Source organism: Oncorhynchus keta, chromosome 36 (genome assembly GCF_023373465.1).
Source record: "Oncorhynchus keta strain PuntledgeMale-10-30-2019 chromosome 36, Oket_V2, whole genome shotgun sequence".
NCBI lineage: Eukaryota > Metazoa > Chordata > Actinopteri > Salmoniformes > Salmonidae > Oncorhynchus > Oncorhynchus keta.
The window spans coordinates 28,613,465-28,685,553 of record NC_068456.1 but is presented as its reverse complement, the minus strand read 5'-3'; the positions used below and the strand labels follow the sequence as shown (position 1 = coordinate 28,685,553).

General features: G+C 44.4%; 2 protein-coding genes across 10 annotated transcripts in view; one reads left to right on the top strand and one right to left on the bottom strand.

Moving 5' to 3' along the window:
- The window catches only part of LOC118369878 (leucine zipper putative tumor suppressor 2 homolog), a 131,340-nt gene extending 90,437 nt beyond the window's left edge, over positions 1-40,903 (top strand). For all 5 annotated transcript variants that reach the window (XM_052498779.1, XM_052498778.1, XM_052498781.1 and 2 more), the window contains 7 exons: positions 28,703-28,942; positions 29,318-29,714; positions 32,081-32,827; positions 33,783-33,905; positions 34,526-34,672; positions 34,792-35,322; positions 35,665-40,903. In XM_052498779.1, the coding sequence (XP_052354739.1) occupies positions 28,740-28,942; positions 29,318-29,714; positions 32,081-32,827; positions 33,783-33,905; positions 34,526-34,672; positions 34,792-35,322; positions 35,665-35,952 (2,436 nt within the window). In that variant the 5' untranslated portion in view covers positions 28,703-28,739 and the 3' untranslated portion in view covers positions 35,953-40,903. The remainder of the gene's footprint in view (positions 1-28,702; positions 28,943-29,317; positions 29,715-32,080; positions 32,828-33,782; positions 33,906-34,525; positions 34,673-34,791; positions 35,323-35,664) is intronic.
- A 3,096-nt stretch (positions 40,904-43,999) lies between these two features.
- On the bottom strand, positions 44,000-71,833 carry LOC118369876 (uncharacterized). 5 transcript variants are annotated; one of them, XM_052498776.1, is made up of 6 exons: positions 62,629-71,833; positions 62,182-62,275; positions 60,072-60,132; positions 53,586-53,754; positions 53,135-53,276; positions 44,000-44,726 (listed from the first exon to the last, which is right to left on the bottom strand). In XM_052498776.1, the coding sequence occupies exon 1, from the start codon at positions 71,266-71,268 to the stop codon at positions 67,483-67,485; it is 3,786 nt and encodes a 1,261-aa protein (XP_052354736.1). In that variant the 5' UTR covers positions 71,269-71,833; the 3' UTR covers positions 44,000-44,726; positions 53,135-53,276; positions 53,586-53,754; positions 60,072-60,132; positions 62,182-62,275; positions 62,629-67,482. The 5 variants fall into 5 exon arrangements, with proteins under 5 accessions (XP_052354736.1, XP_052354735.1, XP_052354734.1 ...); XM_052498775.1 differs by lacking the exon at positions 60,072-60,132 and adding an exon at positions 54,129-54,188; XM_052498774.1 differs by lacking the exon at positions 60,072-60,132 and having other exon boundaries at positions 62,629-63,157; positions 63,531-71,833.
- Positions 71,834-72,089: the final 256 nt, after the last annotated feature.

Sequence of the window (72,089 nt, the reverse complement as noted above, 5' to 3'; positions counted from 1 at the left end):
CGCCAAGGTCCTTCAGTTTTATTTGAGACGACTGTACAACCATTAAGATTAATTGTCAGATTCAACAGAAGATCTCTTTGTTTCTTGGGACCTAGAACAAGCATCTCTGTTTTGTCCGAGTTTAATAGTAGAAAGTTTGCAGCCATCCACTTCCTTATGTCTGAAACACATGCTTCTAGCGAGGGCAATTTTGGGGCTTCACCATGTTTCATTGAAATGTACAGCTGTGTGTCATCCGCATAGCAGTGAAAATTAACATTATGTTTTTGAATAACATCCCCAAGAGGTAAAATATATAGTGAAAACAATAGTGGTCCTAAAACGGAACCTTGAGGAACACCGAAATTTACAGTTGATTTGTCATAGGACAAACCATTCACAGAGACAAACTGATATCTTTCCGACAGATAAGATCTAAACCAGGCCAGAACATGTCCGTGTAGACCAATTTGGGTTTCCAATCTCTCCAAAAGAATGTGGTGATCGATGGTATCAAAGGCAGCACTAAGGTCTAGGACCAGACAAGACCATACAGACCAGACAGAAATTATAGACAGACCAGATAGACAGACCAGACAGAACAGACCAGACAGACCATACAGACCAGACCAGATAAATAGAAATTATAGACCAGACCAGACAGACCAGACTGTCCAGACAGGCCAGACAGAAAGACCAGACAGACCAGGCAGGCCAGACCAGACAGACTAGACCAGACAGACAGACCAAACAGACAGACCATGCCAGACAGACTAGACCAGATAGACAGACCAGATCAGACCGACAGACCAGACCGACAGAACAGACCAGACCAGATAGACAGACCTGATCAAATCAGACAGACAAGACCAGACCACAGAGAGACAAGACAGACCAGACCAGACAGGCTAGACCAGACAAGACCAGTCAGAAATGATAGACAGACCAGACCAGACTGACCAGACAGGCCAGACAGACACTCAGGCCAGACAGACTAGACCAGACAGACAGACCAAACAGACAGATCAGACAATACCAGATCAGACAGACAGGACAGACCAGACCAGACAGACCAGACTGACAGACCAGACCAGATAGACAGACCAGACCAGCTGACTAAGGACCAACTGTAAACCTCATCTGCCCCAGAGCTGTCTCCTACTGTATTCCTTATGGCCACACCCACAGACTAAATAACATGGAACATAATAGAATAGTGTGTAATAGATGAATATACACACACATGGCCAAAGGTATGTGGACACCTGCTCGTCGAGCATCTCATTCCAAAATCATGGGCATTAATACGGAGTTGGTCCCTCCTTTGCTGCTAAAATAGCCTCCACTCTTCTGCGAAGGCTTTCCACTAGATGTTGGAATATTGCTGCTGGGACTTGCTTCCATTCAGCCACAAGAGCATTAGAGAGCCGGGCAATGATGTTTGGTGATTAGGCCTGGCTCACAGTCGGCGTTCCAATTCATCCCAAAGGTGTTTGTTGAGGTTGAGGTCAGGGCCCTGTGCAGGATAGTCAAGTTCTTCCACGACAAACCATTTCTGTATGGACCTCGCTTTGTGCACGGGGGCATTCTCATGCTGAAACAGGAAAGGGCTAGACCCAAACATTTGCCACAAAGTTGGAAGCACATAATTGTCTAGAATGTCATTGTATGCTGTAGTGTTAAGATTTCCCTTCACTGGAATGAAGGGGCCTAGCCCTAACCATGGAAAACAGCCCCAGACTATTATTCCTCCTCCACCAAATTTTACAGTTGGCACTAAGCATTCGGGCAGATAGCGTTCTCCTGGCATCTGCCAAACCCAGATTTGTCTGTCGGGCTGCCAGATGGTGAAGCATGATTCATCACTCCAGAGAACACTTGTCCACTGCTCCAGAGTCCAATGGCAGTGAGATTTACACCACTCCAGGCGATGCTTGGCATTGCACATGGTGATCTCAGGCTTGTGAGTGGCTGCTCAGCCATGGAAAACCATTTCATGAAGCTCCCGACGAACAGTTCTTGTGGTGACGTTGCTTCCAGAAGCAGTTTGGAACTCGGTAGTGTTGCAACGGAGGACAGACAATTTTTACACGCTTCAGCAGTCGGCGGTCCCGTTCTGTGAGCTTGTGTGGCCTACCACTTCGCGGCTGAGCCATTGTTGCTCCTAGACGTTTCCACTTCACAATAACAGCACTTACAGTCGACTGGGGCAGCTCTAGCAGGGCAGAAATTTGACGAACTGACTTGTTGGAAAGCTGGCCACTTTTAAAGTCACTGCCCTGATTATCCAATCCCTGTAACGACTATGATGACCAGTCAAGGCCTGATTAATCAATCCCTGTAACGACTATGATGACCAGCCAAGGCCTGATTAATCAATCCCTGTAACGACTATGATGACCAGCCAAAATTAGTCAATCCCTATAACGACGATGATGACCAGTCAAGGCCTGATTAATCAATCCTTGTAACGACTATGATGACCAGTCAAGGCCTGATTAATCAATCCCTGTAACGACTATGATGACCAGTCAAGGCCTGATTAGTCAATCCCTGTAACGACTATGATGACCAGTCAAGGCCTGATTAATCAATCCCTGTAACGACAATGAGGGCCAGTCAAGGCCTGATTAATCAATCCCTGTAACGACTATGATGACCAGTCAAGGCCTGATTAATCAATCCCTGTAGCAATTATAATGATTAATGCTGCAGACCAATACCACTGTCACACTTTGGCAACATCACAGTAGTCCTCCTATGCCTATACAGTGAACTCCACCTGCTGTGCCTGCCTGCATGCATTTGTTTGTGTGTTTGTGTACACTCTTAACAGTATACTCCCGGGTGGTGCCACTGGAGACGCTCTGATTGACAGCTACTGTACCCCAGATGTCCCCGTGTTTGGGTTTCTCCTTATGTCTTCTTGAGGTCTCTGACTACATCCACTTACAATGGATTACTGCCTGCTCCTCTCGCTCTCTCCAGCCCCATAGGGACTCAGTGTGTGTGTGTGTGTGTGTGTGTGTGTGTGTGTGTGTGTGTGTGTGTGTGTGTGTGTGTGTGTGTGTGTGTGTGTGTGTGTGTGTGTGTGTGTGTGTGTGTGTGTGTGTGTGTGTGTGTGTGTGTGTGTGTGTGTGTGTGTGTGTGTGTGTGTGTGTGTGTGTGTGCGCGCGTGCGTGTTTCTATAGTCAGGCCATAATGGAGCCCAGATGCTTTGAGATGCTAAGGAGCCAACCTGCCCCCTGTCAGACACACACACACACACACACACACACACACACACACACAAAACACACACACACATTCACTCTTTCTTTCTCTCTTTTTTTTCTTTCACCTATTCCCAGTGTCCTATTTCATTCTTTCTTTTGTTCTTCGTTCTGTCTTTCTTTTCCCCTTTTTTCCTTTCTTTCTCTCATTCCAACCCTCCCTCCCTCCCTCCCTCTGTCCCTCCCTCCCTCCCTCTGTCCCTCTCACCCTCCCTCTATTGCATTTCACCCTGGGCATAAACATGTGGGCCTCTCTAGTGCCATGGCAACTGATCCAAACAGAGAGAGTAGCAGAAGTTTGCAATAGCAACAAGTTGACCTTAAAAAAGGCTTTTGTTGCTGGTGTACTACAGGCAACGTTCACTAGCTGGTTTCATCTGACTACAGGCAACGTTCACTAGCTGGTTTCATCTGACGACAGGCAACGTTCACTAGCTGGTTTCATCTGACTACAGGCAGCGTTCACTAGCTGGTTTCATCTGACTACAGGCAGCATTCACTAGCTGGTTTCATCTGACTACAGGCAACGTTCACTAGCTGGTTTCATCTGACGACAGGCAACGTTCACTAGCTGGTTTCATCTGACTACAGGCAACGTTCACTAGCTGGTTTCATCTGACTACAGGCAACGTTCACTAGCTGGTTTCATCTGACTACAGGCAGCGTTCACTAGCTGGTTTCATCTGACTACAGGCAACGTTCACTAGCTGGTTTCATCTGACTACAGGCAACGTTCACTAGCTGGTTTCATCTGACGACAGGCAGCGTTCACTAGCTGGTTTCATCTGACTACAGGCAACGTTCACTAGCTGGTTTCATCTGACTACAGGCAACGTTCACTAGCTGGTTTCATCTGACTACAGGCAACGTTCACTAGCTGGTTTCATCTGACTACAGGCAGCGTTCACTAGCTGGTTTCATCTGACTACAGGCAGCGTTCACTAGCTGGTTTCATCTGACTACAGGCAACGTTCACTAGCTGGTTTCATCTGACTACAGGCAACGTTCACTAGCTGGTTTCATCTGACTACAGGCAACGTTCACTAGCTGGTTTCATCTGACGACAGGCAACGTTCACTAGCTGGTTTCATCTGACTACAGGCAGCGTTCACTAGCTGGTTTCATCTGACCACAGGCAGCGTTCACTAGCTGGTTTCATCTGACTACAGGCAGCATTCACTAGCTGGTTTCATCTGACTACAGGCAGCGTTTACTAGCTGGTTTCATCTGACTACAGGCAACGTTCACTAGCTGGTTTCATCTGACTACAGGCAGCGTTTACTAGCTGGTTTCATCTGACTACAGGCAACGTTCACTAGCTGGTTTCATCTGACTACAGGCAACGTTCACTAGCTGGTTTCATCTGACTACAGGCAACGTTCACTAGCTGGTTTCATCTGACCACAGGCAGCGTTCACTAGCTGGTTTCATCTGACGACAGGCAACGTTCACTAGCTGGTTTCATCTGACTACAGGCAGCGTTCACTAGCTGGTTTCATCTGACTACAGGCAACGTTTACTAGCTGGTTTCATCTGACTACAGGCAACGTTTACTAGCTGGTTTCATCTGACTACAGGCAGCGTTCACTAGCTGGTTTCATCTGACTACAGGCAGCATTCACTAGCTGGTTTCATCTGACTACAGGCAGCGTTTACTAGCTGGTTTCATCTGACTACAGGCAGCGTTCACTAGCTGGTTTCATCTGACTACAGGCAGTGTTCACTAGCTGGTTTCATCTGACTACAGGCAGCGTTTACTAGCTGGTTTCATCTGACTACAGGCAGCGTTTACTAGCTGGTTTCATCTGACTACAGACAGCGTTCACTAGCTGGTTTCATCTGACTACAGACAGCGTTCACTAGCTGGTTTCATCTGACTACAGGCAGCGTTTACTAGCTGGTTTCATCTGACTACAGGCAGCGTTCACTAGCTGGTTTCATCTGACTACAGGCAGTGTTCACTAGCTGGTTTCATCTGACCACAGGCAACGTTCACTAGCTGGTTTCATCTGACTACAGGCAACGTTTACTAGCTGGTTTCATCTGACCACAGGCAGCGTTTACTAGCTGGTTTCATCTGACTACAGGCAACGTTCACTAGCTGGTTTCATCTGACCACAGGCAACGTTCACTAGCTGGTTTCATCTGACTACAGGCAGCATTTACTAGCTGGTTTCATCTGATTACAGGCAGCGTTCACTAGCTGGTTTCATCTGACTACAGGCAACGTTCACTAGCTGGTTTCATCTGACTACAGGCAGCGTTCACTAGCTGGTTTCATCTGACTACAGGCAGCGTTCACTAGCTGGTTTCATCTGACTACAGGCAACGTTCACTAGCTGGTTTCATCTGACGACAGGCAACGTTCACTAGCTGGTTTCATCTGACTACAGGCAGCGTTCACTAGCTGGTTTCATCTGACTACAGGCAGCGTTCACTAGCTGGTTTCATCTGACTACAGGCAGCGTTCACTAGCTGGTTTCATCTGACTACAGGCAACGTTCACTAGCTGGTTTCATCTGACTACAGGCAGCGTTCACTAGCTGGTTTCATCTGACTACAGGCAACGTTCACTAGCTGGTTTCATCTGACTACAGGCAACGTTCACTAGCTGGTTTCATCTGACTACAGGCAGCGTTCACTAGCTGGTTTCATCTGACTACAGGCAACGTTCACTAGCTGGTTTCATCTGACTACAGGCAACGTTCACTAGCTGGTTTCATCTGACTACAGGCAGCGTTCACTAGCTGGTTTCATCTGACTACAGGCAACGTTCACTAGCTGGTTTCATCTGACGACAGGCAACGTTCACTAGCTGGTTTCATCTGACTACAGGCAGCGTTCACTAGCTGGTTTCATCTGACTACAGGCAACGTTTACTAGCTGGTTTCATCTGACTACAGGCAGCGTTTACTAGCTGGTTTCATCTGACTACAGGCAGCGTTTACTAGCTGGTTTCATCTGACTACAGGCAGCGTTTACTAGCTGGTTTCATCTGACTACAGGCAGCGTTCACTAGCTGGTTTCATCTGACTACAGGCAGCGTTCACTAGCTGGTTTCATCTGACTACAGGCAGCGTTTACTAGCTGGTTTCATCTGACTACAGGCAACGTTCACTAGCTGGTTTCATCTGACTACAGGCAGCGTTTACTAGATGGTTTCATCTGACTACAGGCAGTGTTTACTAGATGGTTTCATCTGACTACAGGCAGCGTTTACTAGCTGGTTTCATCTGACTACAGGCAACGTTCACTAGCTGGTTTCATCTGACTACAGGCAGCGTTTACTAGCTGGTTTCATCTGACTACAGGCAACGTTCACTAGCTGGTTTCATCTGACTACAGGCAGCGTTTACTAGCTGGTTTCATCTGACTACAGGCAACGTTCACTAGCTGGTTTCATCTGACTACAGGCAGCGTTTACTAGCTGGTTTCATCTGACTACAGGCAACGTTCACTAGCTGGTTTCATCTGACTACAGGCAGCGTTTACTAGCTGGTTTCATCTGACTACAGGCAACGTTCACTAGCTGGTTTCATCTGACTACAGGCAGCGTTCACTAGCTGGTTTCATCTGACTACAGGCAGCATTCACTAGCTGGTTTCATCTGACTACAGGCAGCATTCACTAGCTGGTTTCATCTGACTACAGGCAGCGTTTACTAGCTGGTTTCATCTGACTACAGGCAACGTTCACTAGCTGGTTTCATCTGACTACAGGCAACGTTCACTAGCTGGTTTCATCTGACTACAGGCAACGTTTACTAGCTGGTTTCATCTGACTACAGACAACGTTCACTAGCTGGTTTCATCTGACTACAGGCAACGTTCACTAGCTGGTTTCATCTGACCACAGGCAGCGTTCACTAGCTGGTTTCATCTGACGACAGGCAGCGTTTACTAGCTGGTTTCATCTGACTACAGACAACGTTTACTAGCTGGTTTCATCTGACTACAGGCAACGTTCACTAGCTGGTTTCATCTGACCACAGGCAGTGTTCACTAGCTGGTTTCATCTGACTACAGGCAGCGTTCACTAGCTGGTTTCATCTGACTACAGACAACGTTTACTAGCTGGTTTCATCTGACTACAGACAACGTTTACTAGCTGGTTTCATCTGACTACAGACAACGTTTACTAGCTGGTTTCATCTGACTACAGACAACGTTTACTAGCTGGTTTCATCTGACTACAGACAACGTTTACTAGCTGGTTTCATCTGACTACAGACAACGTTCACTAGCTGGTTTCATCTGACTACAGACAACGTTTACTAGCTGGTTTCATCTGACTACAGGCAGTGTTCACTAGCTGGTTTCATCTGACTACAGGCAGCGTTCACTAGCTGGTTTCATCTGACCACAGGCAACGTTCACTAGCTGGTTTCATCTGACTACAGACAACGTTTACTAGCTGGTTTCATCTGACTACAGACAACGTTTACTAGCTGGTTTCATCTGACCACAGGCAACGTTCACTAGCTGGTTTCATCTGACTACAGACAACATTCACTAGCTGGTTTCATCTGACCACAGGCAGCGTTCACTAGCTGGTTTCATCTGACTACAGGCAACATTCACTAGCTGGTTTCATCTGACTACAGGCAACGTTTACTAGCTGGTTTCATCTGACCACAGGCAGCGTTCACTAGCTGGTTTCATCTGACCACAGGCAACGTTCACTAGCTGGTTTCATCTGACCACAGGCAACGTTTACTAGCTGGTTTCATCTGACTACAGGCAGCGTTTACTAGCTGGTTTCATCTGACCACAGGCAGCGTTCACTAGCTGGTTTCATCTGACTACAGGCAGCGTTCACTAGCTGGTTTCATCTGACGACAGGCAACGTTCACTAGCTGGTTTCATCTGACTACAGGCAACGTTCACTAGCTGGTTTCATCTGACCACAGGCAACGTTTACTAGCTGGTTTCATCTGACTACAGGCAGCGTTTACTAGCTGGTTTCATCTGACCACAGGCAGCGTTCACTAGCTGGTTTCATCTGACTACAGGCAGCGTTCACTAGCTGGTTTCATCTGACGACAGGCAACGTTCACTAGCTGGTTTCATCTGACTACAGGCAACGTTCACTAGCTGGTTTCATCTGACTACAGGCAGCGTTCACTAGCTGGTTTCATCTGACTACAGGCAACGTTCACTAGCTGGTTTCATCTGACTACAGGCAACGTTCACTAGCTGGTTTCATCTGACCACAGGCAGCGTTCACTAGCTGGTTTCATCTGACTACAGGCAACGTTCACTAGCTGGTTTCATCTGACCACAGGCAACGTTTACTAGCTGGTTTCATCTGATTACAGGCAACGTTCACTAGCTGGTTTCATCTGACCACAGGCAGCGTTCACTAGCTGGTTTCATCTGACTACAGGCAACGTTCACTAGCTGGTTTCATCTGACCACAGGCAGCGTTCACTAGCTGGTTTCATCTGACTACAGGCAACGTTCACTAGCTGGTTTCATCTGACGACAGGCAACGTTTACTAGCTGGTTTCATCTGACTACAGGCAGCGTTCACTAGCTGGTTTCATCTGACCACAGGCAGCGTTCACTAGCTGGTTTCATCTGACTACAGGCAACGTTCACTAGCTGGTTTCATCTGACTACAGGCAGTGTTCACTAGCTGGTTTCATCTGACTACAGGCAGCGTTCACTAGCTGGTTTCATCTGACTACAGGCAACGTTCACTAGCTGGTTTCATCTGACTACAGGCAGCGTTCACTAGCTGGTTTCATCTGACTACAGGCAACGTTCACTAGCTGGTTTCATCTGACTACAGGCAGTGTTCACTAGCTGGTTTCATCTGACTACAGGCAGCGTTTACTAGCTGGTTTCATCTGACTACAGGCAGTGTTCACTAGCTGGTTTCATCTGACTACAGGCAACGTTCACTAGCTGGTTTCATCTGACTACAGGCAACGTTCACTAGCTGGTTTCATCTGACTACAGACAACGTTTACTAGCTGGTTTCATCTGACTACAGACAACATTTACTAGCTGGTTTCATCTGACTACAGACAACGTTTACTAGCTGGTTTCATCTGACCACAGGCAGCGTTCACTAGCTGGTTTCATCTGACTACAGGCAACGTTCACTAGCTGGTTTCATCTGACTACAGGCAACGTTCACTAGCTGGTTTCATCTGACTACAGGCAACGTTCACTAGCTGGTTTCATCTGACGACAGGCAACGTTCACTAGCTGGTTTCATCTGACTACAGGCAGCGTTCACTAGCTGGTTTCATCTGACTACAGGCAACGTTTACTAGCTGGTTTCATCTGACTACAGGCAACGTTTACTAGCTGGTTTCATCTGACTACAGACAACGTTCACTAGCTGGTTTCATCTGACTACAGACAACGTTTACTAGCTGGTTTCATCTGACCACAGGCAGCGTTCACTAGCTGGTTTCATCTGACTACAGGCAACGTTCACTAGCTGGTTTCATCTGACTACAGGCAACGTTTACTAGCTGGTTTCATCTGACCACAGGCAGCGTTCACTAGCTGGTTTCATCTGACTACAGGCAGCGTTTACTAGCTGGTTTCATCTGACTACAGGCAGCATTCACTAGCTGGTTTCATCTGACTACAGGCAACGTTCACTAGCTGGTTTCATCTGACTACAGGCAACGTTCACTAGCTGGTTTCATCTGACTACAGGCAACATTCACTAGCTGGTTTCATCTGACTACAGGCAACGTTTACTAGCTGGTTTCATCTGACCACAGGCAGCGTTCACTAGCTGGTTTCATCTGACCACAGGCAACGTTCACTAGCTGGTTTCATCTGACCACAGGCAACGTTTACTAGCTGGTTTCATCTGACTACAGGCAGCGTTTACTAGCTGGTTTCATCTGACCACAGGCAGCGTTCACTAGCTGGTTTCATCTGACTACAGGCAGCGTTCACTAGCTGGTTTCATCTGACGACAGGCAACGTTCACTAGCTGGTTTCATCTGACTACAGGCAACGTTCACTAGCTGGTTTCATCTGACCACAGGCAACGTTTACTAGCTGGTTTCATCTGACTACAGGCAGCGTTTACTAGCTGGTTTCATCTGACCACAGGCAGCGTTCACTAGCTGGTTTCATCTGACTACAGGCAGCGTTCACTAGCTGGTTTCATCTGACGACAGGCAACGTTCACTAGCTGGTTTCATCTGACTACAGGCAACGTTCACTAGCTGGTTTCATCTGACTACAGGCAGCGTTCACTAGCTGGTTTCATCTGACTACAGGCAACGTTCACTAGCTGGTTTCATCTGACTACAGGCAACGTTCACTAGCTGGTTTCATCTGACCACAGGCAGCGTTCACTAGCTGGTTTCATCTGACTACAGGCAACGTTCACTAGCTGGTTTCATCTGACCACAGGCAACGTTTACTAGCTGGTTTCATCTGATTACAGGCAACGTTCACTAGCTGGTTTCATCTGACCACAGGCAGCGTTCACTAGCTGGTTTCATCTGACTACAGGCAACGTTCACTAGCTGGTTTCATCTGACCACAGGCAGCGTTCACTAGCTGGTTTCATCTGACTACAGGCAACGTTCACTAGCTGGTTTCATCTGACGACAGGCAACGTTTACTAGCTGGTTTCATCTGACTACAGGCAGCGTTCACTAGCTGGTTTCATCTGACCACAGGCAGCGTTCACTAGCTGGTTTCATCTGACTACAGGCAGCGTTCACTAGCTGGTTTCATCTGACGACAGGCAACGTTCACTAGCTGGTTTCATCTGACTACAGGCAACGTTCACTAGCTGGTTTCATCTGACCACAGGCAACGTTTACTAGCTGGTTTCATCTGACTACAGGCAGCGTTTACTAGCTGGTTTCATCTGACCACAGGCAGCGTTCACTAGCTGGTTTCATCTGACTACAGGCAGCGTTCACTAGCTGGTTTCATCTGACGACAGGCAACGTTCACTAGCTGGTTTCATCTGACTACAGGCAACGTTCACTAGCTGGTTTCATCTGACTACAGGCAGCGTTCACTAGCTGGTTTCATCTGACTACAGGCAACGTTCACTAGCTGGTTTCATCTGACTACAGGCAACGTTCACTAGCTGGTTTCATCTGACCACAGGCAGCGTTCACTAGCTGGTTTCATCTGACTACAGGCAACGTTCACTAGCTGGTTTCATCTGACCACAGGCAACGTTTACTAGCTGGTTTCATCTGATTACAGGCAACGTTCACTAGCTGGTTTCATCTGACCACAGGCAGCGTTCACTAGCTGGTTTCATCTGACTACAGGCAACGTTCACTAGCTGGTTTCATCTGACCACAGGCAGCGTTCACTAGCTGGTTTCATCTGACTACAGGCAACGTTCACTAGCTGGTTTCATCTGACGACAGGCAACGTTTACTAGCTGGTTTCATCTGACTACAGGCAGCGTTCACTAGCTGGTTTCATCTGACCACAGGCAGCGTTCACTAGCTGGTTTCATCTGACTACAGGCAACGTTCACTAGCTGGTTTCATCTGACTACAGGCAGTGTTCACTAGCTGGTTTCATCTGACTACAGGCAGCGTTCACTAGCTGGTTTCATCTGACTACAGGCAACGTTCACTAGCTGGTTTCATCTGACTACAGGCAGCGTTCACTAGCTGGTTTCATCTGACTACAGGCAACGTTCACTAGCTGGTTTCATCTGACTACAGGCAGTGTTCACTAGCTGGTTTCATCTGACTACAGGCAGCGTTTACTAGCTGGTTTCATCTGACTACAGGCAGTGTTCACTAGCTGGTTTCATCTGACTACAGGCAACGTTCACTAGCTGGTTTCATCTGACTACAGGCAACGTTCACTAGCTGGTTTCATCTGACTACAGACAACGTTTACTAGCTGGTTTCATCTGACTACAGACAACATTTACTAGCTGGTTTCATCTGACTACAGACAACGTTTACTAGCTGGTTTCATCTGACCACAGGCAGCGTTCACTAGCTGGTTTCATCTGACTACAGGCAACGTTCACTAGCTGGTTTCATCTGACTACAGGCAACGTTCACTAGCTGGTTTCATCTGACTACAGGCAACGTTCACTAGCTGGTTTCATCTGACGACAGGCAACGTTCACTAGCTGGTTTCATCTGACTACAGGCAGCGTTCACTAGCTGGTTTCATCTGACTACAGGCAACGTTTACTAGCTGGTTTCATCTGACTACAGGCAACGTTTACTAGCTGGTTTCATCTGACTACAGACAACGTTCACTAGCTGGTTTCATCTGACTACAGACAACGTTTACTAGCTGGTTTCATCTGACCACAGGCAGCGTTCACTAGCTGGTTTCATCTGACTACAGGCAACGTTCACTAGCTGGTTTCATCTGACTACAGGCAACGTTTACTAGCTGGTTTCATCTGACCACAGGCAGCGTTCACTAGCTGGTTTCATCTGACTACAGGCAGCGTTTACTAGCTGGTTTCATCTGACTACAGGCAGCATTCACTAGCTGGTTTCATCTGACTACAGGCAACGTTCACTAGCTGGTTTCATCTGACTACAGGCAACGTTCACTAGCTGGTTTCATCTGACGACAGGCAACGTTCACTAGCTGGTTTCATCTGACTACAGGCAGCGTTCACTAGCTGGTTTCATCTGACTACAGGCAGCGTTTACTAGCTGGTTTCATCTGACTACAGGCAGCGTTCACTAGCTGGTTTCATCTGACTACAGGCAGCGTTTACTAGCTGGTTTCATCTGACGACAGGCAACGTTCACTAGCTGGTTTCATCTGACCACAGGCAACGTTCACTAGCTGGTTTCATCTGACTACAGGCAGTGTTCACTAGCTGGTTTAATTTGTGTGTGTATTGTATGTTTCAAAATAGACATCCTGCTTTAATGTAGTTAGTAAGTAACCAGGTGGCAGACTTTAATGTAGTGGGTTAGTAACCTGGTGGCAGACTTTAATGTAGTGGGTTAGTAACCTGGTGGCAGACTTTAATGTAGTGGGTTAGTAACCTGGTGGCAGACTTTAATGTAGTGGGTTAGTAACCTGGTGGCAGACTTTAATGTAGTAGGTTAGTAACCTGGTGGCAGACTTTAATGTAGTGGGTTAGTAACCTGGTGGCAGACTTTAATGTAGTGGGTTAGTAACCAGGTGGCAGACTTTAATGTAGTGGGTTAGTAACCTGGTGGCAGACTTTAATGTAGTGGGTTAGTAACCTGGTGGCAGACTTTAATGTAGTGGGTTAGTAACCTGGTGGCAGACTTTAATGTAGTGGGTTAGTAACCTGGTGGCAGACTTTAATGTAGTGGGTTAGTAACCTGGTGGCAGACTTTAATGTAGTGGGTTAGTAACCTGGTGGCAGACTTTAATGTAGTGGGTTAGTAACCTGGTGGCAGACTTTAATGTAGTGGGTTAGTAACCTGGTGGCAGACTTTAATGTAGTAGGTTAGTAACCTGGTGGCAGACTTTAATGTAGTGGGTTAGTAACCTGGTGGCAGACTGATTCATTCAGCAAAGCTACGTACCTCCCAAACTAGGAACAATTGGCAAACACAGAAACCAACTGGCAGCCATAGAGGCTATTTTTTATTTCATTTTTCTATTTAACTAGGCAAGTCAGTTAAGAACATATTTTAATTTACAATGACGGCCTACTCCAGCCAAACCCTCCCCTAACCCGGACGACGCAGGCCCAATTTTGCACCGCCCTATGGGACTCCCGATCACGGCCTGTTGTGATACAGCCCGGGATCGAACCAGAGTGCCTTGGACCACTGCGCCGCTCAGGAGCCATAAGCGAGTAAGGAGTGGACACACACGCGCTACAGGTCTAAAAGCCATGTGAGGGAAGGTGACAGAGACATCAGACAGACAGTCTCTGTGGAGGAATGTAAGGGCAATAACCTCCAAGCTTTTGGACAGGCATGAAAGGAGATCTCTCTTTGTTAAAGAGTTAAAGTAACAGTCTCTGTTTCAACCCGTCTGAGATTTGAATGTAAAGTTTCAGCGGATGCGTGACCAATGGACATGGCTCCTTATTAGGTATGGTTTAAACTTTAACATGACTCACTCATTCTTTTCCTATACCTCTGTTTCTCTTAGCCAGTCAGGGAGTCAGCTAGTCACTCAGTCAGTCAGTGAGTTACTCACTATCTCGCTTCTCTCGCTCTCATCTCTATCTCTCTATCTCTCTTATCCCTTCTCTCTTCTCTGTGTTCTACCTCTCTGCTCATTTATCTGTCTGTCTGATATCATTAACTGTGACAGTGTATTATTGCGATCTCTATAGTCAGTTTAGAATTGATCTATTTTAAAGGTGCAATATGCAGTAATCGCTCTGCCATTTCCTGGTTAAAATTCTAATAGTTTGCCTAATTTCAGTTTATGTGACAAAACCAGCAACTATAGTCTAGATAATCAACTGCTGTGAAATATATTTTCAATAACCAAAAATATTGTATTTTCTGCTGTTTGACGCTGGTGTACAAAACCAAAAGTAGAAGACGCAAAACCAAAACTAAAGACAAGGAGATTTAAGTGTTGCAGCTTTAAGTGTTCAAGTGTGTGTGTGTGTCTTAGCGTTAATCAACAGAGATGAATTAAGCTGTATTCATGAAACGTAAATCCCTCCTTACATCAATTATACATCCAGGTCGTAACACGTGTGTGCATTTCTGCTTCCAGATAACACAATCTTATCTGATGAACGGAGACAATGCTTCCGCAGCTGTGTGTGTTACTGCATACTTGGAGCTAGGAACACAAGCATTTCGCTATACCCTCAATAACATCTGTTCAATATGTGTATGTGTCCAATAAAATTGGATTTGAAGCGCATGTGTGGCCAATTTGCTGTTGTTGTGACCTAGATCCAACTGTCATCACTTTAGCCATGCTAGAGACAGTCACCATATGGGCAAGCATTTTTTGTAGATTTTTCTCATTTATCAGACACTCTTTTCCATAGCGTTTTACAGGAGCAATTGGGGTTAAGTGCTTTGTTTGAGGGCACATCGACAGATTTTGCACCTTGTCAGCTCAGGGATTCGAACCAGCAACTTTTCAGTTACTGGCCCAACGCTCTTAACCGCTAGGCTACCTGCCGTTCCACAGCTGTGATTTTCACCACAAACCCTAACTGTTACCTTAACCCTAAGCTGCTGTAAGGACAAAAAGCTTATGAACTTGCTCAATGCCCTTTGTAGCCCTACTGGATTCCTACTGTAAATCAGATTGATATCCTACACCTGTTGCTCACGGTTGCTTTGCCGTGGATCCGTCACACTATGGTGGCTTAGTAAGGGAAAGGATACATCGAAATGGAGCGGAGTGGAAATGGGGTTGGAGAGGAAAGGGACAGGAGGAAAGACAGGAGTGCGGTGGAGTGATAATCCAGAACAGGAAATAAAAGGAAGGGAGGAAGAGGATGTGGCAGAAAATATGCATGGACAGGAAAGTGGGATGAGTGGAGGGAGGAGAAGAGGTAAAACACGGAAACATTGTGTTGGCTCCATGCTGAAGTAAGTTGCTTGCCATTTACTGCTCTCTGCAACTCTATCTATCCTTGTTGCTAGACAGAAGATCAGGGAGGGAAGGAGAGCATTCTTCAGCCAAATGGCCAGACACCCTACAGCAACTAGTGAGAACTTGGTTCTTGAAGGGACTTTTGATATGACATGTCATGAATCAGGATTATTAAGGCAGTACAGAGCACAGGAGGTTGGTGGTACCTTAATTGGGGAGGACAGGCTAGTGGTAATGGCTGGAGCAGAATCAGTGGAATGGTATCAAATACATCAAACACATGGTTTGATGTCATTCCATTCGCTCCGTTCCGGCAATTATTATGAGCCGTCCTCCCCTCAGCAGGTACAGAAATAATATATTATATGTGTACACACTATTCTGGTATTATTAAAGATCTTTATTAGCATGATCAAACTTACAAATAACTGCCAAAATAACCTTTGAACAGGTTATGATAGTAGGTGCCAGGCGCACTGGTTTGAGTGTCAAGAACTGCAGCGCTGCTGTTTTTTTATACTCTGAACAGTTTTCTGTGTGTATCAAGAATGGTCCACAAATCAAAGGACATCCAGCCAACTTGACACAACTGTGGGAAGGATTGGAGTCAACATGGGCCAGCGTCCCTGTAGAATACTTTTGACATTTTGTAGCGTACATGCCCCAACGAATTGAAGCTGTTCTGAGGGAAAAGGGGGTGCAACTCAATATTAGGAAGGTGTTCAGAATGTTTTGTACACTCAGTGTATGTGCGTACAGAGACAGGAGATGGCCATTCCTTGAAAACCCCTCTTACCCATGATGCTAAGTATCTGTATGCACACCAAACACTAACCAAACAGGATTAAGTCTCAAGTGTCCTCATTCCCAAGAGATTTGGGATCTTTGCTGTGCCTCTTGATTGGAATACCTGGCTTTTCCATCCTTTCTTTCTCTCTGGAGCACCATAGACATTCCGGAAGTCTGTAGAGATTCTGTAAAATCCCAGAGGTGACTCAGATATCCGTAATAATCCTTTCCTCCCTGTGGCAACCCTGGAGTTATTAACAGATTTATCATATACTTCCCAGTGACGGATCCTATCTGGGTAGAGGTAGAGGTAAAGATCCTCGGTCACACCACTACCCTTCAGTCTCATCTACTAGCTATCAGAAAGAGAGAGGTATCTGGAGCCTCATTCCTCTTTTACATCTCTTCAGTCATTCGTCAGATGCTATTCAAAGATGGGGAATGGAGTTGCATCACCAGACAAGCTCGTTAGGCACTTTGTTACAGTTTAAAGCATTTTCTGTTACGGCATTGTCATACTTTAAAGTTTTTCAAAACGTATTTACATAAGCTTCCAAAGAACAAGATACTTCTGCGGTGTTTTTGTGGCATTCTTCCAAATCATCCTCTGCTAATTACCCTCACTGCATCTGAGGCAAAGTAGAGCTCAGACAACAAACCCACTTTCTCAGCGTGTTTTGGAGAGGAGAAGGTGAAGTGTATTTTAGCTCGGTCTAAGTAGTGAAGGAGAACGGAGCGGGGAATGTGTGTGTGAGGGAGGAGGAGTAGTTACTTCAATAACTTTAGAAATAATCGGTGAACAACATCAGAGAGAAATTGGCTCTGGGGATTTGTATCCCAGAGTAGCAGGAATAAAACCGGGCCCCTGGAGGTCAAGGGGGAGAGGAGGGAGTCTGCCCAGTTACGGCCCACTCCTGCTGGGGTCACAGGATTAGGGTAGGGGGGGCACCTACCGTCCTGGAGGGTCCTCTAATGCCATTATTCCAGGCAGAGTAGACCTTGGCTGGACTGTGGGTGAGGAGAGGGGTGGGGGGCTGAAGGTGAAAGGAGGATGTGATCCATAATGATTCTGGCCTGGGAAATGGTCAAATTCTCGCATACCACACACACACATGTGCACAACGCATCACCGGGGCCAAACTACCTGCCCTCCAGGACACCTACAGCTCCTGATGTCACAGGAAGGCCAAAAACATCATCAAGGACAACAACCTGAGTGTTAAGTGTAAAATGGTGCCGAAGAGGATTGCTGACGTTTTACATGCCTGTAACCAATTGTGCTATTTTGTTCGATTTTTAGTGTTGTTTGTAACTTATTATTTAACTTATTTTGTACATAATGTTGCTGGCACTGTCTCTTATGACCGAAAATAACTTCTGGACATCAAGAACTGGGATTTACTCACCACGAACTGGAAGAAGCTTTTTCCTTTAACGAGTCTGACGAGGAAGATATACTGCTCTCCCGGGAACAGGCCCAGATCCATGTCATTTGTGTAAAGAAAAGACAGAGGAAAAGAGGATGCAGATCACGCTGCCTTCTGAGAATCCGTAGGCGATCAGAGTAAACTCCCACTGCCATCAATTCTACTTGCTAACATGCAATCATTGGAAAATAAAATTGATGATCTACGATTACGATTATCCTACCAACAGGACATTAAGAACTGTAATATCTTATGTTTCACTGAATCGTTGCTGAACGACGACACGGATAATATAGAGCTGGAGGGATTTTCAATGCACAAGCAGAACAGAGAAGCTACGTCTGGTAAGACGAGGGGTGGGGGTGTGCGTCTTTTTGTCAATAACAGCTGGTGCGCGATGTCTAGTATTAAAGAAGTCTTGAGGTATTGCCCGCCTGAGGTAGAGTACCTTATGATAAGCTGTAGACCAAGAGAGTTCTCATCTATATTATTCGTAGCCGTCTATTTACCACCACAAATCAAATCAAATGTATTTATATAGCCCTTCGTACATCAGCTGATATCTCAAAGTGCTGTACAGAAACCCAGCCTAAAACCCCAAACAGCAAGCAATGCAGGTGTAGAAGCACGGTGGCTAGGAAAAACTCCCTAGAAAGGCCAAAACCTAGAGAGGAACCAGGCTATGTGGGGTGGCCAGTCCTCTTCCGGCTGTGCCGGGTGGAGATTATAACAGAACATGGCCAAGATGTTCAAATGTTCATAAATGACCAGCATGGTCGAATAATAACAAGGCAGAACAGTTTAAACTGGAGCAGCAGCACAGTCAGGTGGACTGGGGACAGCAAGGAGTCATCATGTCAGGTCGTCCTGGGGCACGGTCCTTGGGCTCAGGTCCTCCTCCGAGAGAAAGAAAGAGAGAATTAGAGAGAGCATATGTGGGGTGGCCAGTCCTCTTCTGGCTGTGCCGGGTGGAGATTATAACAGAACATGGCCAAGATGTTCAATGTACCACAGACCGATGCTGGCACTAAGATCACACTCAACCAACTCTAGAAGGCCGAAGCAAACAAGAAAAATGCCACATTTTTACCAGCATGTTACATGTGCAACCAGAGGGAAAAAAACCTCTAGAGTACCTTTACTCCACACAAAGAGATGCATACAAAGCTCTCCCTCGCCCTGCATTTGGCAAATCTGACAATAATTATATCCTTCTGAATCCTGCTTACAAGCAAACACTCAAGCAGGAAGTACAAGTGACTCACTCAATACAGTAGTGGTCAGATGACGTGGATGCTACGCTACAGGACTGTTTTGCTAGTACAGACTGGAATATGTTCTGGGATTCAACCAATGGCATTGAGGAGTATACCACCTCAGTCATCAGCTTCGTCAATAAGTGCATCGACAACGTCATCCCCACAGTGACAGTACGTACACATCCCAACCAGAAGACATGGATTACAGGCAACATCCGCATCGAGCTAAAGACTAGAGCTGCCGCTTTCAAGGAGTAGGACACTAATTCGGATGCCTACAAGAAATCCCGCTTTGCCCTCAGACGAACCATCAAACAAGCAAAGTGCCAATACAGGATTAAGATTGAATCCTACTACACCTGCTCTGACACGAGTCAGATGTGGCAGAGCTTGAAAACTATTACGGACTACAAAGGGAAACCAAGACGCGAGCTGCCCAGTGACTCGAGCCTAACAGGCGAGCTAAATGCCTTTTATGCGCGCTTCGAGGCAAGCAACACTTCCGGCGCCGACAGAGATGGCCGCCTCGCTTCGCGTTCCTAGGAAACTATGCAGTTTTTGTTTTTTTACGTGTTATTTCTTACATTAGTACCCCAGGTTATCTTAGGTTTCATTACATACAGTCGAGAAGAACTACTGAATATAAGATCAGCGTCAACTCACCATCAGTACGACCAAGAATATGTTTTCCGCGACGTGGATCATGTGTTCTGCCTTACAAACAGGTCAACGGAATTGATTCCATGCAGCGACCCAAAAAAAAACCGACTTCGTAAAAGAGGGAAACATAGCGGTCTTCTGGTCAGACTCCGGACACGGGCACATCGCACACCACTCCCCAGCATTCTTCTTGCCAATGTCCAGTCTCTTGACAACAAGGTTGATGAAATCCGAGTAAGGGTAGCATTCCAGAGGGACATCAGAGACTGTAACATTCTCTGCTTCACGGAAACATGGCTCACTGGGAAGACGCTATCCGGCGCGGTGCAGCCAACGGGTTTCTCCACGCATCGCGCCGACAGAAACAAACATCTTTCTGGTAAGAAGAGTGGCGGGGGCGTATGCCTCATGACTAACGAGACATGGTGTGATGAAAGAAACATACAGGAACTCAAATCCTTCTGTTCACCTGATTTAGAATTCCTCACAATCAAATGTAGACCGCATTATCTACCAAGAGAATTCTCTTCGATTATAATCACAGCCGTATATATCCCCCCCCCAAGCAGACACATCGATGGCTCTGAACAAACTTTATTTAACTCTTTGCAAACTGGAAACCATTTATCCGGAGGCTGCATTCATTGTAGCTGGGGATTTTAACAAAGCTAATCTGAAAACAAGACTCCCTAAATTTTATCAACATATCGATTGCGCAACCAGGGGTGGTAAAACCTTGGATCATTTTTACTCTAACTTCCGCGACGCATATAAGGCCCTGCCCCGCCCCCCTTTCGGAAAAGGTGACCACGACTCCATATCACCTCCACCCTACCTGACACCCTAGACACACTCCAATTTGCTTACCGCCCAAATAGGTCCACAGACGATGCAATCTCAACCACACTGCACACTGCCCTAACCCACCTGGACAAGAGGAATACCTATGTGAGAATGCTGTTCATCGACTACAGCTCGGCATTCAACACCATAGTACCCTCCAAGCTCGTCATCAAGCTCGAGACCCTCGGTCTCGACCCCGCCCTGTGCAACTGGGTACTGGACTTCCTGACGGGCCGCCCCCAGGTGGTGAGGGTAGGCAACAACATCTCCTCCCCGCTGATCCTCAACACGGGGGCCCCACAAGGGTGCGTTCTGAGCCCTCTCCTGTACTCCCTGTTCACCCACGACTGCGTGGCCACGCACGCCTCCAACTCAATCATCAAGTTTGCTGACGACACAACAGTGGTACGCTTGATTACCAACAACGACGAGACGGCCTACAGGGAGGAGGTGAGGGCCCTCGGAGTGTGGTGTCAGGAAAATAACCTCACACTCAACGTCAACAAAACTAAGGAGATGATTGTGGACTTCAGGAAACAGCAGAGGAAACACCCCCCTATCCACATCGATGGAACAGTAGTGGAGAGGGTAGCAAGTTTTAAGTTCCTCGGCATACACATCACAGACAAACTGAATTGGTCCACTCACACTGACAGCGTCGTGAAGAAGGCGCAGCAGCGCCTCTTCAACCTCAGGAGGCTGAAGAAATTCGGCTTGTCACCAAAAGCACTCACAAACTTCTACAGATGCACAATCGAGAGCATCCTGGCGGGCTGTATCACCGCCTGGTACGGCAACTGCTCCGCCCTCAACCGTAAGGCTCTCCAGAGGGTAGTGAGGTCTGCACAACGCATCACCGGGGACAAACTACCTGCCCTCCAGGACACCTACACCACCCAATGTTACAGGAAGGCCATAAAGATCATCAAGGACATCAACCACCCGAGCCACTGCCTGTTCACCCCGCTATCATCCAGAAGGTGAGGTCAGTACAGGTGCATCAAAGCTGGGACCGAGAGACTAAAAAACAGCTTCTATCTCAAGGCCATCAGACTGTTAAACAGCCACCACTAACATTGAGTGGCTGCTGCCAACACACTGTCATTGACACTGACCCAACTCCAGCCACTTTAATAATGGGAATTGATGGGAAATGATGTAAATATATCACTAGCCACTTTAAACAATGCTACCTTATATAATGTTACTTAACCTACATTATTCATCTCATATGCATACGTATATACTGTACTCTATATCATCGACTGCATCCTTATGTAATACACGTATCACTAGCCACTTTAACTATGCCACTTTGTTTACTTTGTCTACATACTCATCTCATATGTATATACTGTACTCGATACCATCTACTGTATGCTGCCCTGTACCATCACTCATTCATATATCCTTATGTACATATTCTTTATCCCCTTACACTGTGTATAAGACAGTAGTTTTGGAATTGTTAGTTAGATTACTTGTTGGTTATCACTGCATTGTCAGAACTAGAAGCACAAGCATTTCGCTACACTCGCATTAACATCTGCTAACCATGTGTATGTGACAAATAAAATTGGATTTGATTTGATTTGAACACTTAAGCATGCACGAGAGCACCAGCTGTTCTGGATGACTGTGTGATAACACTCTTGGTAGCCGATGTGAGCAAGACCTTTAAACAGGTCAACATTCACAAAGCCGCGGGGCCAGATGGATTACCAGGATGTGAACTCAAAGCATGCGCTGACCAACTGGCTAGTGTCTTCACTGACATTTTCAACCTCTCCCTGACTGAATCTGTAATACCTACATGTTTCAATCAGACCACCATAGTCTCTATGCCCAAGGAAGCGAAGGTAACCTGCCTTAATGATTTCCGCCCCGTAGCACTCACGTCAGTAGCCATGAAGTGCCTTGAAAGACTGGTCATGGCTCACATCAACAGCATCATCCCAGATACCCTAGACCCACTCCAATTCGCATACCACAACCAACAGATCCACAGATGACACAATCTCACAATGCACTCCACACTGCCCTTTCCCACCTGGACAAAAGGAACACCTATGTGAGAATGCTGTTCATTGACTACAGCTCAGCATTCAACACCATAGTACCCACGAAGCTCATCACTAAGCTAAGGACCCTAGGTCTAAACACCTCCCTCTGCAACGATATCCTGGACTTCCTGACGGGCCACCCCCAACTGGTAAGGGTAGGCAACAACACGTCTGCCACGCAGATCCTCAACACTGGGGCCCATTAAGGGTGTGTACTTAGTCCCTTCCTGTACTCCCTGTTCACCCACGACTGCGTGGCCAAACACGACTCCAACACCAGTAAGTTTGCTGACGACACAACAACGATGAGACAGCCTATAGGGAGGAGGTCAGAGAACTGGCAGTGTGGTGCCAGGACAACAATCTCTCCCTCGATGTGAGCAAGACAAAAGAATTGATCGTGGACTACAGGAAATGGCCGTCTGAGCTCCACTCCTTGGTGTCCACATCACCAACGATCTATCATGGCCCAAACACACCAAGAGGGCACGACAAAACCTTTTCCCCCTCAGGAGACTGAAAAGATTTGGCATGGGTCCCCAGATCCTCAAAAAGTTCTACAACTGCACCCTCAAGAGCATCCTGACCACTTGCATGAACTCTTGGTATGGCCACGACTCGGCATTAGACCGTAAGGCGCTGCAGAGGGTAGTGCATACGGCCCAGGACATCACTGGGGCAAAGCTTCCTGCAGTCCAGGAACTATATAATTGGCAGTGTCAGAGGAAAGCCCATAAAATTGTCAGGCTCCAGTCACCCAAGTCATAGACAGTTTTCTCTGCTACCGCATGGTACCGGAGCGCCAAGTCTAATACCAAAATGCTCCTTAACCTCTCTGGTACCAGTGGGACGGTAGCGTCCCACCTTGACAACAGCAAGTGAAATTGCAGGGCGCCAAATTCAAAACAACAGAAATCCCATAATTAAAATTCCTCAAACATACAAGTATTATACACCATTTTAAAGATACACTTCTTGTAAATCCAACCACAGTGTCCGATTTCAAAAAGGCTTTACTGCGTTAGCACACCATGCGATTATGTTAGTTCAGCGCCTAGTCACAAAAAACCATACAGCCATTTTCCAGCCAAGGAGAGGGCTCACAATAGTCAGTTTAGCGATTAAATTAATCACTAACCTTTGATCTTCATCAGATGGCACTCAGAGGTCTTCATGTTACACAATAAATGTGTGTTTTGTTCGATAAAGTTAATCTTTATGTCCAAAGACTTCAGTTGAAATTGCCATATTATGTACAGTAATCATTGTCTCAAACAAACATCCAGTGAAATTTCAGAGCCACATCAAATTACAGAAATACTCATCATAAACATTGATGAAAAATACAAGTTTTATACATAGGATTAAAGATAAACATCTTGTTAATCCAGCCGCTGTGTCAGATTTCAAAAAGGCTTTACCGCGAAAGCCCACCACACGATTATGTTAGGTCAGTGCCTAGCAACAGAAAACCATACAGCCATTTTTCAACCAAGGAGAGGTGTCACAAAAGTCAGAAATAGCGTTAAAATTAATCACTTACCTTTGATGATCTTCATCTGGTTGCGCTCCCAGGTCTCCATGTTAGACAATACATGTTTGTTTTGTTCGATAATGTCCCTTATGTCCAAAAACCTCCGTTCTGTTGGTTAGTTTAGTTCAGTATTCCAAAGGCACAATGCGCGCTCTCAACATCTAGACGAAAAGTAAAAAAAGAACAAAAAAAGTTTGTAGAAACATGTCAAACGATGTTTAAAATTAATCCTCGGGTTGTTTTTGTCATAAATAATCAATAATATTTAAACCGGACAAAAGCTTCGTCAATAGAAAAGGAGAAACAAGAAAGGCGCACTCCCGATCACACGCTGGACTCATGTCTGGAAATGTCCACTGTCCACTCATTGAAAGTGCTGTATCTCCCCCATTTTTCAGAGTAAAAGCCTGAAACAATGCCTAAAGACTGGCCACATGTAGAAGAAGCCATAGAGATCGTGAACTGGGTCCTAAGTCTTTGTATGGTGGATAGGCTTTCAATGGAAAAACAGCCTTTCAAAATAATAGTACTTCCTGGATGGATTTTCCTCAGGTTTTCGCCTGCCATATCAGTTCTGTTATACTCACAGACATTATTTTAACAGTTTTGGAAACGTTAGAGTGGTTTCTATCCAAATATACTAATTATATGCATATCCTAGCTTCTGGGCCTGAGTAGCAGGCAGTTTAATTTGGGCACGCTTTTCATCGAGAATTCCGAATGCTGCCCCCTACCCTAGTGAAGTTAACAGCTTCTACCCCCAAGCCATAAGACTGCTGAACAACTAATCAGATGACCACCGGACTACTTACATTGCCCCCCTCCATTTGCTTTTACACTGCTGCTACTCACTGTTTATTATGACTGCATAGTCACTTCACCCCTACCTACATGTACAAATGACCTCTAACCTGTACCACCGCACACTGACTTGGTATAGGTACCCCCTGTATATAGCCTCGTTATTGTTAGGTTATTATTCTTTTTTACTTTAGTTTATTTGGTAAGTACTTTCTTAACTCTTCTTGAACTGAATTATTGGTTAAGGGCGTGTAAGGCATTTCACGGTAAGGTCTACACTTGTATTCGGCGCATGTGACAAATACAGTTTGTCAGATTTGATTTTAACCACCCAAGCCAACGGCCTGTTCAGCCCGCTATCATCCAGAAGGCGAGGTCAGTACAGGTGCATCAAAGCTGGGACAGAGAGACTGAAAAACAGCTTCTATCTCAAACCTTCTATCATCAGATTGTTAAACAGCCATCACTAGCACTGTCACGGCTTCTGCTGAAGTCGGTCCCTCTCCTTGTTCGGGCGGTGCTCGGCGGTCGACGTCACCGGCCTTCTAGCCATCATTGATCCATTTTTCATTTTCCATTGGTTTTGTCTTGTCTTCCCACACACCTGTTTTCAATCCCATTCATTACATGTTGTGTATTTAACCCTCTGTTTCCCCTCATGTCTTTGTCAGAGATTGTTTTATGTCAAGTGTTTTATGTTGTATAGGTGCGCGACGGGTCCTCGTACCCATGTTTGTTTATGTATGTACGTATTTAGTGTTTGGAGCATGTTAAGTGGACATATATTAAAAGACTCCATTTACACTCCGTTTGACTCTCCTGCGCCTGACTTCCTATACACACGGCTCTGGCAAGCACAGAGAGGCTGCAGCCTACATATACAGACTTGAAATCATTGGCCACTTTAATAAATGGAATACTAGTCACTTTTAATAATGTGACTTTAATCAAGTTTACATATCTTGCATTACTCATCTCATATGTATATACTGTATTCTATCCTACTGTATCTTAGTCTATGTCGCTCTGACATTACTCGTCCATATATTTATATATTCTTAATTCTATTCCTTTACTTAGATTTATGTGTAATAGGTATTTGTTGTGAAATTGTTAGATATTACTTGTTAGATATTACTTCTTAGATATTGCTGCACTGTCAGAACTAGAAGCACAAGCATTTCGCTACACTCGCAATAACATCTGCTAAACACATGTATGTGACCAATAAAATTGGATTTGACATGTGTGTGTGTGTGTGTGTGAGTGTGAGTGTGCGTGTGCGTGTGTGAGTGTGAGTGTGTGTGAGTGTGCGTGTACGTGTGTGTGTGTGTGGCTCTGACATGAAGTGTGCCATCATAGTTGGGTTGTATTATTCCTCTTGGCCAGACAGCTTTGAGCGATGCACAACAGGCTAAATATAAAATGTCCCCCCCTCCCTGTCCCTGAGGCAACACACTAGCATAATATTGGCTGGAAATGAAACACTTAAACACCAAGCACACACACACACAAAAGATATTGAACTCCCTCTACCCTCTGCACACACTCTCTATCTCTGTTTCCTATACTGATGGTTTGAATGTGACATTTTAACTGTATCAGTGAGGAAGCCAACAGTAGCCATCATGATGACCTGACAAAATTCCATTGAAATTAAACTTTTCTCTCTATCTCTCTTTCTATCTCAATTCAATTCAAATGGCTTCATTTGCATGGGAAACATATGTTTACATTGTGAAAGCAAGTGAAATAGATTATAAACAAAAGTGAAATAACAGTATAAAATGAACCGTAAACAGTAAATATTACCCACAAAAGTTCCAAAGGAATAGAGACATTTCACATGTTGTTTTGTCTATTTACAGTGTTGTAACGATGTGCAAGAAGTACAAAAGGGAAAATAAATAAACGTAAATATGGATTGTATTTACAATGGTGTTTGTTCTTGTGGCAACAGGTCACAATTCTTCATGTCGTGATGACACACCGTGGTATTTCACCCAGTAGATATGGGAGTTTATCTGAATTCTTTGTGTATCTGTGTAATCTGAGGGAAATACATGTCTCTAAAATGGTCATACATTGGGCAGGAGGTTAGGAAGTACAGCTCAGTTTCCACCTCATTTTGTGGGCAGTGTGCACATTCACACATTCTCTTGAGAGCCAGGTCTGCCTACAGCGGCCTTTCTCAATAGCAAGGCTATGCTTACTGAGTCTGTACATAGTCAAAGCTTTCCTTAATAATTGGTCAGTCACAGTGGTCAGGTATTCTGCCACTTTGCACTCTCTGGTTAGGGCCAAATAGCATTCTGGTTTGCTCAGTTTTTGTGTTCATTCTTTGCAATGTGAATATATACAGTGGGGCAAAAAAGTATTTAGTCAGCCACCAATGGTGGTCCCTTTGCAGAAAAACAGCCCCAAAGCATGATGTTTCCACCCCCATGCTTCACAGTAGGTATGGTGTTCTTTGGACGCAACTCAGCATTCTTTGTCCTCCAAACACGACGAGTTGAGTTTTTACCAAAAAGTTCTATTTTGGTTTCATCTGACCATATGACATTCTCCCAATCTTCTTCTGGATCATCCAAATGCTCTCTAGCAAACTTCAGACGGGCCTGGACATGTACTGGCTTAAGCAGGGGGACACGTCTGGCACTGCAGGATTTGAGTCCCTGGCGGCGTAGTGTGTTACTGATGGTAGGCTTTGTTACTTTGGTCCCAGCTCTCTGCAGGTCATTCACTAGGTCCCCCCGTGTGGTTCTGGGATTTTTGCTCACCGTTCTTGTGATCATTTTGACCCCACGGGGTGATATCTTGCGTGGAGCCCCAGATCAAGGGAGATTATCAGTAGTCTTGTATGTCTTCCATTTCCTAATAATTGCTCCCACAGTTGATTTCTTCAAACCAAGCTGCTCACCTATTGCAGATTCAGTCTTCCCAGCCTGGTGCAGGTCTACAATTTTGTTTCTGGTGTCCTTTGACAGCTCTTTGGTCTTGGCCATAGTGGAGTTTGGAGTGTGACTGTTTGAGGTTGTGGACAGGTGTATTTTATACTGATAACAAGTTCAAACAGGTGCCATTAATACAGGTAACGAGTGGAGGACAGAGGAGCCTCTTAAAGAAGAAGTTACAGGTCTGTGAGAGCCAGAAATCTTGCTTGTTTGTAGGTGACCAAATACTTATTTTCCACCATAATTTGCAAATAAATTCATTAAAAATCCTACAATGTGATTTTCTGGATTTTTTCTCTCATTTTGTCTGTCATAGTTTAAGCGTACATATGATGAAAATTACAGACCTCTCTCATCTTTTTAAGTGGGAGAACTTGCACAATTGGTGGCTGACTAAATACTTTTTTGCCCCACTGTATTCTTGTTTTCTATTAATTGGGTTGGGTCTAATTGTGTCACTGCCTCTCTCTCTCTCTCTCTCTCTCTCTCTCTCTCTCTCTCTCTCTCTCTCTCTCTCTCTCTCTCTCTCTCTCTCTCTCTCTCTCTCTCTCTCTCTCTCTCTCTCTCTCTCTCTCTCTCTCTCTCTCTCTCTCTCTCTCTCTCTCTCTCTCTCTGCAGAGTGTGTTGGGTGTATGTCTGGTGTTGTCCAGGTAACATGGCTCTGGTTCAGACCCTGCCTGTGTCTGTGACTGACCACCCCAAGCCTCCCACAAGCCTCCATTTCGTCACCCTCTCCCCTGTCGTCGGAGGGCCCTGTGGCCCCTTTGTCCCCAGAGCCACCATGGGTTCCGTCAGCAGCCTCATCTCTGGCCGGACCCATCAGGAGCAGCGACACTGCCGGGCTGCCAGAGAGTTCAGGTAGGGTGCTACTCATCGGTCGTAGCCCGGGTGCCAGTCTGTTCATGCCCTTGCCCACTCTATTGCTGTCCTGGTCAAGACAAACATGGCTTGAGAATAAGTGACAAGTAGTTGGCATGGTAGCACAAACAGATCTGGCACTCAGAGTATATTGGGTGTGGACAATGCGCTTTTCTAGCCTGGATGCCAGTCTTTTGCCTTGTTTCTGCTCTATTGACAACTCCTTATGGGATTATCATACCAAATAAGAGCACAAACAGACCTGGGGCCAGGCTAGTGATTCTTCCCTTACTATGGAAAAGAGCTACTGGAAAAGTGCTGTATACTGTAATTCTTATCAATGATTATTCTAAATGATCATTATTTTTATTTCAGCACTAAGCCACGCCGTAACACCCCAACTACCAATTGTTTCAAGCTCCAGGGTGATAGCAACACCCTGCCCAGCGGGAGCTCCCTGGAACAACTACTGATCATCAACAACCAGACCCAGCTCCAGCCCACCAAGCTCCAGCCGCCGCCACTGCCCACCAAGAAGCAGCCTCGGGCGGGTAAATCTGCTGGGGCGGCTGGGTGTGTGGCTGGAGGTGGTGGTGGTAGTGGAGGGAATGGGAACTATGGGTTTGTGAGGGAGGAGGTGAATGATAACCATGTGGTGACGGTGGGGAGTCCGTGTAGCGACTCGGAGGAGCAGAGGAATAACCGAGGTCTCAACGGGAATATCAGCGGGCCGCCGCCCAAACTCATCCCTGTGTCGGGAAAACTGGAGAAGGTGAGTTTCGGAGGGGATTCCCAAAATGTCAAGTGGTTTCCGAGCTTGTGGTATCTGGGTACCCCGAATAAGTCCTATATTAACTATATAGTCAAGAAAAGACCATCCCAGCTTCCTGTTGGTAATGCCCATGCATTGTCATTGTGTTTATTAAGCCTATCATTAGTATACTTTTTTTTCTTCCTCAATTGTAAGTTTCACTTGTAAAATCCTCACTAAACTCATATACAGAACATAGAGTCCAGCTGACTAATAATACTTCTATATAATGGTGAAGTGAACATTTCATCACCTCACTATTAGCCAACTACTCCCAGCTAATAAACAGCACCGGTGGTGAGGTGCTTCTATGCAACATGTTTTACCTTAGATCCTCTCTGCTCTCTGATTGGCTATTCATTTCTATTTATAGAGCGGGAACCATGATCACAGCTCAGACAATGCTGGCTATAGATCTTTTAACAGTCAATCACCTCGCGTCTATATAATCAATGTCAGAGCTATCTCATATTATCTGACGCACTTAATGAGGGCTGAGGGAAACCATTAAGAAAACCGCTTACCCAACCTGTGTAGAGAGCTGTCTTTCTCTCTCTCTCTCTCTCTCCCCCTTTCTCTTATGTCATGACATACTCAAAATCATTAGAAAAGCTGCTTACTGGAAACCTATGAATATTAATGAAGCCAATCAGAGCATTCAGAATAACCTTCCGTCCTATCAGTGTGCCTGTCTTCAACGGGAGGAGACCAGGCATTTCTAATTAACACTTCGTTGCCCGGGCGGTGTGTTAAAAAAATCTTTGGAGGGAGTTGAAAGTCCGTGTTGCCCAGCAACAGCCCCAAAGCATCACTGCTCTAGAGGATATCTGCATGGAGGAATGGGCCAAAATACCAGCAACAGTGTGTGAAAACCTTGTGAAGACTTACAGAAAACGTTTGACCTCTGTCATTGCCAACAAAGGGTATATAACAAAGTATTGAGATAAACTTTTGTTATTGACCAAATACTTATTTTCCACCATAATTTGCAAATAAATTCATTAAAAATCCTACAATGTGAATTTCTGGAGAGAAAAAAAATCTCATTTTGTCTGTCATAGTTGAAGTGTACTTATGATGAAAATTACTCTCATCTTTTTAAGTGGGAGAACTTGCACAATTGGTGGCTGACTAAATATGTTTTTACCCCACTGTATGAACAACAGAAACAATTAACAACTATTGTCTTCCGTTAACAAATACTGTCTTCATTAACTTCACTAGAGTAGGGGGCACTAATTTCACCTCCGGATGAATGGCGTGCCCAAAGTAAACTGCCTGCTACTCAGGCCCAGAAAATAGGATATGCATATAATTGGTAGATTTGGATAGAAACACTCTAAAGTTTCCAAAACAGGTCAAATAATGTATGTGAGTATAACAGAACTGATATGGCAGGCGAAAACCTGAGAAAAATCCATCCAGGAAGTGGGATTTGTTTATGTTTGTAATTTTCTATTGAATGCCGTTACAGTATCCATTGACTTAGGACTCAAATTGCACTTCCTATGGCTTCCATTAGATGTCAACAGTCTTTAGAAATTGTTTCAGGCTTGTATTCTGATAAATGAGGGTGTAAGACCACTCTGAATGAGTGGACACTGCAGTGTCCCAGAGGTTTTTCAATGACGAAGCTTTTGTCCGGTTTAAATATTATTGATTATTATGACTAAAAGCAACCTGAGGATTGATTATAAACATTGTTTGATATGTTTCTATGAACTTTACGATACTTTTCCGATTTTTCGTCTGCCTGTTGTGACTGCGGATTACTGAACAAAACGCAAGGTTTTTGGATATAAAGAGGGACTTTATCGAACAAAATAGACATTTATTGAGTAAATGGGAGTATTGTGAGTGCAACCATATGAAGATCATCAAAGGTAAGTGATTCATTTTATTGCTATTTCTGACTTGTAACTTCTCTACTTGGCTGGTAACTGTTTGTAATGATTTCTCTGCTGGGTGCTGTTCTCAGATAATTGCATGGTATGCTTTCGCGGTAAAGCCTTTTTAAAATCTGACACCGTGGTTGGATTAACAAGAAGTTAATCTTTAAACCGATGTATAACACTTGTATGTTTTATACATTTTTATAATGAGTGTTTCTGTTTTTGAATTTGGCGCTCTGCAATTTCACTGGATATTGGCCAGGTGGATGTTGGCAAGGTGTGGGACGCTACCATCCCACACCCCCTAGAGATGTTAATAAATAATGTCTTCATTAACAAATACTATCTTCCATTAACAAATACTATCTTCATTAATAAATAGTGTCTTCATTAACAAATACTGTCTTCATTAACAAAAACTGTCTTCCATTGCAGAACATGGAGAAGATTCTGATCCGTCCCACCGCGTTCAAACCGGTGGTCCCGAAGAACCGCCACTCAGTGCAATACCTCTCCCCGAGACCAGGGGGCAACCTCTCTGAGAGCCAAGGCAGCCTCAACCTCCTCTTGCCCCTGTCGATCAATGGGAATAATGGAAATACAGTGGTCAATAACGTGAATACCGTGTTCAATAACGTGGTCAATGGCACTGGGAGCTACGGGAACGTTGTACCTCTGGTCGGCTCGTCTTCTTCCTCAGATAGCAAGAGGAACTCATACAGCGGAGGACGCAATGCTCGCAACAGCCATTCCTGCTCCATGTCAGACTCTGGCCGTAACTCCCTGTCCAGCCTGCCCACCCACAGCAGCAATGGCTACAGCCTGGCCAATAGCGAGGCCTCCGGGTCTGGTTCAGGGTCTGGGGGGTCCAGGGTGGGCCCGGATCCTGGGAGAACCACCACCACAAACGGAGGGTCGGGGATCAACGGAGGTCACGCCCACTCTACCTCCCACGGTCACTCAAACTCGGACAGCGGGCGGTCATCGTCCAGTAAGAGCACGGGGTCGCTGAGTGGGCGAGGCCAGCCCCTGTCGGACAGCGGGTCATGTGGGCGCTCGCCCCCGACCCTGGAGGGTTACGAGGGGGTGGTGAGGGAGCTGGAGGAGAAGTTGAGGGAGAGAGACCTGGAGCTGCAGCAACTCAGAGAGAACCTGGACGAGAATGAGGCCGCCATCTGTCAGGTGAGAGGGGATTTAAGCAGGCCTAAAGTGTTGCCTTGAGGAGCAATATGATTAAAATGTTTGTTTCTGTCTTTCCTGCTAGTTCTATTACTAAGCTCAATTATTCCATATATACTGAACACAAATATAAATGAAACATGCTACAATTTCAATGATAAAGTTGATATTTAAATAAATTCATTAGGCCCTAATCTATGGATTTCACATGACTGGGCAGGGGCGCAGCCATGGATGGGCCTGGGAGGGCCTAGGCCCACCCACTTGGGAGCCAGGCCCAGCCAATCAGAATGTGTTTTCCCCACAAAAGGGCTTTATTACAGACAGAAATACTCCTCAGTTTCATCAGCTGTCCGGGTGGCTGATTTCAGATGATCCCACAGGTGAAGAAGTTGTATTTGGATGTCCTGGGCTGGCGTGGTTACACATGGTCTGCGGTTGTGAGGCATGTTGGACGTACTGCCAAATTCTCTAAAACGACGTGGGAGGTGGCTTATGAACATTCAATTCTTTGGCAACAGCTCTGGTGGACATTTCTGCAATCAGCATGCCGATTACATGCTCCCACAAAACTTGAGACATCTGTGACATTGTGTTGTGTGACAAAACTGCATATTTTAGAGTGGCTTTTTATTGTCCCCAGCACAAGGAACACCTGTGTAATGATCATGTTATTTAATCAGCTTCTTGATATGCCACACCTGTCAGATGGATGCATTAACTTGGCAAATGAGAAATGCTCACTAACAGGGATGTAAACCAATTTGTGCACAGAATTTGCGAAAAATAAGCTTTTTGTGCGTATGGACATTTTTATTCCAGCTCATGAAACATGGCACCAACATGTTACATTTATATTTTTGTTCAGTGTATACGTTTGTGCCATACTAGTGCTGGTTCACAGTCTGTATGTAACCTCTAAACTGTGACGTCTAACCCCTGACCTCCTGTCCTGTAGGTATACGAGGAGAAGCAGCTTCGCTGTGAGAGAGAGCTGGAAGAGCTGAGACAGAGCTGTTCCTCTGAGATGAAACAGGCTTCACAGAAGGCCCAGAGAGTACAACAGGCCTTACAGCTACAGGTAACAGACAGAGATACTTCAGTCAACTTAGTTTGGGAAGCAGGGCCCTTCTTTGTGTGACAGGTATTGTTGCAAGTTACATAAAAAGCTATTATTATTATTGTTTATTACTGTATGATATGTTGCTTCTGTTTTGGTAGCGTTTCTTGATTTCTTAATTTTCTGTCAAAATGTCACCCTAACACAGTACCCTAATCGGCCACGCACGTGCGCCATTGTGCGCAAATTGATTTTGTTCCCCCACACCAATCACGATCCTGACACGCAGGTTAAAATATCAAAACAAACTCTGAACCAATTATATTAATTTGGGGACAGGTTGGAAAGCATTAAACATTTTTGGCAATTTAGCTGGTTCGCTTGCAGTTGCAAGCTAATTTGTCCTATTTAGCTAGCTTGCTGTTGCTAGAAGATGGGAGAGGCAGGACTTGCACTCCGTTCAGCGTCACAAATAGAACTGACTTCTATATTAGTGCTTGGCAACACAGACGCTCAATGGCGCATGCGAGCAGTGGGGGTGCAATAATTGAATAACATGATGTTACAATTTATCTTGCAATGCTCACACACGTGACGCGAGCGGTGTGGTCAGCATGTAACTGTCTGTGTCTTTATTTCAGGTGTTCCAACTGCAGCAGGAGAAGAAGAAGCTCCAGGAGGACTTCTCCTCTCTGCTGCAGGACAGGGAAGAGTTGGAGAGGAGGTGTGCCTCTATACAGAGAGAGCAGACCCAGCTGGGACCACGCCTAGAAGAGACCAAGTGGGAGGTGGGTGGGTCAGGCGTTAGGGTTGATTCATGTACATCATTTCAAGGTAAGTGATCTCAATATTCACAAAATATTTATTCTCCCTCATTTCCTCCTTCCTTCCCTCCCTCCCTCCCCAGGTGTGTCAGAAATCAGGTGAGATCTCCCTTTTGAAACAGCAACTGAAGGAGAGCCAGTCAGAGCTGAGCCAGAAGGGCGGGGAGCTGGTGGTCCTGAAGTCCCAGTTGAGAGAGGTCAGGTCCGATCTCCAGAACTGCCAGGCTACGACCCAAGAGGCTGGGTCAGCCCTACGAACACGCTCCCTGGAGCTGGAGGTCTGCGAGAATGAGCTCCAGCGCAGGAAGAGCGAAGCCGAGCTGCTCCGCGAGAAAGTCGGACGCATGGAGGAAGAGTTGGCGCACCTCCGAGATGCACTGGCCAATCAGGGAGGAGGTTATATTCCTGGAGGCCAGGCACCAGCCACTAAGGGCCAATGTATGAGCCTGCCCCTCCCCCAGGGGCGTGGGGGTGTGAGGGGTGGAAGGGGGGGCCTCTGCCCCTCTGTGGGGTACCGAGAGGTGGAGGAGGGGAGGCTGGGTTGGGGAGGGGAGAGTGATGAGACCAAGGCTCAGAGGCAGAGTGCTGAAGCTGTGCTGGGACTCAGGCAACAGGTGAGCTCCAACAACGATGTTTATACTTTCTTTCAGTTTCATATGGACCCCCATCCCTCACACCATTGCACTAGTTTCTGTGGTTTCTCTATTGGTGTTCAGATAGTAAAACCTGCTCTGTAATGCATGTTAAAACCACACACTTGGAAAAGCAATGACCGACCAATCCATTTTTAACAATTTTCATTGGAGAATAGTGCTTGAATAATACTTATTTTTTATACTGCTCTGTTGTGTATTGTTTTAACATTGTGATAGAACAACTTCATATGGATTTTGAAATGATCAAATAACTTCCACTAATCAGTTAATCAACCAATCAATCCATGTATTGTGTGTCAGGTGGAGAGGCTGAGGGCAGAGCTGATGTACGAGAGGAGGAGCAGTGAGGAGCAGCTGGGAGGATTTGAGGAGGAGAGGAAGGTCTGGCAGGAGGAAAAGGAAAAGGTGATCCGCTACCAGAAACAGCTGCAGCAGAACTACATCCAGATGTACAGGAGGAACAGAGATCTAGAGAGGGTGATGAGAGAGCTCAGTCTAGAGCTGGAGAACAGAGATGTAGAGGACTACGACGTCCACAGCGGCAGCAACGACATTCACTTCGAGGAGATCGCCGCTACTGAGATTTAGAGGGACCATACAAGGGTGTCCTCTCGCCCCAGTGAGATTTAGAGACCAGACAGGGGTGTTGTCTAACCCCAGTGAGATTTAGAGACCAGACAGGGGTGTTGTCTAACCCCAATGAGATTTAGAGATCAGACAGGGATTTGTCTAACCCCAGCAAAATTTAGAGACCAGATAGGGAGTTGTCTAACCCCAGTGTCCTCTCGCTCCCATGACAATTAGTACCAGCACCCTGATTTGATCTGATTTCCCCATCACTGCTACTAAGAGGTCTGCATCCAAAATGGAACCCTATTCGCTATGTAGTGCACTTATTTTGGCTAGAGAACAGGTTACCGTTTTAAATTTGCATCCAGACTACAGAGGGTGTACCTGGACTTACTCCCCTAACCACAGTACCAGCACTCTTTACTTCTCTACACTCTTAGGAAAAGATGTGTTATCGAGAACCTAAAAGGGTTCTCGTCTGTTCCCATAGGATAACCCCTTGAATAACTAGTTTTGGTTCCAGATAGAACCCTTTAGGTTCCATGCAGAACCTCAAACCAAAAAGGGTTCAGGGAGCATCTCTGTCTCAGGGTTGATTTACTCCACTAGACACTGGGATGCACCCTCCTCTAGGCCCTCACAGGAACAGCTAACAGCTGACTACCTGCAGTCAGAAAGGACTCCATCACTTCGCCATTCGGACTTGAAAGAAGTTCAGGGTGTATCTCAACAGTTTAAAGTGGTTTCCTTTTCCAGATTGAGATTCACCCTCAGACCAACACATCCTCCTTGCCTTCTCACATGGGTTTGATTGCCCAGCTATAGTACCAGCACTCTATGGGACGTATACTATGACTTTTGACTTGAGAAACAAGCAGGCATCACTCAAACCTTGCTCAAATCAGGGCATGGAAAGCAATGGGAGTCTCAGATAAAGGGCACAAATCTCAGATCAAGTCAAGTGAAATCATATCTGTATATAGCACACAGGGGTGACTACCTGACGACCAGCACATAATTATGACATCACAATAAAGATGGCATCACCCCTCGACTGTGTTTACGTTTGTCCACAGGACTCAGAGCAAATGTTCCACTTTTACAATGTGTTCTCATGTTATATATACAGTATTCAATGGATCATCAACTCATCTAGAAGTAGCAATTTTAAGCAACAGCCTGGTCTTTTTTGAGTTATAGAAACACTGGAGTATTTTAATGGAATGTATAACAATTCTTGGCACATAGCAAGTGCAACCATTCAGTTATCAACACCGGCTAAGACACAAACTAGGCTACACCAAGAGAATACATGGGATAATTTTGCACAAAAACTCATAATGCTCTTTTCAGTTCTGGACGTGACTGTTCTGTCTTTCTCATGTAGTTGACCCCTGTGTATGGACACAGAAGAGATAGAAGCATGTAGCAATAAGAGGGAGTGCAGCTTGGGAGATCTCACTCTCATATCAAAGGAAGAAACAAATCTCTCTGTCTCTTTCCTGTTAACTAGCACAGACTTTCATATCAAAAGAAGAAACAAATATTTATTGGTTAAACCTAAAGCTGCCCGTCAAATATATTGATGCTGCATCGGCTGCTGGGACTGTTATGGAGCCTTCTTGGATCCATGAGGTCAGGGGTCGTGCATCAGGAAGCCTTTGGTGGCACTTTCCCTGATGGTATCACAGTGAAAGCAACAAAGCATCATTGTCAAACTGTACTGTAGGCCTCCCTCCCTTGTCCTCTCTCACACACTCTGGACTGTGAATACTCTTCCGAGTATTACTAGACCCCCCTCTCCCTCCCTCACTCAAAAAAGCCAAATAACACTTCCTAGTCTTCCTGTCCCTGACTGTGAGACTCCCTCACTGACATGTAGATAATGTGGATGGCATGATTGCATGTCTTTCCCTGTCTGTCAGAGTCGCTCCAGATAATGTAGGGGTTTGTGCTGGACATTGCATGATAGATTAGCCTAAGGCATGACACCCCGGTCATTATGGAACTGTGACACTGGTTATATTATTGCCTTGGGAGATCCAAGGGGGATTGGACTGAAATCTCTGGTCAACATATTGGCAGCCACTAGGAACCATATAAATATAATTACTATAATGTAATTCTATGTCTATGCTGGTTCTTGAATAAATAAGGCAGTCTTCAGTTGTGCTTTCTCATAAGAATGGATTCAACTAGAGGTGTGATATTTTGTATTACAGAGTAAAACAAAGTACATAAAAAAGATTCTTAAACAGATAAATAAAAATCCATATGATCTATGATGATGATGTGTATATTTTTTATATAGCGCCTGAAGATATTTTCTGGTAACACCGGTACCATTGTGGGTTTAAAATACAAAGTATAATAAAGATTTCTATATATCTTTGCAGCACCACACATATCCCAATGAGATGATCAATCAGAATTGGAAAAGGTCTAGAAAGAGTGGAGTGATCTATTGCATGCATTAAAATATATATTTTTACATCATATTTTACATACTCCATAATTGTTTGTTGAACAAGCTGCATTTTGATTAAACATACTGTAATATAAACGCAACATGCAAACAGACAAAAATATTAACGCAACATGCAACAATTTCAAAGATTTTACTGAGTTACTGTTCATACAAGGAAATCAGTCAATTGAAATACATTCATTAGGCTTTAATCTATGGATTTCACATGATTGGGCACAGGTGCAGCCATGGGTGGGCCTTGGAGGGCATAGGCCCACCCACTGGGGAGCCAGGCCCAGACAATGTTTTCCCCGCAAAAGAGCTTTATTAATGACATAAAAACCCCCCCAGACAATCTCAGGTGAAGAAGCCAGATGTGGAGGTCCTGGGCTGGCGTGGTTACACATGGTCTGCGGTTCTGAGACCAGTTGGACGTACTGCCAAATTCTCTAAAACGATGTGGGAGGTGGCTTATGGTAGACAAATGAACATTTAATTTTCTGGCAACAGCTCTGGTGGATATTCCTGGAGTCAGCTGCCAATTGCACTCTCCCTCAAAACCTGACACATCTGTGGCATTGTGTTGTGTGACAAAACTTCACATTTTAAAGTAGCCTTTTATTGTCCCCAGCACAAGGTGCACCTGTGTAATAATCATGTTTAATCAGCTTATTTTTTATGCCATGCCTGTAAAGTGGCTGGATTATTTTAGCAAAGGAGAAATGCTCACTAACAGGGATGTAAACACATTTGAGAACTTACTTTTTGTGCATATGGAAAATTTGTGATTTTTTTTGGGGGGGGGGGACCAACACTTTACATGTTCCATTTCTATTTTTGTTCAGTGTATATACGAACATTTGGGAAATATCCAGCTTTTAGCCAAGGTTTACATTGGTCAGCATGAACCTCTACTGACTCCCCATCCCGCATGCGGGAGCTTAATCATCGCCTGACACTAATTAGCATAACGCAACGGACATAAATATCCCTAGAAAATATTCCTATTCATGAAAATCACAAATGAAATATATTGAGACACAGCTTAGCCTTTTGTTAATCACCCTGTCATCTCAGATTTTCAAAATATGCTTTACAACCAAAGCTAGGCAAGCATTTGTGTAAGTTTATCGATAGCCTAGCATAGCATTATGCCTTGCTAGCAGCAGGCAACCTTTTCACAAATCAGAAAAGCAAACAAATTAAATAGTTTACCTTCGATGAACTTCGGATGTTTTCACTCACGAGACTCCCAGGTAGATAGCCAAAGTAAATTTTTTCCAAAAATATTATTTTTGTAGGCGAAATAGCTTCGTTTGTTCTTCAAGTTTGGCTGAGAAATCGCCCGGAAATTGCAGTCACGAAAACGGTGAAAAAGATTCCAAATTAGCTCAATAATATCGACAGAAACATGGCAAAAGTTGTTTATCCTCAAGGTGTTTTTCAAATATCTATTCGATAATATATCTGTCGGGACAATTCATTTTTCAGTAGGAGCGATTGGAGTAATGGCTACCTCTGTATTTTACGCGAGAGTCACCCTGGGAGCCATCAGGTGACCACTTACGCAATGTAGCCGCCTACGGCTATTCTTCAACATAAATGCGTAAAACTACGTCACAATGCTGTAGACACCTTGGGGAATACGTAGAAAGCGTAAGCTGGTTGACAGCACATTCACAGCTCAATAGGGACTCATTGGAACCCAGCGCTTTCAAAATATGGGGCACTTCCGGATTGGATTTTTCTCAGGCTTTCGCCTGCAACATCAGTTCTGTTATACTCACAGACAATATCTTTACAGTTTTGGAAACGTTAGAGTGTTTTCTATCCAAAGCTGTCAATTATATGCATATTCTAGCATCTTGTTCTGACAAAATATTCCGTTTAAAACGGGAACGTTTTTTTTTCTTCAAAAATGAAAACACTGCCCCTAGAGCCGCAACAGGTTTAATGGTCATTATTGTTCGATGCGATTGATCTTTCATTTGGCTGTTATCATCATCATTCATGTCACATATCATTTGTTGTGTTTGGCATCTTCAGACTACATGTATTAACACAAAGCATTTAATCCAAATAATATTTCATATGTGTTCATCACATAGAAACAGATACCTCCATCGTATCCTCTGTAGCATGATTTTCAACACATTAACGTGGAATAAGTAGCACAGGTGTACTGAACCCCTTTTCACATCTCACTGTTTTTCAGAATCCCATAATAACCATTTTCTGTGTAAATGTCTAACAACGAACGACATTCTAGTCCTTTACGCAGACAAAATATATATTTCAAATGTAGCCACTGCGTCTAGACCAAAGCAACACATTTGTTTATTAGTCTTGTTTGTTTTCTTCCTTAGTGTGCATAAATATACAATTATATATGTGTATTTATAGTGTTTTGTTTATTAATCTGTGGTGTTAGTCATTCATGTATATTTTCATGCTGTAAATTTCTTCGACAAAATTACTTTTTATTAAAAGATACACAATGTCCCCATGGTTGTTGGAATTCCCTCTGTGGTACATTGGTACACATATACATACACATATATACACATATATATATATATATATATATACACACATATATATACATACAGTGGGGCAAAAAAGTATTTAGTCAGCCACCAATTGTGCAAGTTCTTCCACTTAAAAAGATGAGAGGCCTGTAATTTTCATCATAGGTACACTTCAACTATAACAGACAAAATTGTCACATTGTAGGATTTTAAAATGAATTTATATGCAAATTATGGTGGAAAATAAGTATTTGGTCACCTACAAACAAGCAAGATGTCTGGCTCTCACAGACTTCTTCTTTAAGAGGCTCCTCTGTCCTCCACTTGTTACCTATATTAATGGCACCTGTTTGAACTTATCAGTATAAAAGATACCTGTCCACAACCTCAAACAGTCACACTCCAAACTCCACTATGGCCAAGAAACAAAATTGTAGACCTGCACCAGGCTGGGAAGACTGAATCTGCAATAGGTAAGCAGCTTGGTTTGAAGAAATCAACTGTGAGCGCAATTATTAGGAAATGGAAGACATACAAGACCACTGATAATCTCCCTCGATCTGGGGCTCCACGCAAGATCTCACCCCGTGGGGTCAAAATGATCACAAGAACGGTGAGCAAAAATCCCAGAACCACACGGGGGGACCTAGTGAATGACCTGCAGAGAGCTGGGACCAAAGTAACAAAGCCTACCATCAGTAAGGGCATTGAAGATGAAACGTGGCTGGGTCTTTCAGCATGACAATGATCCCAAACACACCGCCCGGGCAATGAAGGAGTGGCTTCGTAAAAAGCATTTCAAGGTCCTGGAGTGGCCTAGCCAGTCTCCAGATCTCAACCCCATAGAAAATCTTTGGAGGGAGTTGAAAGTCTGTGTTGCCCAGCAACAGCCCCAAAACATCACTGCTCTAGAGGATATCTGCATGGAGGAATGGGCCCAAATACCAGCAACAGTGTGTGAAAACCTTGTGAAGACATACAGAAAACGTTTTACCTCTGTCATTGCCAACAAAGGCTATATAACAAAGTATTGAGATAATCTTTTGTTATTGACCAAATACTTATTTTCCACCATAATTTGCAAATAAATTCATTAAAAATCCTACAATGTGATTTTCTGGATTTTTCTTCTTCTCATTTTGTTTGTCATAGTTGAAGTGTACCTATGATGAAAATTACAGGCCTCTCATCTTTCTAAGTTGGAGAACTTGCACAATTGGTGGCTGACCAATTTTTTTCCCAACTGTATACACACACACACACACACACACAGTCATCTTGAACTTCTTCCATTTTCTAATAATTGCGCCAACAGTTGTTGCCTTCTCACCAAGCTGCCTGCCTATTGTCCTGTAGCCCATCCCAGCCTTGTGCAGGTCTACAATTTTATCCCTGATTTCCTTACACAGCTCTCTGGTCTTGGCCATTGTGGAGAGGTTGGAGTCTGTTTGATTGAGTGTGTGGACAAGTGTATTTTATACAGGTAACGAGTTCAAACAAGTGCAGTTAATACAGGTAATGAGTGGAGCTCATGAACAGGAGAGCTTCTTAAAGAAAAACTAACAGATCTGTGAGAGCCGGAATTCTTACTGGTTGGTAGGTGATCAAATACTTACTGAATGTCATGCAATAAATTGCAAATTAATTACTTAAAAATCATACAATGTGATTTTCTGGATTTTTGTTTAAGATTCCATCTCTCACAGTTGAGGTGTACCTATGATAAAAATGTACAGACCTCTACATGCTTTGTAAGTAGGAAAACCTGCAAAATCAGTAGTGTATCAAATACTTGTTCTCCCTACTGTATATTTTTGTTGCAACTGGCTGAAGTGACGAAGGCTTTTCGGGGCGAATCCTAATACATTTTCACTCTCTGCCATGGATATTAATGCACGACTAGAGCTGGGATTTATATAAAAGGCCAGATGGAGCGCTGTGCAGTGCACAATGCGCCTTTGAACGAATCCTGGCCTTAGTAAAAATGTGACTTAAGTGGAAGTTAGGATTCACATTTATCAGTCGATAACTGAACTACTTCCATTAACAGGAAGACTGTGTAAAGTGTCAATAAAATGAACATTTGTGATCAATTTGTATGATGATCAAAAGGCATTATGGATGCAGTATTATGCATCAACTAAATGTATATAATATAAGCTTATCTGACCATACTGCCATTGATTATATAGCAGCATGTCACCAGCCAGATCCTCCAGGAAGTCATATGTAAGCATCACTCAGGCCCTTTGTCTCATAAATGTAAAAGGCACTATGCATAATGTACTACACTGGTGATTCTTTGGAGTTAGGAACCTAAACTTAGCCTTTGATCTGGCATCAATCCTTCCCATACCCATGCAGTCTCGGTCTCCCACCCTATATCCCAGCTCCAGCCAATCTTTCCCAGCCCTAGCCCCTCTCCCCGCCCCAGATCCATATAGTCCCTCTCTCACCAGTCCTAGCCCCTCTCTATGTTCCCTCTACCCCCAACTTCTCTCACCCCAGCCCTAGTTTAAGCCATGCCACTGGTCCTCATATCCTGCATTTAACATGTAGGTTCTCCAACTCCTACGTCTTCACAGGCTCAGTCCACAAAGCTGTCATCACGCCTGATCCCGAAACATGGACTCTGTTGTCCAGAAACCGTTTTAAAACAGGCCAGAAACACTACTTTAAACAGATGCCCTAGACATTTATTAAAAACTACAACGATGACCTTTGACATTATACAGAGGCTTAATCTGGACTATACCTCTCATAAGGCTCTCTCTGGCAGGACGTCCATGGACTGAGATGCTTCCTGGAACGGTGTGTGTGTGGTTAAGTCTGTGTTTTTTCTTCTCTGCTTTCACAAAATAAAGTCCCTGTCCCTTGATGATACATATGCTAATATGGATAGCTAGCTGCTGACTCCTGACAATGCCAGATAACATTTTTATTCTTAGGGGTGTTTTCTCCAAAATGTTAAGTTCATATAAGAAAAAGGATACATATAATCATGTTCATCTTTGATAAATAGTATTTATCACATTATTGTTATACACAAAGCAAGCACAGTAGTCCCACATGTGTAAAAAAAAACATTTTAATTTTGCAGTATTTCCTGTTTGCTATGCAAACAACCATTAACCTTCTTGCCCTAGAGAAGCAAACTTATAGGTCCCAGGTTAGGTACCCATGCTTATTGGTCCCAGGTTAGGTACCCATGCTTATTGGTCCCAAGGTACCCATGCTCCTCTCCTCTGGGAATAGACCATTCCCTTCCATTGCAGCCTAGCTGGAGCGAACCACCTGCGTCAGGGGAATCCTCATCCTCTTTAAGTCGACATGCGTTCTGGTTTGAACACCACCATTTCCATTTGCAGTGGATGGGTGAACTGCACCTCAGAGCATTCTTGTAGACAGGCCAGCAGTACTGAGCTCTCGAGTGGCGCAGCAGTCTAAGGCACTACATCTCAGTGCAAGAGGCATCACTACAGTCTCTGGTTCGAATCCAGAATGCATCACATATGGTTGTGATTGCGAGTCCCCATAGGACGGCGCACAATTGGCTCAGCGCCGTCCGGGTTTGGCCGGTGTAGACCGTCATTGTAAATAAGAATTTGTCCTTAAAATGACTTAACTAGTTCAATAAAAGGTTCAATAAAAATACTGTGTGTAGTACTTATGTAAAGCCTGACAGTGAGGATCTTGACAAACACCACGGGGTCTTTGGCCTTGTTGCTGAACACTGCATGCTGATGGGTCACACGCTGCAGAGACTCACCGTCCACTGAAACCAGCTCATACCACGCCTGGAGACACACACACAAAGACAGGTTAAAGGTGATGCAGACGCCAACACTGTGCAGTGACCTGGGCTCCCACTCAGCATCTACTCCTCTCCTTCATCCCAGTACATTCATTACCATATTCTCTCACTCGCTCACACACACACTCAGCAGAAGGTTATGTTGAAAACACACACACACACTCAGCAGAAGGTTATGTTGAAAACACACACACACACACTCAGCAGGTTATGTTGAAAACACACACACACACTCAGCAGAAGGTTATGTTGAAAACACACACACACACACACACACACACACACACACACACACACACACACACACCATTGTTTAATGCAGGAAGAGTTCTAGAACCCTGAGGAGAGGAACTTCCTGTGATGTCATCAGGGCTCACTGAGGATGCACCTGGCTGACAGCCCCAATGAAGGAAGGGTCACACACAATCACATGGCCAGAGGTATGTGACATTACAAGGTCTCTTCTCGATTTTCCCCAAACCAGGGCCCTGTTTGAACTGAAAATACATCTCCATCTCCCCTAGCATTGGTTAACCCAAAACATTGCTGCCTTCCCTTCCGTGACTCCTTGCTGTCCCCAGTCCACCTGGCCGTGCTGCAGCTCCAGTTTCAACTGTTCTGTCTTATTATTATTTGACCATGCTGGTCATTTATGAACATTTGAACATCTTGGCCATGTTCTGTTATAATTTCCACCCGGCAGAGCCAGAAGAGGACTGGCCACCCCACAAAGCCTGGTTCCTCTAGGTTTCTTCCTAGGTTTTGGCCTTTCTAGAGTTTTTTCTAGCCACCGTGCTTCTACACCTGCATTGCTTGCTGTTTGCTTGCTGTTTGGGGTTTTAGGCTGGGTTTCTGTACAGCACTTTGAGATATCAGCTGATGTACGAAGGGCTTTATAAATCAATTTGATAAGACACCAGCACCAAAATACTTCAATCCCTTTAACTAAAAAGCAGATTAAAGTCATTTTGAATATTAGACAATCTCATTCATCCTCTTTGGTAAACATTTATGGATGCGCTTTTTGGGCCTTTCTCACTCACCATGTCCATGTCAATAGGCATCATCCACATGTAAGTGTGTTTAACATTAGTTAGATGGGCATTGCTCCTAGTAGGTAGTGGATCACTGTCCAGACTATATGTCTGGAAACAGCAACACCAAAACTCTAGGACAGGGTAAATAGTATTATCCTGTTGACTACACAGTGACCTTACTCAGCTAACAGCACAGATGAAAAGGAGAGAGACAGACACCCACACACAGAGAAAGAGACAGACACACACACCTGGTGGCTAGCTAAAATATATGGTGTTTTCAGACAGGAACAGGGGGACAGGAAAGCCTGCTGTAGTTGTCTAATTGGTCTCAGTGTGTGGGAGACAGCCAGCAGAGACACCAGACAGGGACTATTTGGTCTCAGTGTGTGGGAGACAGCCAGCAGAGAGACACCAGACAGGGACTATTTGGTCTCAGTGTGTGGGAGACAGCCAGCAGAGAGACACCAGACAGGGACTATTTGGTCTCAGTGTGTGGGAGACAGCCAGCAGAGAGACACCAGACAGGGACTATTTGGTCTCAGTGTTTGGGAGACAGCCAGCAGAGAGACACCAGACAGGGACTATTTGGTCTCAGTGTGTGGGAGACAGCCAGCAGAGAGACACCAGACAGGGACTATTTGGTCTCAGTGTGTGGGAGACAGCCAGCAGACACACCAGATAAGGCCAGAGAGGTGTGAGGCTGAGTTAAGAAACAGGAGATAGGGGAGGGGGGTGTTAGAGTAAATCAACCAACCATATCTCTCTGTTTCCCCCTCTCTCCCAACCATGTCTCTCTGTTTCCCCCTCTCTCCCAACCATGTCTCTCTGTTTCCCCCTCTCTCCCAACCATGTCTCTCTGTTTCCCCCTCTCTCCCAACCATGTCTCTCGGTTTCCCTCTCTCTCCAAACCATGTCTCTCTGTTTCCCTCTCTCTCCCAACCATGTCTCTCTGTTTCCCTCTCTCTCCCAACCATGTCTCTCTGTTTCCCTCTCTCTCCCAACCATGTCTCTCTGTTTCCCTCTCTCCCAACCATGTCCATGTCTCTCTGTTTCCCTCTCTCTCCCAACCATGTCTCTCTGTTTCCCTCTCTCTCCCAACCATGTCTCTCTGTTTCCCCCTCTCTCCCAACCATGTCTCTCTGTTTCCCCCTCTCTCCCAACCATGTCTCTCTGTTTCCCTCTCTCTCCCAACCATGTCTCTCTGTTTCCCTCTCTCTCCCAACCATGTCTCTCTGTTTCCCCCTCTCTCCCAACCATGTCTCTCTGTTTCCCTCTCTCCCAACCATGTCTCTCTGTTTCCCCCTCTCTCCCAACCATGTCTCTCTGTTTCCCTCTCTCTCCCAACCATGTCTCTCTGTTTCCCTCTCTCTCCCAACCATGTCTCTCTGTTTCCCTCTCTCTCCCAACCATGTCTCTCTGTTTCCCCCTCTCTCCCAACCATGTCTCTGTTTCCCTCTCTCTCCCAACCATGTCTCTCTGTTTCCCCCTCTCTCCCAACCATGTCTCTGTTTCCCTCTCTCCCACCATGTTTCTCCCCCTCTCTGTCCCTGTTTCCCTCTCTCTCCCAACCATGTCTCTCTGTTTCCCCCTCTCTCCCAACCATGTCTCTGTTTCCCTCTCTCCCAACCATGTCTCTGTTTCCCTCTCTCCCAACCATGTCTCTGTTTCCCTCTCTCCCAACCATGTCTCTGTTTCCCTCTCTCCCAAACATGTCTCTGTTTCCCTCTCTCCCAACCATGTCTCTCTGTTTACCTCTCTCTCCCAACCATGTCTCTCTGTTTCCCCCTCTCTATCCCAACCATGTCTCTGTTTCCCTCTCTCCCAACCATGTCTCTCTGTTTCCCTCTCTCCCAACCATGTCTCTCTGTTTCCCTCTCTCTCCCAACCATGTCTCTCTGTTTCCCTCTCTCTCCCAACCATGTCTCTCTGTTTCCCTCTCTCTCCCAACCATGTCTCTCTGTTTCCCTCTCTCTCCCAACCATGTCTCTCTGTTTCCCTCTCTCTCCCAACCATGTCTCTGTTTCCCTCTCTCCCAAACATGTCTCTGTTTCCCTCTCTCCCAACCATGTCTCTGTTTACCTCTCTCTCCCAACCATGTCTCTCTGTTTCCCCCTCTCTATCCCAACCATGTCTCTGTTTCCCTCTCTCCCAACCATGTCTCTCTGTTTCCCTCTCTCCCAACCATGTCTCTCTGTTTCCCTCTCTCCCAACCATGTCTCTCTGTTTCCCTCTCTCTCCCAACCATGTCTCTCTGTTTCCCTCTCTCTCCCAACCATGTCTCTCTGTTTCCCTCTCTCTCCCAACCATGTCTCTCTGTTTCCCTCTCTCTCCCAACCATGTCTCTCTGTTTCCCTCTCTCTCCCAACCATGTCTCTCTGTTTCCCTCTCTCTCCCAACCATGTCTCTCTGTTTCCCTCTCTCTCCCAACCATGTCTCTCTGTTTCCCTCTCTCTCCCAACCATGTCTCTCTGTTTCCCCCTCTCTCCCAACCATGTCTCTGTTTCCCTCTCTCTCCCAACCATGTCTCTCTGTTTCCCCCTCTCTCCCAACCATGTCTCTGTTTCCCTCTCTCCCAACCATGTCTCTGTTTCCCTCTCTCTCCCAACCATGTCTCTGTTTCCCCCTCTCCCCCAACCATGTCTCTGTTTCCCTCTCTCCCAACCATGTCTCTGTTTCCCTCTCTCCCAACCATGTCTCTGTTTCCCTCTCTCCCAACATGTCTCTGTTTCCCTCTCTCCCAACCATGTCTCTCTGTTTACCCTCTCTCCCAACCATGTCTCTCTGTTTCCTCTCTCTCCCAACCATGTCTCTGTTTCCCCCTCTCTCCCAACCATGTCTCTCTGTTTCCCTCTCTCCCAACCATGTCTCTCTGTTTCCCTCTCTCTCCCAACCATGTCTCTCTGTTTCCCTCTCTCTCCCAACCATGTCTCTCTGTTTCCCTCTCTCTCCCAACCATGTCTCTCTGTTTCCCTCTCTCTCCCAACCATGTCTCTCTGTTTCCCTCTCTCTCCCAACCATGTCTCTCTGTTTCCCTCTCTCTCCCAACCATGTCTCTCTGTTTCCCTCTCTCTCCCAACCATGTCTCTGTTTCCCTCTCTCTCCCAACCATGTCTCTCTGTTTCCCTCTCTCTCCCAACCATGTCTCTGTTTCCCTCTCTCTCCCAACCATGTCTCTGTTTCCCTCTCTCCCAACCATGTCTCTGTTTCCCTCGCTCTCCCAACCATGTCTCTGTTTCCCTCGCTCTTCCAACCATGTCTCTGTTTCCCTCGCTCTTCCAACAATGTCTCTCTGTTTCCCTCTCTCTCCCAACCATGTCTCTCTGTTTCCCTCTCTCTCCCAACCATGTCTCTCTGTTTCCCTCTCTCTCCCAACCATGTCTCTGTTTCCCTCTCTCCCAACCATGTCTCTGTTTCCCTCTCTCCCAACCATGTCTCTGTTTCCCTCTCTCCCAACCATGTCTCTGTTTCCCTCTCTCTCCCAACCATGTCTCTGTTTCCCTCTCTCTCCCAACCATGTCTCTCTGTTTCCCTCTCTCTCCCAACCATGTCTCTGTTTCCCTCTCTCTCCCAACCATGTCTCTGTTTCCCTCTCTCTCCCAACCATGTCTCTGTTTCCCTCTCTCCCAACCATGTCTCTGTTTCCCTCTCTCCCAACCATGTCTCTGTTTCCCTCGCTCTCCCAACCATGTCTCTGTTTCCCTCGCTCTCCCAACCATGTCTCTGTTTCCCCCTCTCTCCCAACCATGTCTCTGTTTCCCCCTCTCTCCCAACCATGTCTCTGTTTCCCCCTCTCTCCCAACCATGTCTCTGTTTCCCCCTCTCTCCCAACCATGTCTCTGTTTCCCCCTCTCTCCCAACCATGTCTCTGTTTCCCCCTCTCTCCCAACCATGTCTCTGTTTCCCCCTCTCTCCCAACCATGTCTCTGTTTCCCTCTCTCTCCCAACCATGTCTCTGTTTCCCTCTCTCTCCCAACCATGTCTCTGTTTCCCTCTCTCTCCCAACCATGTCTCTGTTTCCCTCTCTCCCAACCATGTCTCTGTTTCCCTCTCTCCCAACCATGTCTCTGTTTCCCTCTCTCCCAACCATGTCTCCGTTTCCCTCCCTCTCCCAACCATGTCTCCGTTTCCCTCCCTCCCAACCATGTCTCTGTTTCCCTCTCTCTCCCAACCATGTCTCTGTTTCCCTCTCTCTCCCAACCATGTCTCTGTTTCCCTCTCTCCCAACCATGTCTCTGTGTTTCCCTCTCTCTCCCAACCATGTCTCTGTTTCCCTCTCTCTCCCAACCATGTCTCTGTTTCCCTCTCTCCCAACCATGTCTCTGTTTCCCTCTCTCCCAACCATGTCTCTGTTTCCCTCTCTCCCAACCATGTCTCTGTTTCCCTCTCTCCCAACCATGTCTCTGTTTCCCTCTCTCTCCCAACCATTTCCCTCTCTCCCAACCATGTCTCTGTTTCCCTCTCTCCCAACCATGTCTCTGTTTCCCTCTCTCTCCCAACCATGTCTCTGTTTCCCTCTCTCTCCCAACCATGTCTCTGTTTCCCTCTCTCTCCCAACCATTTCCCTCTCTCCCAACCATGTCTCTGTTTCCCTCTCTCCCAACCATGTCTCTGTTTCCCTCTCTCCCAACCATGTCTCTGTTTCCCTCTCTCTCCCAACCATTTCTCGCCCTCCGTGTCCTTTCCCTCCTTCTCAATGGTCTCCGACGCATGCGTATGCATACCACTGCTGGCTTGCTTCTGAAGCTAAGCAGGGCTGGTCCTGGTCAGTTCCTGGATGGGAGACCAGATGCTGCTGGAAGTGGTGTTGGAGGGGCAGTAGTAGGCACTCTTTCCTCTGGTCTAAAAAAAATATCCCAATGCCCCAGGGCAGTTATTGGGAGCACTGCCTTGTGTAGGGTGCAGTCTTTCGGATGGGATGTTAAACGGGTGTCCTGACCCTCTGAGGTCATTAAAGATCCCATGGCACTAATCATAAGAGTAGGGGTGTTAACCCTGGTATCCTGGCTAAATTCTCAATCTGGCCCTCATATCATCACAGTCCCCTAATAATCCCCAGTTTACAATTGGCTCATTCATCCCCCTCCTCTCCCCTGTAACTATTCCCCAGGTCGTTGCTGTAAATGAGAATGTGTTCTCAGTCAACTTACCTGGTAAAATAACGGATTAAAAAAAAAATATCAATATACAATATACAATATACACTTCCTCAAAATAGTCCCAATTTATGTAAAGTAACTCAAGAAACCTGTAATTAATTTAGCTGTTTTTGCCAAGGATATCTTTGTCCCTCAACTTTATATCTAACTAAGATGCTTGGTGCAGTATTTTTCAAGTGAAAAAATGTGCATGAAAACGAGTCGGCTATCATTAAATGACAAACCCTACTGTTGACCAATGACCAACTACGGGGCGAAGACTTCGGCACTGAACTTAGTCCATGCACCTCAAGGAGAGAGGAACACAAGTGTGCAAGAACAGCTGAAAAAACCCTTTGATGACCAAAACGAACAAAAACATCACAAAACATAAATACAAAAGTATGTGGACACCCCTTCAAATTAGTACATTCAGATTTTTCTGCCACACCTGTTCCTTCGAGCACAAAGCATTGCAATCTCCATAGACAAACATTTGCAGTAGAATAGTCTGTCCTCGGTTACAACACTCACTAGTTCCAAACGGCCTCTAGAAGCAACGCCAGCATAAGAGCTGTTTGCCGGGAGCTTCATGAAATAGGTGGCGCAGTGGTCTAGAGCACTGTACTGCAGCGCTAGCTGTGCCACCAGAGACTCCAGGCTCTGTCGTAACCGGCCGCGACCGGGAGGTCCGTGGGCCGACCGACACACAATTTGGCCTAGCGTTGTCTGGGTTAGGGAGGGTTTGGCCGGTAGGGATATCCTTGTCTCATCGCACTCCAGCGACTCCCGTGGTGGGCAGGGCGCAGTGCGCGCTAACCAAGGTTGCCAGGTGCACGGTGTTTCCTCCGACACATTGGTGCGGCTGGCTTCCGGGTTGGATGCGCTTTGTGTTAAGAAGCAGTGCGGCTTGGTTGGGTTGTGTATCGGAGGACGCATGACTTTCGACCTTCGTCTCTCCCGAGCCCGTACGGGAGTTGTAGCGATGAGACAAGATAGTAGCTACTAAAACAATTGGATACCACGAAATTGGGGAGAAAAAGGGGGTAAAATCTAAATAAATAAAAATAAATAAATAAATGGCTTTCCATGGTCGAGCAGCCGCTCACAAGCCTAAGATCACCATGCGCAATCCAAAGCATCGGCTGCTCGCCGCAATTGGACTCAGATGAAACGCATTCTCTGGAGTGATGAATCAAACGTCACTATCTGGAAGTCCGACTGACGAATGCCAAGAAAACGCTACCTGCCCCAATACATAGCGTCAACTGTAAAGTTAGGTGGAGAAGGAATAATGGTCTGGGACTGTTCATGGTTTGAGCCCCTTAGTTCCAGTTAAAGAATGTTAATGACATTCTAGACAATTCTGTGCTTCCAACTTTGTGGCAACAATTTGGGGAAGGCCCTTTCCTGTTTTAGCATTATAATGCCCCTGTGCACAAAGCGAGGTCCATACAGAAATGGTTTGTCGAGATTGGTGTGGAAGAACTTGACTGGCCTGCACAGGGCCCTGACCTCAACCCCATCGAACACCTTTGGGATTAATTGGAATGCCGACTGCAATCATTAGTGCCCAACCTCACGAATGCTCGTGGCTGAATGGAAGCAAGTTATTGAACAATCCCGAGCGGAGCAGCAGTCTAAGGCACTACATATCAGTGCCTGAGGCGTCACTACTGACCCTGGTTCGATTCCAGGCTGTATCACAACCGGCCGAGATTGGGAGTCCCATAGAGCGGTTAAGGTTTGGCCAGGGTAGGCAGTCATTGTCAATAAGAATGTGTTCTTAACGGACTTGCCTAGTTAAATAAAAGGTTAAAAAATATTTAAATAAATTACCCGCAGCAGTGTTCCAACACCAAGTGGAAATTCTTCCCAGAAGAACAGAGGCTGTTATAGCAGCAATAGGGGGAACCAACACCATATTAATGCCCATGATTTTGGATAGAGATGTTTGACAAGCTGTCCACATACTTTTCATCATGTTCTGGATGGGAAGCATGCAGGAGTCTTAAAATAGTTTCCTCTCTCCACCCCTTCGCTCTCATTCTACCACTCATAAGACTGTCAGTCAGACAAAAGCCAAACACACCAACACAGGCACACCAGCAAAGTCTTTTCATTCAGGTATTGTAGACTCAGAGTTCTGAGCCCAGGCCAAAGTTGAGTGTTGTTTATAAACGTCACAGACCAATACATTCCGCTAAACACATCACCTTGTATTATATGGCTCAGCTTGGATTAAAGCATGACAGAATATTACAGTGAGCTCCTAAAGAAGCATCAGAACATCACTGGTAGAGGCAGCTCCTCCTGGAAACATCATCTCATTCTCCATCCCACCTGAGATACTGATACCTGTAGAGACAGAGTGCCAGTGTAGGTGTTGGCTTTTGCCAATCAACTAAAAACCATAATATTTAGTAAGTACAAGACTTAGTTGCATCAGTTGTGATAGTGATATTTGGCAAGATTGAAATCATGCATCTACATGGGAAGATGACCAACTGTTGCTGTAGACTAAACAGACACGGTAAATAGCCTTACTAAGGGTCTTTTTCAGACTGGGCCATTAATAACAATAAGCAGGTGATGCACTGACCTCTACTGGTGGGGTGGGGTACTAGGCTACTGATTAGTGGGCGGCTGACTGATGGGCATACTCACCCAGAGACTGTTTCGTCTTAAAGATGGTCAACGTGGCGATCTCATGTCCTGAACTGGTACAGGTGGTATGTTTCCATGGTGACCATTCCGTGATTGTCCTGGCGAATATCTGTTCACTTGTTTCCCCGTCTGTCCCAGTCTGGCTGAAGCTGGAAACCACCATGGTAGTCTGGAGAGAAGATATACATGACATCATACATATTAGCAGACACACGCAAAAACAGACACAGACTCAGTCCTTTAACCCCAGTAGACCAACAGTATTGTACTATAGTTTTACACCCTCCCAGCCCTGGTCAACCCTGTGTTTGACAGTGACAATGCGTGAGAGTTCACTTGCGTCAGTAAACACAAAATGGAGTCCATTCACCCCAGGAACCATCAGCATGTCTCTATCGGAATTCATCACACCCACCTGCTCAGTAACACAAGTCATATTTTGATTTGAATCATTCTGACAATAGAAAAATAAACATGAATATATATAAAGTGGGGAGAACAAGTATTTGATACACTGCTGATTTTGCAGGTTTTCCTACTTACAAAGCATGTAGAGGTTTGTAATTTTTATCACAGGTACACTTCAACTGTGAGAGACGGAATCTAAAACAAAAATCCAGAAAATCACATTGTATGATTTTTAAGTAATTAATTTGCATTTATTGCATGACATAAGTATTTGATCAACGACCAACCAGTAAGAACTCCAGCTCTCACAGACCTGTTAGTTTTTATTTAAGAAGCCCACCTGTTCTCCACTCATTACCTGTATTAACTGCACCGGTTTGAACTTGTTACCTGTATAAAAGACACCTGTCCACACACTCAATCAAACAGACTCCAACCTCTCTACAACGGTCAAGACCAGAGAGCTGTGTAAGGACATCAGGGATAAAATTGTAGACCTGCACAAGGCTGGGATGGGCTACAGGACAATAGGCAAGCAGCCTGGTGAGAAGGCAACAACTGTTGGCGCAATTATTAGAAAATGGAAGAAGTTCAAGATGACGGTCAATCACCCTCAGTCTGGGGCTACATGCAAGATCTCACCTCATGGGGCATCAATGATCATGAGGAAGGTGAGGGATCAGCCCAGAATTACACGGCAGGACCTGGTCAATGACATGCGGTCCTTCTGTAGCTCAGTTGGTAGAGCATGGCGCTTGTAACGCCAGGGTAGTGGGTTCGATTCCCGGGACCACCCATACGTAGAATGTATGCACACATGATTGTAAGTCGCTTTGGATAAAAGCGTCTGCTAAATGGCCTATATTATTATTATTATTATTATTATATTACCTGAAGAGAGCTGGGACCACAGTTTCAAAGAAAACCATTAGTAACCCCCTACGCCGTCATGGATTAAAATCCTGCAGCGCACGCAAGTTCCCCTGCTCAAGTCAGCGCATGTCCAGGCCCGTCTGAAGTTTGCAAATGACCATCTGGATGATCCAGAGGAGGAATGGGAGAAGGTCATGTGGTCTGATGAGACAAAAATAGAGCTTTTTGGTCTAAACTGCACTCGCCGTGTTTGGAGGAAGAAGAAGGATGAGTACAACCCAAAGAACACCATCCCAACCGTGAAGCATGGAGGTGGAAACGTCATTCTTTGGGGATGCTTTTCTGCAAAGGGGACAGGACAACTGCACCGAATTGAGGGAAGGTTGGATGGGGCCATGTATCGCAAGATCTAGGCCAACAACCTCCTTCCCTCAGTAAGAGCATTGAAGATGGGTCGTGGCTGGGGTCTTCCAGCATGACAATGAACCAAAACACACAGCCAGGGCAACTAAGGAGTGGCTCCATAAGAAGCATCTCAAGGTCCTGGAGTGGCCTAGCCAGTCTCCAGACCTGAACCCAATAGAAAATCTTGCGAGGGAGCTGAAAGTCCATATTGCCCAGCGACAGCCTCAAAACCTGAAGGATCTGGAGAAGGTCTGTATGGAGGAGTTGGCCAAAATCCCTGCTGCAGTGTGTGCAAACCTGGTCAAGAACTACATGAAACGTATGATCTGTGTAATTGCAAAAAAAGGTTTCTGTACCAAATATTAGGTTATGCTTTTCTGATGTATCAAATACTTGTCATGCAATAAAATGCAAATTAATTACTTAAAAATCATACAATATGATTTTCTGGATTTTTGTTTTAGATACTTCTCACAGCTGAAGTGTACCTATGATAAAAAAAAATGATATACCTCAACATGCTTTAAGTAGGAAAACATGCAAAATCAGCAGTATATATATATATATAGACAGTGGGGCAAAAAAGTATTTAGTCAGCCACCAATTGTGCAAGCTCTCCCACTTAAAAAGATAAGGCCTGTATAATTTATCATAGGTACACTTCAACTATGACAGATGAGAAAAATAATTTAATTTAAATGAATTTATTCGCAAATTATGGTGAAAAATAAGTATTTGGTCAATAACAAAAAAGTTTCTCAATACTTTGTTATATACCCTTTGTTGGCAATGACAGAGGTCAAGTCTTCACAAGGTTTTCACACACTGTTGCTGGTATTTTGGCCCATTCCTCCATGCAGATCTCCTCTAGAGCAGTGATGTTTCGGGGCTGTTGCTGGGCAACACGGACTTTCAACTCCCTCCAAAGATTATCTATGGGGTTGAGATCTGGAGACTGGCTACGCCAGGGGTGTCAAACTCATTTCGCATCGTGGGCCACATACGGCCTAGGGAGATGTCAAGTGGGCCGGACCATTAAAATTATACCATACTCTGCTATAAATAACCAAAATATCATGTCTTTCCTTTGTTTTGGTGTAAAGAAGCACAAGAACATTAGGAAAATATTGAAATTTAATGAACTATCCTTTTACAAAACATTTCATGAAACACCTCATATTTCCTTAGACAAATGTGCAATTTACTTTTATCATTCACAAATATGCATTGCAACTGATCCCACTGATTGTACAAAGGCACAAAACTTTAATTGGTACTGAAAAATATAGTAATGCACTTTAAGATTAAATGAGACTTTTAAAGAAAGGAATTTTTAAACCACTTACACATACGCATATAAAATCTAAATGTAATCCCTGCGTACACCTTACAAACTAAGGAGAGTGATTTTAAATGTGTAATGAAGAAAGTGTTCGCCTGTCCTGTAAATCTGTAAACTTCATACATGAAACATACATACACATACAATACATACTGAAAATGTATGGAGTTGTATGAACAGTAGAATTCCATCACACAACTTTTGTTTTGAAGCTGCTGACTAACATTAAAGTGCACATTTTTTAAATCACCACAGTAAGGATTCATCTTCACAGAGCTGTATTCTTTCAATGCAAACAGTATCTAAGGCAGCATTTTAAATGTGTTAGTCTAGTCTGGACTTGTATTTGTACCTGAAACTTGGCATCTTTTGGCCTGTACAAGTGCATCAACACCAGGTGTCATGTCCTGACTAGCTGTCACTTTCAGAATGTCATTTAAGTGCTTGTTTGTGAGCCTTGAACGCATTTTTGTTTTATTGATATTCATCACTGAGAAAATTTGTTCACAAAGGTAGGTTGTCCCAAACATGCACAAAATTTTAGCAGCCAGGGCTGTTAATTTGGGGTACCCTGGTAGTAGATACTGATAAAATCTGTCCAGACCTACAGAGGCAAATTTGCCCTTCAAATCTGCATCACACTGCAAATCAATTATCTCTAGCTGAATTTCGACCGGCAGATCAGAAGCTTTAACTGTGAAAGGTGAGCGAAAAACTGAAAATTCTGTCTCAAGTTCACCAAATACCTGAAAACGTTTCTCAAACTCCCGCAGTAGTCCTGCAATTTTGTCTTTGTACCGTTTCATGTCCGCATCAGGTCTGGTCACACACACATCTCTCAGACAGGGGAAATGAGCAGGGTTGCCATTTGCATCTCCCACAAAGTCAGCTTCAACTTAAATGCATGTATGTTGTCAGAAAACTGTGTGACAACTTTTTTGCGGCCTTGCAACATTTTGTTCAGATTGTTCAAGTGTTCAGTAATATCAACCAAGAATGCAAGGTCCCGTAGCCATTCCTGAGATTGTAATTCCAACACCGGTTTTCCTTTTTTCTCCATGAACTGTCCGATTTCCTCTCGTAGATCAAAGAAATGCCTCAGCACAGCGCCTCGGCTTAACCATCTCACTTCAGTGTGGTATGGCAGGCTGTGGGTAATGTTGCTGTCGCTGAGAAGTTTGTCAAACTGACGATGGTTCAGACCTCTGGACCGGATGAAATTTACAGTGCGAACAACCACCTCCATGACGTGGTCCATTTTCAGCGACTTGCAACATGGTGCAAAATACAGTGAAATGTCCAGAAACGATCTCCTCCATTAAGGGCTTGTACTTTGTCTTTGAACTTTGTCGTGACACCTGCTTTCTTTCCGACCATGGATGGCGCGCCGTCTGTAGCCAGGCTGACAGCGCGGGACCAGTCCACTCCACTCCAGTTGTCCTTGCAAGCCGTCATATTTTTCGCTGTGATGAGTCTCGTAGTGGCGTCGAATATTATATTCCTTCAATACCGAAACTTGTTGCAAACACACCAAGCACAAAGGTTTTCCGTGCATCTCTGTAAATAAATAGGACGTGGTCCATTTTTCTTTGAAAATTCTACACTCCTTATCTACTTTTCTCCGTTTGGATAACGACATTTTGGCTAATGATATTAACAACGTCGTAACAAGCAGCAGATGGCGCATTGATACCGTCTGCTGTTTTCAGTCTGTCTCAGTGATGCGGCTTGTCTTCTACTCTGATGGAAAGAGTGCGCCCCTTAGCGGATAATCCATGAATTGCAGCGAATTAAAAATATTAATTCCATGTCTTTTATGCATTTTTTCCACTTTCAAATTATCCTGCGGGCCTGATCGAACCTCCTTGGGGGCCGGTTCCGGCCCGCGGGCCGTATGTTTGACACCCCTGGGCTACGCCATTCCAGGACCTTGAAATGCTTCTTACGAAGCCACTCCTTCCTTGCCCGGGCGGTGTGTTTGGGATCATTGTCATGCTGAAAGACCCAGCCACGTTTCATATTCAATGCCCTTGCTATGGAAGAAGGTTTTCACTCAAAATCTCACGATACATGGCCCCATTCATTCTTTCCTTTACACGGATCAGTCGTCCTGGTCCCTTTGCAGAAAAACAGCCCCAAAGCATGATGTTTCCACCCCCATGCTTCACAGTAGGTATGGTGTTCTTTGGATGCAACTCAGCATTCTTTGTCCTCCAAACACAACTAGTTGAGTTTTTACCAAAAAGTTATATTTTGGTTTAATCTGACCATATGACATTCTCCCAATCTTCTTCTGGATCATCCAAATGCTCTCTAGCAAACTTCAGACGGGCCTGGACATGTACTGGCTTAAGCAGGGGGACACGTCTGGCACTGCAGGATTTGAGTCCCTGGCGGCGTAGTGTGTTACTGATGGTAGGCTTTGTTACTTTGGTCCCAGCACTCTGCAGGTCATTCACGAGGTCCCCCCGTGTGGTTCTGGGATTTTTGCTCACCGTTCTTGTGATCATTTTGATCCCACGGGGTGAGATCTTGCGTGGAGCCTCAGTGGTCTTGTATGTCTTCCATTTCCTAATAATTGCTCCCACAGTTAATTTCTTCAAACCAAGCTCCTTACCTATTGCAGATTCAGTCTTCCCAACCTGGTGCAGGTCTACAATTTTGTTTCTGGTGTCCTTTGACAGCTCTTTGGTCTTGTCATAGTAGAGTTTGGAGTGTGACTGTTTGAGGTTGTGGACAGGTGTCATTTATACTGATAAGTTCAAACAGGTGCCATTAATACAGGTGACGAGTGGAGGACAGAGGAGCCTCTTAAAGAAGTTACAGGTCTGTGAGAGCCAGAAATCTTACTTGTTTGTAGGTGACCAAATACTTATTTTCCACCATAATTTGCAAATAAATTCATAAAAAAATCCTACAATGATACCTATCAAAGTGTACGTACCTATGATGAAAATTACAGGCCTCTCATCTTTTAAGTTGGTGAACTTGCACAATTGGTGGCTGACTAAATACTTTTTTGCCCCACTGTATATAGTTGAAGTCGGAAGTTTACATACACTTAGGTTGGAGTCATTAAAACTTGTTTTTCAACCACCATTCTTGTTATGAAACTATAGTTTTGGCAAGTCGGTTAGGACATCTCCTTTGTACATGACACAAGTCATTTTTCCAACAATTGTTTACAGAGAGATTATTTCACTTATAATACACTATCACAATTCCAGTGGGTCAGAAGTTTACACACACTAAGTTCACTGTGCCTTTAAACAGCTTGGAAAAATCCAGAAAATGATGTCATGGCTTTAGAAGCTTCTGATAGGTTAATTGACATCGTTTTAGTCAATTGGAGGTGTACCTGTGGATGTATTTCAAGGCCTACTTTCAAACTCAGTGCCTCTTTACTTGACATCATGGGAAAATCAATAGAAATCAGCCAAGAAAAAAATATTGTAGACCTCCACAAGTCTGGTTCATCCTTGGGAGCAATTTCCAAACGCCTGCAGGTACCACGTTCATCTGTACAAACAGTAGTACACAAGTATAAACACCATGGGACCACGCAGCCATCTTACCGCTCAGGAAGGAGACACGTTCTGTCTCCTAGAGATGAACATACAAATGGTGCGAAAAGTGTAAATCAACCCCAGAACAACAGGAAAGGACCTTTTGATTTTTTATTCTTTATTTAACCAGGTAGGCAAGTTGAGAACAAGTTCTCATTTACAATTGCGACCTGGCCAAGATAAAGCAAAGCAGTTCGACACACAAGGACACAGAGTTACACATGGAGTAAAACATGGAGTAAAAACAATACAGTCAATAATACAGTATAAAAAAAGTCTATATACATGATGTGAGCAAATGAGGTGAGATAAGGGAGGTAAAGGCAAAAAAAAGCTAAATAAATAAATAAATAAAATAAATACAGTTGGGAAAGAGGTAGTTGTTTGGGCTAAATTATAGGTGGGCTATGTACAGGTGCAGTAATCTGTGAGCTGCTCTGACAGTTGGTGCTTAAAGCTAGTGAGGGAGATAAGTGTTTCCAGTTTCAGAGATTTTTGTAGTTCGTTCCAGTCATTGGCAGCAGAGAACTGGAAGGAGAGGCGGCCAAATAAAGAATTGGTTTTGGGGGTGACTAGAGAGATATACCTGCTGGAGAGTGTGCTACAGGTGGGTGATGCTATGGTGACCAGCGAGCTGAGATAAGGGGGGACTTTACCTAGCAGGGTCTTGTAGATGACATGGAGCCAGTGGGTTTGGCGACGAGTATGAAGCGAAGGCCAGCCAACGAGAGCGTACAGGTCGCAATGGTGGGTAGTATATGGGGCTTTGGTGACAAAACGGATTGCACTGTGGTAGACTGCATCCAATTTGTTGAGTAGGGTATTGGAGGCTATTTTGTAAATGACATCGCCGAAGTCGAGGATTGGTATGATGGTCAGGTTTACAAGGGTATGTTTGGCAGCATGCGTGAAGGATGCTTTGTTGTAAAATAGGAAGCCAATTCTAGATTTAACTTTGTGACCTTGTGAAGATGCTGGAGGAAACAGGTACAAAAGTATCTATATCCACAGTAAAACGAGTCCTACATCAACATAACCTAAAAGGCCGCTCAGCAAGGAAGAAGCCACTGCTCCAAAACCGCCATAAAAAAGCCAGACTACGGTTTGTAACTGCCCATGGGGACAAACATCGTACTTTTTGGAGAAATGTCCTCTGGTCTGATGAAACAAAAATAGAACTGTTTGGCCATAATGACCATCATTAAGTTTGGAGGAAAAGGGGGGAGGCCTGCAAGCCTAAGAACACCATCCCAACCCGTGAAGCATGGGGAAGGAAGCATGTTGTGAGGGTGCATTGCTGCATGGGGGACTGGTGCATTTCACAAAATAGATGGCATCATGAGGTTGGAAAATTATGTGGATATATTGAAGCAACATCTCAAGACATCAGTCAGGAAGTTAAAGCTTGGTCACAAATGGGTCTTCCAAATGGACAATGACCCCAAGCATACTTCAAAGGTTGTGGCAAAATGGCTTAAGGACAACAAAGTCAAGCTATTGGAGTGGCCATCACAAAACCCTGACCTCAACCCTATAGAACATTTGTGGGCAGAACAGAAAAAGCGTGGGCGAGCAAGGAGTCCTACAAACCTGACTCTGTTACACCAGCTCTGTCAGGAGGAATGGGACAAAATTCACCCAACTTATTGTGGGAAGCTGGTGGAAGGCTACCCAAAACTTTTGACCCAAGTTAATTTAAAGACAATGCTACCAAATACTAATTGAGTGTATGTAAACTTCTAACCAACTGGGAATGTGATGAAATAAATCATTCTACTATTATTCTGACATTTCACATTCTTAAAACAACTCTGTGTTGTTGTCTGTTCACACTGCTATGCTTTATCTTGGCCAGGTCACAGTTGTAAATGAGAACTAGTTCTCAACTGGCCTACCTGGTTAAATAAAAGGTGAAATAAAATACTTCAAAAAAATACAAAATAAAGCTGCCAGTTCAATCTCTGACTAACACCCCTTCAGGGCTTTGAGGTAGGCTACTCACTTCTGTAGAGTTCCATCAAACATGGCAGAGAGGACAGAAAGACCATTCTGCTTTTGGGGCGCATGCTCAGCCGGTTGACACAGAGACGCAGCACCTGGGAAGAAATGTGTATGCAGTTACCAGAACAGTGCAGGATCCAGCAAACACTACTAACCCTTACACTTAGATATGAAAAGAACATGGCTAAAATGCTGAAAGTCCATCAGAAGGCATGCTGGAGCTATTACCACACGTCAAATACTTTCTAATTCTAGGGGTTGGGGGCTAGTGGTCTCTTCAAAGGAGGGCCCAAGTGATTACAAAATACATTCAAGAGTGGAGATTAAGAAATATATATTTACAACACTACATGATAACACAAGATGAATCCTGAAATAGCAAAGTCTTGGTTAGTCTAATTAACAGTTAACATTTCATTAACAGAAATGAAGCATAGAAGCTACATACCCTTTGTTCCAAAGACACTCCAAAATATGCCAGAAAGAAACTCCTTTGAGGCAGTCCACAAATGGGAGAAGTATGAAGACTTCTTCAAAAAATGTGTTAATCCTCCCAAGATAAAAAAGCAAAAATAAACTAAATAAATCTACCTCCAAAAATGGCTGAAACTAACATCTGCTCAGAAAAATTAATATCACAAAAACATCCACGAAACTGTAAGCACTTGGATAAGAGTCAAAATGACAAAAATTTAAATATAAACAAGACAATTCACTCATTTGTCTAAAAAAGGTGACAAACGTCCAACAAAGAAAATGTCAGGTAGAGGCTCATTCTGGCATGGGGCCGCTCAGTCTTCAGAGGCTCATGGGGCATGGGGCCGCTCAGTCTTGAGAGGCTCATCATGGGGCCGCTCAGTCTTCAGAGGCTCATGGGGCATGGGGCCGCTCAGTCTTCAGAGGCTCATGGGGCCGCTCAGTTTTCAGAGGCTCATGGGGCATGGGGCCGCTCAGTCTTCAGAGGCTCATGTTGTTTCCTGGAATCAGGGCGGTATATCTTCCTTTCAGAGTACATTTTTTTATTGACTTTCTTTCCTGCATCTTTCTGGTGCTCCAAATTTTTCTGTGGTGCTTACATTAAATGTTCTTTGAGTATCTTTTTAATCACAATTTTTAAATGTTTCATTCCAGCTAAAATCATAAAAATATATGCCCAATATCAATTATCTGTAAATATTTCCCCTCTAAAATTGGATACAAAAATCCCATATCCGTCAGGCTCAAGAATAACTGGTATCAAAACACTGTATACAAGCACACCATTCCAGACCGGTTTGCATGTTTTAAAGTTTGAATGGCAAGCAGTAGAAAAAGCTGCAATGCGCATCTGTCACACATTTACTTGCATACCTTGTGATGCAACAGGTGTCAGAGGTACAGAATGTCAATGAAAGTGTCCTTAAAAATACTTTCACTTCATAGTTGACCTTATAAAAGAAAAGTATGGGTAACTGCAAAGCAAGTCTTGAAGCAGTGTTTTCTTAATCTCTCCTCCTCAAAGAAAAAAAGAACTAGCCCACAGATAAGTCACTCCAAAAATGGCTGAAAAACAAACTTACAAAAAGAAAAACATGATCCATAGGTTTTTACCAATGCCTAGGCCAACTCTTAAATTAGAAAAAATATCATTGTTCGACCTTATTTACATCAAAAAAGAAAGATCAGAAGGTTAATCCACAGAGGCTTTCAAAGGTAGAAAAGTTAGGCTCGTCAATGAACATGTCGTTGAAAGAAAAAAGGCTAGAAATAAACCACAGCAAGAACAAAAGTGAACCAACAGGAGGCCAAGGGAATCTGCAAAATCCACTATTCAAAGACTTAACCGTTAACACAAAAGTATTTGGAGACCTTCAAATAAATGGGTTCGGCTATTTCAGTCACACCCGTTGCTAACAGGTGTATAAAATCTCCATAGACAATCATTGGCAGTAGAATGGCTTTACTGTAGAGCTCAGTGACTTTCAACATGGCACCGTCATAGGATGACACCTTTACAATAAGTCAGTTTGTCAAATTTCTGCTCCGGTCAACTGTAAGTGGTATTTTGAAGTGGAAACATCTAGGAGCAACAACGGCTCAGCCGCGAAGTGGTAGGCCACACAAAATCACTGGTAAACTAAAAAAAAAAAAAAAAACTGTCCAAGATCAGATTGAGTTGAACATTCAATAAAAATTATTTTAAAAACTGGGTCTGTCCTCTGACAATATTCTTATAGAATTTTCACAAGTGCCTTACTATACTTCATTCTCAAACATTCAATCAATTTATAAAAATGACCATATCTAAAAGTGATCACGTGTCAGAAAACATTAAAAAAAATATATATATAGATATAATCTTCCTGGGATGTATATGAACAGATCTAAGATTGCATATTGCTAAAACGCTATCAGTTCCACTTTAAGATCAAAAATGTATTCTGGACTATCATAGAGAAATGACGCATATCCTTTAGCCTTTTTACATTCTATTATTAAACATTTACACCATTACCAGTAACTGAAATTTGAGTTTTGTTTTTTGCAGGTTTGGATGCAACGTCCAGGCCCATTTCCTTGCAGCGTGGGTAGCACTTTTGAACGCCGATTGCTAAGGACATTGTTTAATTTAATCAATTTGACAAAAAGGCTGTAACTTAACAAAATGTGGAAAAAGTCAAGGGGTCTGAAAACTTTCCGAAGGCACTGTATGCAAATAGCGTTTTGCCCATGTAAGAGAGTATTGTCCTGCTTTCATCGTCTTTGGATCAGGAAGTTCAAACAATTATGTTAACCACCCAGGTTCTTCTCTTGTAATGCATCTTGCTTCTGTCCATTTTTAAAGTAATATCGTTACGCATTTTGCAAAAGAAGATCAAAGTTGTACTCTACAATATCTCAGACATGTTGGCAAGCTCTACTAATCCACTTACTTAAATCCGAAACCTCAACCATTACGGCATTAGTCAGTAAAAATGCAAATCAAGATTATATTTTGCTCCAGTTCCGACATTCAATTAATTCTAAGCCTATTTCTTGGCACTTTCAAATATCTTCCAGCCCATTTTGGGAAAGGTTGAGCAACTGACGACACTGACAAATTAAAAGAAAAAAGAAAATGTCCCCTTTTCAGGACCCTGTCTTTCAAAGATAAATCGTAAAAATCCAAATAACTTCACAGATCTTCATTGGAAAGGGCTTAAACACAGTTTCCCATGCTTGCACAATGAACCATAAACAATTAACGAACATGCAGCTGTGGAACGGTAATTAAGACACTAACAGCGTAAAGACTGTAGGCAATTAAGGTCACAGTTATAAAAACTTAGGACACTAAAGACACCGTTCTACTGACTCTGAAAATCACCAAAAGAAAATGCCCATGGTCCCTGCTCATCTGCATGGACGTGCCTTAGGCATTCTGCAAGAAGGCATGAGGACTGGAGATGTGGCCAGGGCAATAAATTGTAATGTCCGTACTGTGAGACGCCTAAGACAGCGCTACAGGGAGACAGGACAGACAGCTAATCGTCCTCACAGTGGCAGACCACGTGTAACAACACCTGCACAGGATCGGTACATCCGAACATTACACCTGCGGGACAGGTACAGGATGGCAACAACAACTGCCCGAGTTACACCAGGAACACACAATCCCTCCATCAGAGCTCAAACTATCCGCAACAGACAGAGAGACTGGACTGAGGGCTTGTAGGCCTGTTGTAAGGCAGGTCCTCAACAGATATCACCAGCAACAAGCACAAACCCCAGATTCACACCAGCACAAACCCCAGATTCGCATTTATCGTCGAAGGAATCAGCATTACACTGAGGCCTGTACCCTAGTGCGGGATCGATTTGGAGGTGGAGGGTCCGTCATGGTCTGGGGCGGTGTGTCACAGCATCATCGGACTGAGTTTGTTGTCATTGCAGGCAATCTCAAAGTTGTGCGTTACATGGCAGACATCCTCCTCCCTCATGTGGTACCCTTCCTGCGGGCTCATCCTGACATGACCCTCCTGCATGACAATGCCACCAGCCATACTGCTCGTTCTGTGCGTGATTTCCTGCAACACATGAATGTCAGTGTTTAGCCATGGCCAGCAAAGAGCCCGGATCTCAATCCCATTGAGCACGTCTGGGACCTGAAGGAGCAGAGGATAAGGGTTAGGGCCAATCCCCTCAGAAATGTCTGTAAACTTGCAGGTGCCTTGGTGGAAGAGTGGGGTATCTTACAGCAAGAATTGGCAAATCTGGTGAGGAGATTTACTGCAGTACTTAATGCAGCTGGTGGCCACACCAGATACTGACTTACTTTTGACCCCCTTGTTCAGGGACACATTCTTCCATTACGGTTAGTCAGATGTCTGTGGAACTTGTTCAGTTTATGTCTCAGTTGTTGAATCTTATGTTCATACAAATATTTACACATGTTAAGTTTGCTGAAAATAAATGCAGTCGACAGTGAGAGGACGTTTCTTTTTCTGCTGAGTTCATACTCATCCTCTGAATTTGACATTGTAGACTTCAGAGGGAAAGTTCAAATGATTTACAATTGGCTGGAAGAGGAGGACTAGTAGGTAGTTCTACATTACAGCCGATTGCTGTAGCAGATGAGGATAGGACAAAAGGTACGGCAGTACCATATTTTGGGAGATGCGTAGTGACAATTCTGGGAGGCTGAATACATTTCCTGTCAGAATATCAATGGGCGTTGAGCCAGTCCATGAACAATCTTTGAGTAAATGCTCTTCGTGGCGATTGTGTTGGCCATGATTAGGATATACCAGTCTTGCATCTTGTTCCATTTTTTTTTCTCCCCTGAGATTTCTTTGACATTCTTTTAGGAAAATTATCTGAAAGCACTGGGTTTGTTTTTTGTTGCACGGCTTTGAAATCACACTTGGTATTATGAACACTTCTTTCGACATTTCACCCTTTCCCAAGAGCTTGGGTTTGTGTTTCCGAACCGTCACTTTACTCAAAATCCATAATAGAAATTGATAACGTCTCTGATTTTGCAAACTATGATCAGAATTGTATTCTAGAATATCAGAGAGCAAACAAAATACCCACCCATCTTTTCCAATCCAATCTTACCTCAACGATTCTTACGCAAGTATGTATGAACCTCGATAACAATACTGTTAGTCAGTAAATTCAATTCCAGTTTCGTTTGTGCAGGTTTGGATGCAACATCAATGTCCAGACCTACTTCATGAGAGATCGGGTAGCACTCTTACACCCATGTGTGTTAAACATCACATATGATTGGTCTAAGTTGGTAACATTTTGCTTCGTTTCATCAGCACAAAGTGCAAGGTCAATCTTGATCAGAGATGCTCTCTAGCTTGACTTCCAGCAAATTGCCTCCCTTCGACGCCCTGGCTATTAACATGTCCATTTCTTTTTTTTTCTTCATTAAAGCCAACCTCCTCCTTTTTGTTACTTCTTTCAGCCTTTGGTATTTCGGCTCAAGTGTTGCTGTAGTGGCCTTCTGGTTATTGGAAATCTCTGCAGAATTCCTTTGTTTGCGACGTTTTTTCATGAAAGTATCCTTGTAAAATTCACATCTCCTTTGACCTTGTAACTGTGTCCTTCTCCTCAAAACTGATCCTAACACATCCATAATCTCATGAGCCAGCTCAGTTTTCCCACTTTGTAAATCCAGATCAAAATTTTGTTCTAGAACATCACAGACAACCTGCCTGTAAGTTCCACACACATCTGAGGCAAAATCAGCCAATTCTAACATGACATCTCTGGTCAATAGATGCAAGTCAAGTTTATCCTTTTTCACAAATTTAGATTTCACATCCAGGTCAAGTCCTTTTTCTTTACAGAGAGGGTAGAGGTACTCCAATGCTTCTTCTATTGTGGTTTCTGTCTGGACATGTTGAGGATAGATCACATCCAGATCAGCCTCATCCTTTGTGCATATTTCATTAGGTCCCTTTTCAGGGCCAAGGAGTGCAGTCTCATCCGCACACCGTGTTAAAACTGTCTCAGTAAAGAGGCTTTCAGTCTTCACATGCGGAGGAGATATGAAGTCCACAACAGACTCCTCCTTTATACAGACGTCAAAGGGTGTTCGATTTTCTGAGAGGCTGCTATGCAAATTGGATCTTGCCCATTTAAGAGAGGAGTCTCTTGCTTTGATTGTCTTTGGATCAGGAAGTTCAAACACTTCTGCTAACCACTCAGGTTGTGTCCTCCTGTGATTTTTTTTCATGTCTTTTAGTTTTAACAAAGTCCGGGCGGAAAAATCATATCGTACTTCATCACCAATACCAAGATCAAAGTTGTATTCTAGAATATCAGAGATAACATGCTGGTGAGCTCTATTAATCTCTTTAGCATATTGAGACACCTCAACCATTACACCATTTGTCAGTAAATGACGATCAAGTTTCTGTTTCGCTCCAGATCCAACATTGAAGTCTACACCCAGTTCTTTGCACTTCGGGTATGGAGCTTTCCAAAACCTTCCAAACTGTCTTGGGGTTTTTCTTGAGTAATGGTCACGACACTGCCTTATATACTCATCCTCTATCGTTTTTTGGCATTGCAGTCTTCGTCTTTCATCACCATTGTAGTCTTCGTCTTCATCAGAAGGAAAGTTGAATGGCTCACAATAATCGGAAAGAATAGGCCTCGAACTAGTAGATACAGCTAAATTGCAGCTGCTTTCTGTAGCAGGTGAGGTTAGCACAGAAGGAGTGTCAGTACTATATCTTGCTAGATGAACATTGTCAGCAGGCAATGGCAATTCATTATTAGTCTGGGTTTGGTTTACGCTAAACACCTGTGAAGTTGGGTTGATTTGAGCTTCAAATGAACCACAGTGAGTGAATGCAGGTTTGGATGCAACATCAAGGCCCAGACCTATTTGATGACAGAGTGGGTAGCAGTCTTTCACCAGTTCTTTAGTGTTAAACGTCACATTTGAATGTTCTAAGTTGGTAACATTTTGCTTTGTTTCATCAGCACAAAGTACAAGGTCAATCTTATCAGATATGCTCTCTAGCTTGACCCAATGAGGTTCTACTTGTCTGACTTCCAGCAAATTGCCTCCCTTCGACACCCTGGCTATTAACATGTCCATTTCTCTTTTTTTTCTCATTAAATCCAACCTCTTCCTTTTTGTTATTTCTTTCAGTCTTCGGTATTTCGGCACAAGTGATGCTGTAGTGAAATTCAGTCTACGGAAAATCACTGCGGGATTCTTATGTTTGGGTCGTTTTTTCATGAAAGTATCCTTGTCATATCCACATCTCCTTCGCTTTTGTATATCTGTCATTTTCAACAAAGAGTGTAGCTTATACATAATATCTTGAGCGAGCTCAGTTTTCCCACTTTGTAAATCCAGATCAAAATTTTGTTCTAGAACATCACAGACAACCTGCCTGTAAGTTCCACACACATCTGAGGCAAAATCACCCAATTCTAACATGACATCTCTGGTCAATAGATGCAAGTCAAGTTTATCCATTTTCACACATTTAGACTTCACATCCAGGTCAAGTCCTTTTTCCTTACAGAGAGGGTAGAGGTACTCCAATGCTTCTTCTAGTGTGGGCATCATTAAGGATTGCTTCATTGTTATGTCTGTCTGAGTGAAGATGGTTTCTGTCTGGACATGTTGAGGATAGATCACATCCAGATCAGCCTCATCCTTTGTGCATATTTCATTAGGTCCCTTTTCAGGGCCAAGGAGTGCAGTCTCATCCGCACACCGTGTTAAAACTGTCTCAGTAAAGAGGCTTTCAGTCTTCACATGCGGAGGAGATATGAAGTCCACAACAGACTTCTCCTTTATACAGACGTCAAAGGGTGTTCGATTTTCTGAGACGCTGCTATGCAAATTGGATCGTGCCCGTTTAAGAGAGGAGTTGCTTGCTTTGAGTATCTTTGGATCAGGAAGTTCAAACACTTCTGCTAACCACTCAGGTTGTGTCCTCCTGGTATTCTTTTTCATTTCTTTTAGTTTTAACAAAGTCCGGGAGGAAAATTCATATCGTACATTACCAACACCAAGATCAAAGTTGTATTCTAGAATATCATAGATAACATGCTGATGAGCTCTATTAATCTCTCTAGCATATTGAGACACCTCAACCATTACACCATTTGTCAGTAAATGACGATCAAGTTTCTGTTTCGCTCCAGATCCAACATTGAAATCTACACCCAGTTCTTTGCACTTCGGGTATGGAGCTTTCCAAAACTTTCCAAACTGTCTTGGGGTTTTTCTTGAGTAACTGACACGACACTGCCGTATGTACTCATCTATCGTTTTTTGGCATTGCAGTCTTCGTCTTTCATCGCCATTGTAGTCTTCGTCTTCATCAGAAGGAAAGTTGAATGGCTCACAATCGGAAAGAATAGGCCTCGATCTAGTAGATACAGCTAAATTGCAGCCGCTTTCTGTAGCAGGTGAGGTTAGCACAGAAGGAGTGTCAGTACTATATCTTGCTAGATGAACATTGTCAGCAGGCAATGGCAATTCATTATTAGTCTGGGTTTGGTTTATGCTAAACACCTGTGAAGATGGGTTGATTTGAGCTTCAAATGAACCACAGAGGGTGAATGCATTTGCTATGGGAATATCACTGGACGGTGATCCATGCCATGACTCCTCTTTGAGAAAATGCCCTTCAGATGTGCTAACGGGATCTTGGGCATTACAGAAATAAACCACTTTGACAGCATTATTCTCCCCATCACTTGGGCCTGTCTTTTCAGGGAAAAGACGTAAAATCTGCCCTTGACTTGTTGTTTGGGAACTGATGGAAGGTACATGTGAATGCTCTTTTGGTAAACCCACATAGGAACACGAAGACCATGGGACAGTTGGGGATATTCCCATGTCATTCTCCTCAAGTTTTACATCAATCTCAGAAAGAAAATAACTGTCTGATAAATTGTTGGTAGTTTGGATCACTGTATAGTCATGTTCATATGTTGATTCGGTTTTGGTTTCCAGATAACTTGTTTCTGTGTTTCCTGACACTGGAGAATGTGGGTAATCTATACAGGCATTAATTGAATCAGACCAAATGGTTACTTGGGATCTCTCTGCTTCATCGTCCTCTATCTTAACATCCATTTTGCACCAATGAACTACACAAACAAACACATCAAAAAGCCCTGATGACAATCTCTAAAGTGAAAACAGTCGATTGTTAGATATCTGACAGAACAACTTAATTAAAAAAGGAAAGTCAACGTCACTTTACGGTACAACCAGTCACCAGCAGCAATTAGTCATTTATTTAATATTGATAAATACTGTAAGTTATGTTTCAAACCCACCCGGGAATCAGACTCGCTGCTAAAAAAAAATATAATTCACCAATTTGCGACTACCCGTGTCTTTATAATACATACATGGGCTATAAAAATTACCATTCAACTGATCTGACCAAGCTAGCCAGCCAACTTCATAGCTAGCTAACGAGCTAGCTAGATAGCTAGCTAAATGACAACAAACGCCTAAATCGTATTTGGCGATGTATCTAACGTTAGCTATTTAGATGTAACTTTTTATTGTGTTTTGCTAACTAGGTTAATGCGGTTAGCAACTGCCAACCAATCGTTAGCAAGCTAGCTAGTTGTCCATAACATAGCTAGCTAGCGTTAAGTTTGCTACTAGGCTAACTACCTAACATAACGTGACGTTACCTTTACTGGTGGTGGACTACAGCAAATCCCTTGGCCTGTATTGTGTTTAAAGAAAATCAAGACACAAAAAGATGACTTCACAGATCTGTTCAGCGTTATTTCTTAAAACCGCCTGCTGGCTAACAGCAGCATGGGTCGGAGTGGAATTTTTAAGTAGCAACCTCGTCAGGTGGTTGTGGCTAGTTGGGGTACACCTACAGACGAACGTGACGTTATTCTCCCGTCGTGCAATTCGGTTTTGACTAT

Excerpts from the sequence above, each read along its gene's own strand:
- LOC118369876 (XM_052498776.1), bottom strand. The coding sequence starts at position 71,268 with ATGGATGTTAAGATAGAGGACGATGAAGCAGAGAGATCCCAAGTAACC.